The sequence below is a fragment of the Nothobranchius furzeri genome, chromosome 6 (genome assembly GCF_043380555.1).
Source record: "Nothobranchius furzeri strain GRZ-AD chromosome 6, NfurGRZ-RIMD1, whole genome shotgun sequence".
In the NCBI taxonomy this organism is placed as follows: domain Eukaryota; kingdom Metazoa; phylum Chordata; class Actinopteri; order Cyprinodontiformes; family Nothobranchiidae; genus Nothobranchius; species Nothobranchius furzeri.
In genome coordinates this window covers 39,067,085-39,136,650 of record NC_091746.1, presented here as the reverse complement: position 1 = coordinate 39,136,650, position 69,566 = coordinate 39,067,085, and the positions used below count along the sequence as shown (strand labels likewise).

General features: G+C 42.6%; 5 protein-coding genes and 1 long non-coding RNA gene across 10 annotated transcripts in view; 3 read left to right on the top strand and 3 right to left on the bottom strand.

Annotated features, from left to right (window-relative positions):
• The window catches only part of aebp1a (AE binding protein 1a), a 36,432-nt gene extending 30,647 nt beyond the window's left edge, over window positions 1–5,785 (bottom strand). Inside the window, exons 1-3 of one of the 3 annotated variants that reach the window (XM_015975113.3) lie at window positions 5,652–5,785; window positions 5,319–5,564; window positions 1–48 (exon numbers count right to left, since the gene is read on the bottom strand). The exon at window positions 1–48 is cut by the window's left edge and continues 186 nt beyond it. In XM_015975113.3, coding sequence (XP_015830599.3) covers window positions 1–48; window positions 5,319–5,562 — 292 coding nt within the window. In that variant the 5' untranslated portion in view covers window positions 5,563–5,564; window positions 5,652–5,785. Of the gene's footprint in view, window positions 49–5,318 lie in introns of all 3 variants that reach the window. The other 2 variants (XM_015975121.3, XM_015975104.3) reach the window with 2 other exon arrangements.
• A 5,831-nt stretch (window positions 5,786–11,616) lies between these two features.
• pnx (posterior neuron-specific homeobox) lies at window positions 11,617–12,820 on the bottom strand. Its single transcript, XM_070552688.1, has 3 exons — window positions 12,764–12,820; window positions 12,261–12,396; window positions 11,617–12,190 (listed from the first exon to the last, which is right to left on the bottom strand). Exons 1-3 carry the CDS (start codon window positions 12,818–12,820, stop codon window positions 11,766–11,768), a joined length of 618 nt encoding a protein of 205 aa, XP_070408789.1. The 3' UTR covers window positions 11,617–11,765.
• A 427-nt stretch (window positions 12,821–13,247) lies between these two features.
• Window positions 13,248–14,139, top strand: LOC107374873 (uncharacterized). Its single transcript, XR_001571597.3, has 2 exons — window positions 13,248–13,937; window positions 14,015–14,139. It is a non-coding gene; the product is annotated as an uncharacterized lncRNA (long non-coding RNA).
• Window positions 14,140–22,378: 8,239 nt separating this feature from the next.
• ash2l (ash2 like, histone lysine methyltransferase complex subunit) lies at window positions 22,379–38,219 on the top strand. Of its 3 annotated transcripts, none has more exons than XM_015975086.3 (17): window positions 22,379–22,479; window positions 23,082–23,148; window positions 23,894–24,039; window positions 24,145–24,233; window positions 24,319–24,413; window positions 29,009–29,104; window positions 29,267–29,362; window positions 29,459–29,534; window positions 31,906–31,923; window positions 34,539–34,638; window positions 34,960–35,177; window positions 35,268–35,435; window positions 36,779–36,972; window positions 37,158–37,250; window positions 37,331–37,429; window positions 37,504–37,563; window positions 37,659–38,219. In XM_015975086.3, exons 1-17 carry the CDS (start codon window positions 22,421–22,423, stop codon window positions 37,764–37,766), a joined length of 1,782 nt encoding a protein of 593 aa, XP_015830572.1. In that variant the 5' UTR covers window positions 22,379–22,420; the 3' UTR covers window positions 37,767–38,219. The 3 variants fall into 3 exon arrangements, with proteins under 3 accessions (XP_015830572.1, XP_015830579.1, XP_054600052.1); XM_054744077.2 differs by lacking the exon at window positions 22,379–22,479 and adding an exon at window positions 22,617–22,736; XM_015975093.3 differs by lacking the exon at window positions 31,906–31,923.
• Window positions 38,220–42,220: 4,001 nt separating this feature from the next.
• grk5 (G protein-coupled receptor kinase 5) lies at window positions 42,221–53,293 on the bottom strand. Its single transcript, XM_054744078.2, has 16 exons — window positions 53,115–53,293; window positions 52,430–52,519; window positions 52,230–52,342; window positions 51,832–51,909; window positions 51,641–51,738; window positions 51,467–51,559; window positions 51,244–51,307; window positions 49,805–49,945; window positions 47,876–48,066; window positions 47,755–47,792; window positions 47,140–47,229; window positions 45,455–45,663; window positions 45,176–45,313; window positions 42,701–42,838; window positions 42,489–42,620; window positions 42,221–42,411 (listed from the first exon to the last, which is right to left on the bottom strand). Exons 1-16 carry the CDS (start codon window positions 53,164–53,166, stop codon window positions 42,370–42,372), a joined length of 1,707 nt encoding a protein of 568 aa, XP_054600053.2. The 5' UTR covers window positions 53,167–53,293; the 3' UTR covers window positions 42,221–42,369.
• An 8,907-nt stretch (window positions 53,294–62,200) lies between these two features.
• LOC107395637 (zinc finger protein 879) lies at window positions 62,201–66,846 on the top strand. Its single transcript, XM_015975057.3, has 3 exons — window positions 62,201–62,491; window positions 62,827–63,000; window positions 64,600–66,846. The coding sequence occupies exons 1-3, from the start codon at window positions 62,317–62,319 to the stop codon at window positions 65,874–65,876; spliced, it is 1,626 nt and encodes a 541-aa protein (XP_015830543.3). The 5' UTR covers window positions 62,201–62,316; the 3' UTR covers window positions 65,877–66,846.
• Window positions 66,847–69,566: the final 2,720 nt, after the last annotated feature.

Sequence of the window (69,566 nt, the reverse complement as noted above, 5' to 3'; positions counted from 1 at the left end):
TCTGCTTCTTTGCTTTGGCTTCTCTCTCTGCTGCCTTCTTTGCCCTTGCTTCAGAAAAGAGAAAAAGTTGGTTTATTCATTAAAAACTTAAATCTATTGCATCTTGATTTAAGGGTTAAATGGGGATGCACAGTGGTGAAGTTGGTCAGCACTGTTGTTTTGCTGCAAGCAGATCCTGGATTAAATTCCTGGCTGAGGGCTTTCTCCCTGTGTATGCATGGGATTTAACTGGGTAGCCTGGTTTCATCCCACCACAGCCTGACTGGTAATTCTAAAACTGACATTAGGTGTGTATAGTTGTGTGTAGTTGTGTCTCTGTGATGGACTGGTGGTCTGTCCTGCTACACCAAGCCCAGATCAACACGATTGTAACAGATAAACTTGGATAAGCTTCCTGGATTAGAACACCTCTTAAGAGCACAAAGCCTGACTACATAATGTGTGTGTAGACAGGAATGTTTTTCATGTCTGTGCCCGGTGGCTGCTTGTTTCACAGCTCCTCCAAAGTCTGCCTCTGAGAGTCAATCCACTGGGCTAGTTAGTTTACTTGGGCCTGAGTCCAAAAACAAGTTTTCTTTGGTGGTTTGATGGATAGATGTTTGGACCATGAGCGTTGCCCAGTTTTATGTGGTAGGCTGAAATAAAGACATATCGGTTTGGTTTAGCATGAAGCATCTGAATGGACATATAAATGTTGTCTTGTTTTTTATATATATATATATATATATATATATATATCTATATCTATATATATCTATATCTATCTATATATATATCTCTATATATATATCTATATATATCTATATCTATATATATATATATATATATATATATATATCTCTATATATATATATATATATATATATATATATATATATATATATATATATATATATATAAAACAAGAGTTTTATTTGTCAGCAAAATAATTCCAATTACATTTAGAGTTGAGCAGAATTCTGGTTTGGGATGTGGCCGTTTAGGTCTACCCACCCATGAGGCTGATGACACGTTGTTTATAAACCTGGAGGTGTTTAATAGGACGTTTAAGGAGAAGTCATGTAGATATCACAGGGAAGAGCTCTTCCCTTAAAAAGAGTTTCTAATCCAGTTTTGCCACACCTGTTATCATACTCCAGCGTAGGCACACAGGGCTGCTTGTTTTCCTGATGTTCCACCTGCACCTGAACACAACAGTGACTCACTCTTTAGGTGCAAAGCTTCTTGGTGTGTGGCGTTTTTCTGCAAGTGGGTCTTTTTTGACTAAGATACAGTGCAAAATATGTTGAAACAATTAGAAATTTATGGTTCCTAACTTTTTGGGCGTCTGCTCACTAAAAGCATTATCATAACATTAGAAATGATTTCAGACATGCAAAGGCATCCTGACCTCGGGAGCCACTGATTTAAATCACTTGTTCAAATATGAAGAGTTTTTGCAACAAAAAAACCCCTGAATGAACAGTTTTATTTTATTTTTAGTTGATTGATGTTCTGACTGTAAACGGAAACACATCCTGTTCTGTTTCTCAGACACATGTTGTCCTCTGAAGCACATGTGCAATTAGGATGTAGCATCTGGGTGGCTGCTGGAAAAAAACCTAGATGTTTCAGGACATCGTTCCAAAAATGTTTCCCACCACAATAAGTGAACATCCAAACCCGGCACAAATCCCAATTCTGGGTGTTAAGCACGATGGTGGAGGGCTGGTGATTTGGGTTAATTCTACAGTCACTGGTCCAGCTTGAATATTTCTGTTAATTCTAGAGACCAGCATGAGGCCATCTGGCTGACAGCTGAAGCTTGAAACAAAAAGAATCTCATGATAATCTTGGTTACAAATGGAGTTTGATGTGAGAGACCGATGAGGTCATCTGTACGACATCTGAGACTTGGCTCAAAGTTGAGGGATGAAAGAGATGATCACAAACACAGCAGCAAATCAATAGAATGTCTAGAGGAATAAAAACAATTTAAACCATCCAATGCATCACTGAAGCTAAAGCTTTTGCTGGTACATTAGGTGACTGGTGCCTTAAAATGAAAAACTGAACACATAGAAGAAAGGTGTTTAAACTAACTAATGAGTTTGAACAGAAGATGGTTCAGTTTGGGTGCTAAATGTTTTTAAAAGTACAGCCCAATCCATTGTTGTGGAAAATTATTTGAATGGCTGACTTGTTTTAATTTAGCTACATTAGAGTATTTTAGGTCAAAGTTCAGACTTCTCCTTCAGCATTTTCTGTTAAGCCTGGTTCACACTGCATATTTCGCCTGTTGCAAAGGGCTGCTTCATGTCACTCTGTGAAGACTCTAGAGAGGCGGCACATCACCCAGCCCAGGATTGGATTGAGCCAAAATGCATGATTTCTCACCCTAGCAAGACACGCTAATGTCACGAGTGTTCCTGACGAAGAGAGTACGTCACTAAAAGACGAAAGATGCCCAAGACAACAATCAATGATGAACAGAAAAAAAGCACCACAATAAGGATCACAACAATTCTTTAATTAGACTCTGAACCAAACTCCAAAAGGAGTGGTCCACATGCTCTTGCGTGAAGCCTCCATTTTTGCTAATGCTGCTCTTGCATTGCACTCTCATCACTAGTTTTTCACATCACTTCCTGGGTGTATTTTGATTGGCCGATTGCAGACTGGAATCATAGATTTTCTGACAATGCTTGAAGACTTTTGGAGGCTGAGTTTGGTCGTGAGAGGGCTCAGTAACCTGTCCCTCGGTCATCAACTCTGGACAAAAGAAGAAGAAAATATAATTTCTGTAGCGCCTCTCAAGATCGTGATAAAAATCACGAGGTGCTTCACAAAAACAATAAATGTAAAAATATAAAAAAAGAATTTAGAAAATGGTTAAAAATATATTTAAAATGAGCAAAAAATAGACAATTGTGATTAAAAAAATGTTGAGAAAGAGAGAGAGTGAATAGGAAAGAGGGAAATCAGTGGATCCTGAGGAAGGTGGAATAGGTGGGGAGAGCAGAATAAAGAGAGGGGGGGGGGGGGGGGGGTGAAGAAGGTCACACAAAAGCCAGCCTGAACAGGCGAGTTTTCAGCTGTTTTTTAAAGGAGACCACTGAGTCCACTGATCTCAGACTCAGGGGGAGAGAGTTCCAGAGTCTGGGGGCCACAGCAGCAAATGGTCTGTCACCTTTGGTCTTTAGCCTGGTGCTGCACAACCAGTAGGCTTTGGTCACTGGACCTCAGGGACCTGCTGGGGGTGTAGGGACTAAGAAGATCGCCACTGTAAGATGGTGCTTGTCCATGTAAGGCCCTAAAGACCAGAACCAGGATCTTGAAATGAACCCTGAAGTTGACTGGCAGCCAATGAAGCTGGAGGAGTGGTGGGGTGATGTGGGTGTGTTTGGAGGACTTGGTCAGAAGCCGAGCACAGGCATTCTGAACCACCTGTAGACGGTTCAGGGAGGTTCTGCTCAGACGCGTGAAATGAGAGTTACAGTAGTCTAAGCGTGAGGAGATGAAGGTGTGGATAACTGTCTCAAGTTCAGAGCGAGACAGAATGGGACTCCGCTTAGCAGTGTTCCTGAGATGGAAGAAGGAAGAGAAAACAAGAGAACTGACATGAGAATCCAGGGTGAGAGCTGGGTCAAAGGTCACACCAAGATTCCTGATGGAGGGTTTGGTGTGAGAAGCAAGCTGACCAAGAGAGTATCTGACTTTAGGAACCAGCTTGTCTGGGGCACAGATGAGGATCTCAGTCTTATCTTCATTCAGCTGAAGAAAGCTCCCAGCCACCCAGGTTTTGATAGAGTCTAAGCAGGTGTGTAACAGCTGCAACTTAGACGTCTCATGGGGCTTGAAGAAGATGTACAGTTGGATGTCATCTGCATAAAGATGGTAGGAGATTCCTTTGAAAGAGCTCAGGATGTGCTGAAGAGGAAGCAGATAGAGGAGGAAGAGCAGAGGCCCCAGCACAGAACCTTGTGGGACACCATGGGTAAGAGAGGTGGTGGAGGACCTAAACTTGGAGATGGCCACAGAAAAGGAGCGCTGAGAGAGATAAGAGGAGAACCACTCCAGTGCAGTTCCTAATAGGCCTACCCAGTCTCCCAGCCTCTCCAGTAGCAGGTGATGGTCAACAGTGTCAAAGGCTGCCGTCAGGTCCAGCAGGACCAGAACAGAACAGTCCCCTGCATCACTGTGAGTCAGAAGGTCATTAGAGACCCTAAGAAGAGCTGTTTCAGTAGAATGAGCTCTACAAAAACCTGACTGGAAGCTATCATAGATTTTATGTTCATCAAGAGCAGCTGTGAGTTGTTTAGCCACAACCTTTTCCAAGATCTTGGAGATGAACAGAAGTTTAGAGATGGGTCTGAAGCTGCTATGGAGAGAGGGGTCGAGACTCGGGTTTTAAAGAAGCGGGTGGATTACAGCGTTCTTAAAGTAAGCAGGAACCTGACCAGAAACCAGAGAAGCATTAATCATGGAGAACACGCTGGGACCAATGGACTGAAAAGCACTTTTAAACAAAGATTAAGATAAGATGTCGAGGGGGCATGCAGAGGTCTTCATTTTCTGCACATATCCTTGGAGGTTTAAGAAACTTAGAGTTTCTTCTTAATTGTCTATCTTTATGTAACCCAGTTCTTCCAGGCTGCCAGGCCTGTGGTTTTACTTTATGCAGTGGAAAGTCAGAACACGAGTGTTTCTACATCAGCGCTCCTGAAAGTGGGACCTCTCATAAATCCTCTTTGCTCCCTAATGGAAAACTGTAGTAGGAACCCTTCTGCTGCAGCTTTGTGTTTTTTTCCCCCCACAGATGTGTTTTCCTCATGTATGCTCCCACCACACAGGCTCATTTTGTCATCAGTCTGCATCAAAACAGACTCCTAAAACTTTTACCATGGTGTGGACACCATTCCAGGTCCCAAGAGCAGATCATGTAAACTGCCATGGTGAAACTGCCTAGAAAGTGTCAGATCAGGCTTTGATTCACTGTGAGTTTCTGTTCCATCTTTTCTGATTCAGAGATTCTTTAGTAACCCCCCTCCCCCCAGTGTTTAGTGGTTTAGAAGACTTTTAAAATGTAATTATCAAAAGGATCTCTGGATGTTTTAAGAGGTGTAGCTGAAAGCAGAGCACTGCTTTTTTCATTTGAAGTAAAGGATTTCCTGCGTCAGAGACAGATTGCAGCCTTTCCTGTCTGTTGTCTCAGTGTTATGGTTGCAAGCTGTGAGTGAGAGCTCTGAAAGCAGTAGAGGCCAGGAAAGGTCAAGAAAACTCCCCTTTAGATGTTTTACTCGCCTCAGAAATGCCTGTTTGCAGAAGCCTCCACTTACCTGCCTCAATTTCCTCAGGTGTTTTCTTTTTCTTTGGTTTTGTCTTTTCTGTAAATTCTGCTGGCTCATCTGACATTTCAACATCGTGGTGTTTTCCTTCTCTTCCTGGTTCGACCAAATCTTGGGTTTCTCTCATCCGGGCATGGTTGCTGGGTAGCTGCTTCTCCTCCTCATGCGCTTCAGCACAGATCAGAGCACAACAAAAGCCCACTCCGACCCAGACGAACAGCACCTCAGCCCTCATGCCTGCAAAGTTAGGATGAAATGGACAAGACGTACTCCAGAAAAAGCTCTGAATATTAAGCTAGCGGCAAAAATAACTCAACATCTGACCTACAGATGCAGGTAAACAGCTGTCGATTAAGTGCTTTATTCAAAATGTGAGCATGAAAGGGATGAGCTGGACGACGTCTGAGGAACTTCCTCCTCTCTGATGAGAGTCAGCACAAGCAGAAGGGGAAAACACTGGGACCTGACGGTTGAAGCAGCCTGCTGCCCCTGCCTTTCTCCTCCTCCTTTTTAACACACTCTTCTCCCTTTTTCTTCTCCATTTGATCCGTCATGGCCCTTCACCCCCTCTTTCCCTTCACCCGTCTCTGAGGGGAGGAGCATCTTCCATAGAACATTCCTGTGACAGAAGAAGGAGGAGGAAAAGGAGGAACTTTACAAAAAATACTTTTCATTTGTTCACAAAACAACTTTAACAAGAGAAAGTCAAGGGTTGGGCCAGATTCCTTCAAGGAGAGAAAGACTAAACGTAACTTAGAGCGATAAAGTAGTTAAACACAAACTGACGTGGCTAGTTTTCTCTGAACAGAAACACAGTTCATGTGATCGGACAGGAATGGAAAACAATCACTCATGCCTTCATGAACAATGTTGGGTGGAGGTAATTAGAGTCAATTTAACTGTTTCTTTTCAGCTTTCTGGAATTAATAATTATAAGATGTAAAAAAGCAGAGGTGGCAGCCAGAACCACTTTTGGTTTAAGCATTAGATAATCAAATGACTTTGTTTCATGTGTGTGATCAATAAATACAAGTATTGTGAATCTTAAACACTTTTCTAAGGAAATAGGACAGTCTGCCCATCAATCCACCTAATCCTCATTGCTAGTTGGATTGGAGACATTGGAGAGAGAGAGAGAGAGAGAGAGAGAGAGAGAGAGAGAGAGAGAGAGAGAGAGAGAGAGAGAGAGAGAGAGAGAATGAAATCATCATTAATGAAATTTACTAACCAGCAAACATTCCAACCCTCACTTATGACTTAAGTTCTAAGAGACATGACAATGATGGTGATGATGATGATGATGGTGGTGGTGGTGGTGCTGATGATGATAATTATGATGATGATGATGATGACGACGACAACGACAGCGGTGGTGTTGATTATGATGGTGGTAGTGGTGATAATGATGATGATGGTGATGATGATGATGATGATGGTGGTGGTGGTGTTGATGATGATAATCATGATGATGATGATGATGATGATGATGATTGTGCTGATTATGTCGACAACGGCGGCAGCGGTGATGATGATGATGGTAAAGATGATGATGAAGATTATGATGATGATGATGATGTAGATGATGATGATGATGACGACCGCGGCAGCGGTGATAATGATGATGATAATGATGATGATGACGGTGGTGGTGGTGGTGTTGGTGATGATGGTGATGGTAAAGATGATGATGAAGATTATGATGATGGTGATGATGTAGATGATGATGATGATGACGACCACGGCAGCGGTGATAATGATGATGATAATGATGATGATGATGATGATGATGATGATGATGATGATGATGATGATGACGGTGGTGGCGGTGTTGGTGATGATGGTGATGGGGATGGTAATGATGATCATATAGATGATGATGATGTTGGTGGTGGTGATGATGATGATGATGATGATTATGATGATGATTGTGATAATGAGATGATAATAATGATGATGATAATAATGATGATGATGGTGGTAGGTGGTGGTGATGATGATGATGATGATGATTATGATGATGATTGTGATAATGGAGATGATAATAATGATGATGATAATAATGATGATGATGGTGGTAGGTGGTGTTGGTGATGATGATGATGGTGATGATGATGAAGATGAAGATGATGATGATGATGATGAGGATGGGCGACAGTGGCACAGGAGTTAAGTGCTCGTCCCGTAATCGGAAGGTTGCAGGTTCGAGCCCCGCTTAGTCTATCACTGTCGTTGTGTCCTTGGGCAAGACACTTAACCCACCTTGCCTGCTGGTGGTGGTCGGAGGGACCGGTGGCGCCAGTCGTCGGCAGCCTCGCCTCTGTCAGTGCGCCCCAGGGCAGCTGTGGCTACATCGTAGCTCATCCCCACCAGTGTGTGAATGTGTGTGTGAATGGGTGAATGACTGATTGTGTTGTAAAGCGCCTTGGGGGGTTCCAGGACTCTAGAAGGCGCTATATCAAATACAGGCCATTTACAATTTACCATGATGATGATGATGATGATGATGATGATGATGATGATGGTGATGATGATGATGATGATGATGATGATGATGATGATGATGATGATGATGATGATGATGATGATGATGATGATGATGGTGATGATGATGATGAAGATGCAGTGTTTTACATACATATTTTTTGTTATAATAAAAGTAATTCTAACTAAAACCAACACATTCCTTCAGAATAAGCCAGCAGGAACAAAAGGTGTCCCCCTGCTGGATACAAGCTGTGATTTCACCCTGTGAATAAATTTACTGCTGCTTAAACAAACTGGAACAGATATTTAGAAAATATTATTTCAATGATCAAACTGGTTTTAAACAGGTTTAATGATTTGAAGAAAGGTTTTTTTTTGCTGCTGTTTTGATTAGCTCATCTGGGGAGACTTGCTGCTGGAAACAAGGAAAAGCTTCTGTCTCAGATGCTACTTTTGCATTTTGCTCAGATCTAGAGCCACGATTGTTCTAGTAAGTAAAGATGTTTATCTGTTTCCATGGTGATATCTGCTCCTATTTTTGAACAGGTCTGACAGATAGCAGAACCTTTACCGGATGTCACTAGATTATTTGAGAAGTCAACCACTCTTGCCTGACCTTGGATTTATTCCCCAGCTGCCCAACCTGAATCTCCTTTATTTCCCAGCATCCTGTTTCATAGTTCAGTAACGTTCCAGTCACTCGTTGACTTGACAAAAGTGATACCAGATTTGGCACCATGTGGAAAATAATCCCAACATCAGGGTCTGGCATCAGGATAATCTCTGAGTTTATCACCCATGATAAAAGGGGAACACAACACACGTTTTTACTGAACACACTTCTTTGAGTCTTCATCTTCCAAATGTGAACACAACCCTCTGGGGCTCCAGATGCTATAATCAAAACCATCGGTGATTCATCACATCAGTTTAAAACAGCCTAGCATCTGAGGACGGATGCTTGAGCCAAACAAGATACAGATGTGCTGCAGAGGGATTGTCTCTTTTTATGATGAGTGTGTGTGTGTGAAAGACGTGCCGCCAGGAGTACAGTCCTTGTCTGGAGGAGTCTGAGAGATGTCCTAACAGGTTTTAGAGCAAAACAAGCAACATGTCATTCTGTCTGTCCGGCTTCTTGTGTGCATTTAAAAACACATTCAGTCTTTTTTTTCCAGTGTTTGTAATGTGGATGCTGAAGACATGTGTTATTTTACAGAGTATTGCAATACTGTATGTATGAATGATTGTAGGTAAAGTGTACACGTGCAGGCCATTTACCAGTCTGCCTCCTCAGATTTATTTTTGGCGCCATCTTGTGTTTAAAAAGGGTTTTAATAATAAAAAGTGTACTTTTTTAGCCATCTTGCTTTAAAAAGATTAAATTAATATTCTTTATTGTATCGAAAGATTGTTATTCTAAAGACTTCAAAGCGTCAGTTTTCCCCTAATGTTCTCGTTCATGTTTGTGTGTGACACACTCGCCAGTCAATAGACACCTGTGCCTTGTTTTCCTTAACAACCTCCTCTTATTTAAGCTCATTCACCTCTGGTTGTAGGATTCTCATTCGTAGTCAGGGGCACAACTACCTACTTTCGGTGGGGTATGCCCCCCCCCCCCCCCCCCCACACACACACACCCACACACACACACACACACACACACACACACACACACACACACACACACACACACCACTAAGTGTGGTGAAATCTGAGAAAAATTTGAGCTACATGTATCGATATATGTTCATGGTATTGTAATGATACAGTGCTCAGCATAAATGAGTACACTCTCTTAAAAAGTGTAATCAGTAGCTCAATGAACAAAAGAACAATTTCCAGAAATTTCACAAGGATGGGTTTTATTGAACTCTTGTTTAACTCCATAACATGAAATTAGGATTAATAATATAACTTAGATCACAAAGTCTTCAGTTTAACTAAAATTGGATGAAACAGAAATGAATCCACCCCACAAAAAAAACTACTACATCTAGTATTTTGTGTGACCACCGTGATTTTCAAGGACAGCACTAAGTCTTCTAGACATGGAATGAACAAGATGGCGACGTATTGCAATATCTATCTTTTTCCATTCTTCAAGAAGAACATCTTTTAGAGCCTGGATGCTGGATGGAGAGTGATGCTCAACTTGCTGCTTCAGAATTCCCCACAGGTGTTGGATCGGGTTCAGATCAGGAGACATACTTGGTCGTTCAATCACCTTCACCCTGTTCTTCTTCAGAAATGCAACAGTAGCTTTAGATGTGTATTTTTGGATCATTGCTGTGTTGCAAAAGTGCACAACGACCAAGTGCATCTTCTCCTTCAGTATAGAGCATTACATTGTTGAGTTCATGATGTCATCAATGAAATGCAGCTCCCCAACACCAGCAGCACTCATGTAGCCCACATAATGGCACCGCCACCACCATGCTTCACTGTAGGCACCATGCATTTCTCTTTGAAATCCAATCCTCACCTTTACTACCCCATACAGGTTTGAAACCATTAGTTCCAAAAGCTGTGATCTTTGTCTCATCACTCCAGAGTCTAGAGTCCCAGTAGTCTTCATCTCTGTCAGCATGTGTCCTAGCAACTCCTAGGAGTGCTTTTTGTGCATGAGCTTTAGGAGAGGCTTCCTTCGTGGACGATATGCCTGCATGCCATTCCTCTGCAGTGTGCGCCGTATGGTGTCATGGGAAACTGTCACTCCAGGTTAGCTTTCTACTGCTTTAGCTAACTGCACTGAACTTGCATGGTGATTTTCTTCAACCCTTCTCATCAGAAGTTGCTCCTGTCCAGATGTTTACTTCTGTGGACGGCCTGGACATCTCTGTGAGATGGTTGCACTTCCATCTTTCATAAATTATTGGATCTCTTTTTCTACAGTATTCTGACTGATATGTAAAGCTTTGCTGATCTTTTGTAGCCCACACCTTTTAGTGCAAAGAAATAATTCCCTTTCTCAGATTTTGTGACATTTCTCTTCCATGTGCAGCCATTGCAGACAGCATGAAATGGGAAGGGCTTTTCTTTGTTATGTAATGCCCTTTATAGTCCCCTGTCTGCTGGACACCTCTTGGGACCATGTGATTATGGGATGCTGTGTGTACATTAATGAGGGAAAAAATGAATTTAATTGATTTTAGCAAATGGTTGCAATATAACAGTGATAAATTGACAGGCGTTTGAATACTTTGTTAGCTGAGAGATTCAAAACTTACACACTAAAATATTATTTATACCAAAATGCTTGTGACTGATTCAGATGAGAATGAGCCTAATCACATGTGATTCTATTAGTGTAAACACCATTGTGTATTTGAGGTGAAAGTGACAATAAATATTCAAACTTAAACAAAACAGGAAACCTTTTGAATCCAAGTTCAACTTGTGTTTTTATTTTGTTTCATCAAACAGCAGCAAACTGACTGTTTGGGCTCCCAGAGAAGCAGGATTTTATTTGTTCTCTTCCTCAGAACTGATGTTTCTGTTCTTGTTCTGTTTCTGCCTGCTTTTCATATCCATCACAGCAAATATCAAACTGATCATTCTGGCTAAAACATGTCTCTTGGTGAAATATGGATATTTACATTTCAATTATGACATTAAAAATATATTTTCTACAGGTGAGTCATAAAACTTTCACACATTTTAAACATCAAAATTTCTCTTTAAATATGTCTAGGAAAACTACAAGATTTTATGGTAAGAAACATACTAAATAACCTAAATATTTTTTAAAATAAGTTAGAAAACACTGAACATGTCTTACTGTTTAAAATGTGTCCCTTTTGTTATTTTATATTTTCATTATCAGGGTAAAAAAAGTCAAAAGGCGCCTGGACTTCTGTTGAAGACTTCTGCCTCTCACGTGTCCTGGTCCTGTAGGAATCTGTGGGCTTCTGCAGAATCATTGGAAGGTTTTGGTTCCGGTGCATCTGTGAGCATTTACGCATCATACCGACAGTAAGGCACATGTGGCAGTGAAGTGAACATTTGGAGCGGAGAGCGCTGCTGGCAGACCAGAGGGCTGTAGAAGACTGCAGCCTGTGAGCAGAGCGCTGGCGTGAAGCCCTGCTGCTCCACCTGAGCCTCCCTTCCCAGTCTGTCCTTCTTCCACTTGGTGCGCCTGTTCTGGAACCAGATCTTGACCTGGGTCTCGGACAAGCGTAGGGCCAAGGCGATGGTGTGGCGCTCTAGAACTGACAGATAGCGGCTCCTCTGGAAGCTGTGCTCCAGAACCCGCAGCTGCTCAGGTGTAAAGGCCGTTCGGATCCGGCGGTTTCTCTCTTCTGAGCTGGGACTCTTTGTTGGACTGCAGCATTCCCCAGTCTCTGGTACCAGAACCACTCCAGGTTTCACCTGGTGAGGCCCTGAAACAGAACATCAAATAAGAATCTACCAGAACCTTTCAGAATGCTTCCTGCTGGGCTGGACACTCACCTGCAACCGGTTTCCCTGTGAACTTGGTCGGGTCCAGGATGTCCTGCACAGAAAACTGTGTGGTGTGGGTTTGTGTGACTTTGGCTGCAGCTGGCTGCATGTCTGCAGGTTGTGGACTTTGGCTCAGAATCAGAACCTGGGCACCCCCGGGTTTATATATGAGCCTGCATGGGCATCGTTTCTTAAATTTACATTTTACTCAACGGGGCAGAGGTGCAGACACACTCAGGCCCAGCAGGGCCCCCAAACGGGGCCCTTAAGAATGTAAATGTGCCCTGATGAGAGAGTGAGGGGGGTCCAAGTCTGTAATTTATTGCTCTGCATCTGTCCAAAATGTGCCCCCTTTCTTCTCCCCTCGTGTCACTTGTTGTGGTTCATCATGTCCTGATTAGTGACTGAGAGACTTGACGCTGGTAGGATGCGTGAATGCTGCTTGTGATGTTAATTTATAGACTGTGAAAGAGAAAGTTGGAGCTTTTTTCTTGTGCATCCTTTGAGCTCACTGCTGAAAGGACCCTGCGGACAACTTTATGAGCGTTGTTAGACATCTGATCAGTCATCGTGAACGTTTAGTCAGTGGTCTTATGGACCAGAGGTTTTCAGTAAACCAAAGCCTCGACACCAACCGGGGAGATCCTCCTTCATCCACTCTGATGGGGGATAGATTTTTTTATTATTTTTATTTTTTGCTTCCTGGGCTAATGTAAGAGATTTACCACAAAAAAGTTGACACATTTTAACTCTGAAATTCAGACGCTGACGCACAGACGCTGACGCACACTAAAAGTTGGGTGACGAGATATGTTTGACATCTGGCAGCTCTGGTTCCCCATAAACATTGTTTATAAGAAACAGTTTGTTAACCAGGGCTGCATTCAACTCCCTGTCATGATTCTGCAGTTTTTTCCCTCTGAGTCTCTTTGCAGGTGGGCGTGTCGGAGAGCCTCAGCTGCAGCTGATTTCCCATCAGCAAGGCCAGGGGATTTAAAGAGCAAGTCACCCCCTACAATTTACTAACTCCACTCCCACTTCATGCTTGAAAAATGCAACAAATGCTGTTGCCTGGCAGACCGAGAGGGTGAAGCCGCTAACAAATACACACACACACAGGCTCACAATGGCATTGTGACATCATAATGTACCAGCTAACATCATAGCATACCTTTTAGCCAATAGCGGTGGCAGATTTAAATTCAGATACAGTGCAGAATGTTTCCCTGACGACGGCACAACACTGACAGTCAGAATATTTAAATTTTAGCTAAGATGCACTGAAGTGCCACATTATTGACCACACGTGTCTGCAGCACGATTAGACACTCGTTTATATAGTTTATCAGCAAAAAAAAGTTGATTTGGGGGTGACTTGCTCTTTAAGGAGTGGCGTGTTCACACTCCAGCACCGGTTGATGCTCTCGCCTGGGTAGCTTCCAGCCTCGTCCCGAACTCTCGTAAAATTCTGCATTCTTGTCCTGCTTTAAACTGCCTGTCCTGCCTCCAGATCACCCACCGGATCTCTGCCTGAGTTTTCTGCTTCCCTGGAGTGTGTATATCTACATTGTCACTCATCTCCCCATGCCACATGCTCTCCGCCGTCCACCTGCCCTGGATACCCGTCAGCCACATCCCCCAGACCTGACCTATCCTCTCCTCACATCCATCCTCAGTTCCATCTCAGTAAGATTCCCCTTCCCTCTGTTATCATCTGGTTCTCTCGTTCCTGGTTTTGACCTCCGTGTGTTTTCTATTTTTAGACCCCGGCCTGGTTCCCACTTTGTTGAAGTTGCGCCCTTAGTTCCCGTTTGTTTTCCCAGCACCCATTTGGAGCTGCGTCCTCACTTTATTACTTTTCCATTTAATAAATCCTTATTATTTCTCACCTCCTGCCTGTTATTCTTTCATGTGGGTCAGGAAGCTTCCTGCAATCATGACACTCCCCTGCAGCTCACACGGAGGTTGTTCTGCAAAAACAAAAAGAATACAAAATACAAGCAGAACTTCCTTGAAATGGAATGCAGCCCATCTCACAACTAGTTCAAGGCTACAGTGAAACAGGCCTGAGTGTGTGAATCCAGCCTTTCAATCATTTATCCTGTGCTCTCTGAGGTTCATCAGGAGGGTCTATGAACGGATTTCAGGTTTCAGCTGATTTTTAAAGAGCTGGTTACTAAATACAGCAAAAAATGAGAAACGAGCAAAAGGAAGAAAAAAACAGTGGACAGGAGGTATCGGCCTCTTTTTAAGCTTATTTTTCAGTGAGCGAGTGTTTAGATGTCTGCAACCTTTTATCCAGAGCCGTTTCTCCCCCTCAGTCCCCCGGAATGAATCGTATTTAGAGCCACTGTTACAGGATAGTTTGAAAATAGAAAATTTATCATTTTCAGAAATTATCTGCGAAAAATATTAGGGCCACAGAAACAAACTTGTGTTCTGTTTTCTGAGAATAATATGAAATCTGAGGGAAAACAGCCACAATTCTGACTTTTTTTTTGAGTCAGAAATCTTTTCCCCCTCTTTTATAAATATAAAAAGCCACAATTCTGTTATTATGTTTTAAAGTAAAAATTGTAACTTTTCAAATTGAGCATGGGTATGTTGTTTTCTGTGGGATATGGATGTTTAAAGAAAATAATTTAAAACAAAAACACCTATTTAGAAAAATTACATGTACTTTTAGTGGTATTTGCTATTGAAATTCAGTCAAATCCTTAGAAAAACTATGAAGCCTCTAAAACCTGCATTTGTTCAATCAATCAATCAATCAAAGCTTTATTTATAAAGCGCCTTCCGCAACCCTGTCAGGAAGCCCAAAGCGCTGAACATTGTACAGTTGTAGGTAAATATATTGAATAAATCAACAATAAAAGCAATTCAAATTACAAAATACAAATTACAAAATAGAAATTACAAGATAGATGAAACATTCTGGTACAGGAAAAATGTGTGAAACACATTTGGATTGAGTCGATGGATTGAGTGAACCAATGAAAACTGTGAAATAAATTCAACATAAAAGAGGGCCAAAATCAAACATGTTCTGGAAACGCCAAGCGGAGGAGGTGTGTTTTTAGGTGATTCTTAAAGACTGGCAGAGAGGGGGACAGCCTAACTGAGGGTTGTTATATATGATTTGTTATATATATAGATGATTTGTTATATATATAGCTCATCACCACCAGCGTGTGAATGTGTTAATGACTGATTGTGTTGTGAAGTGCCTTGGGGAGTTGTAGAGCAGGCGCTACACAAATACAGGTCACTGTTGCCTCGCAGCACGAAGGTTGCAGGTTCGAAACTCGGCTCGGCTGCGGCCTTTCTGCATGGAGTTGCGTGTTCTCCCCATGCATGCGTGGGTTTCCTCCGGGTACTCCGGTTTCCCCCCACAGATCACATCATGCCCTGTAGGTTATAAATTGTAAGTCGCTTTGGATAAAAGCGTCTGCTAAATGAATAAACATAAACAGGTCATTTATTAAAAACATGACTCACCTTTTTTTACATATCTTCCCAAAGTTAGAAAGCCCGGCTTCCCAAATGTGGAAGGTCCAAAGAGCCACTTATGGCTCCAGCGACATAGGTTGCAAACCTCTGGTTTAGATGGAATCACAGAGTTATTGGGTGACGGGGGCACAGGAGTTATGTGCTCGCCCCGTAATCACAAGGTTGCAGGTTCGAGCCCCTGCTCAGTCTGTCGCTGTCGTTGTGTCCTTGAACAAGACACTTCACCCACCTTGCCTGCTGTTGGTGGTCGGAGAGACCAGTGGCGCCAGTGCTCGGCAGACTCGCCTCTGTCAGTGCGCCCCAGAGCAGCTGTGGCTACATCGCAGTTCATCGTCATCAGTGTGGGAATGTGTCGGTTTTAATTGTGGAGTTCCACAAGGATTGATGATTGGTCCAAAATAGATTTTACTTTTGTTTGACAGATTTGTTTGAATTTATTGTCTTTGTAGATGACAGATTTAATTTGTTGTATGAATTTTTAAAGGAACTCATATAGTGAGCCGAAAAATAAGAAGATATCCTTTAATCTTTGTGTGATACACATAGATTTAGAAAACTAAATGTATGCTCTCTTGGAATCAAAAAGTAATAGATGATTATTTAGATTTATTTCTAGGACCACTTTTCTCAGAATCTTATTATTTGACAATAAACACCCCCTCCTTTTAAAAAAATATTATTATCATTTTGCATCTTGAAACAAGTTTTTTACTAACTCTGCAGGTAACATAGCTCACAATTTCCCAGAAAACATGTGGGGGTTCATAGCACCACTTATTTTTTGCCTCTTTTATTTTAAAAAATTTAATTAAATAATAACACATAACACTTAATACATCCAAATGTATATATCACATCGTACCCCCCCCAAACCAACAGTGCTGACGAGGTTTTTCTTAATGAATAAACAAATTGTTTATTGTGTAATTATGGTATATAGTGTCTGCCTCATAATCATAAGGTTGAAGGTTGCAGGTTCAACCCCCCCACCCCCATGTTGTGTCCTTAGACACTTAACCTGCCTTGCCTGCTGATGGTGGTCAGGAGGACTGGTGGAGCCATTCTCACAACTATCAGTGCACCCCAGGGTAGCTGTGGCTACGTTGTAGCTTTTCACCACCAGGGTATGAATGCGTGGGTGAATGGGTGAATAACAGATTGTTTTGTAAAGCGCCTTGGGGGTTCTAGAACTCTAGAAGGCGCTAAATCAATTACAGGCCATTTATTTATGTGAACAATCCATTTCTCAGTGAAAATAACTGAAACAGTTTTTGGTTTTGTATATTAAATACAGCAAAACCTAGGGTTGTGATATTTGTTACTCAGAACCATCTAATGAAAGAAATGTTTTTATAAAGTCGTTAACGTTTTTTTAATCTACTTTTTCCTATAAAAGCTTTAAATGGCACAAACAAAAGAACATGTTTCTGAAAGTGATGAATGAGGGTACTTAGAACTTTTAAATGGATTACAAAAGCAGGAAATGAAGCCATTTCAACATATTTAAAAGATCTACAAACTCATTTGGTGCCAGTTATTATTTAACAGGATTTAAAAGTCTCAAAGGCTGAAACTTTGCTTTTCAGAGACATCCACAGGACTATTTAGTAAAAGGATAACCATCGCTCCTTTGTGTTTCTCCTCAGGCTAAAGTCTTTTAAACTTGGCTCCTTCTGCATCCAATGGCATCATTAATGTTACAGCTCCATGTAATGGTCCTATTTAAGCCCACATTACTGCTGATGGCGTTCCAATACCCAGAGGGGCTGCTGGGTAAAAACAGACCCCAGCAGGGAGGAGGGTCGCTGGAGGTGTGGGTGGAAACATTCCTGAATGTGGCAGCTGTCGGACACCAACAGGGGAACTGGTATTGAAGGGACAGGAGGGGACAGCCCATCAGGACAAATTAGCAGATGTCAACGGTAGGCTTGACCTTCTCTGACCCAGGGCTTTGTCTCTCAGGACAATGAGGACATAATACACTCTGAGGGGAGATGGTGGAGGGAAGAAATCATTAACTGAGAACATTTCCAGTTTAAAGCGTTCAGACATTGTGTTCTAAAAAGCTTATGGTCTACTATGAATCTCCCTGTAACCCGAGACACGACATAAAAAAGACAAACAGTAGAATAAAGTCAGAAACTTCAAAAGCACAGAACAAAAACATGAATAAAACACAGTAGAATGGCATCAGACTGCTTCAGTCAGTGGAAAGTCCTGGGACGAGTCTTCAGCATCCCACCTGCGTTCCATGTAAACATTCTTGCTTTTGCTAGTCCCTTTAGACTGGAGACCACTAACAAAGCTACCTGCATGCTGTTAAAATGTAAACCTACACCACAGTCAAAGAGATGATCTTTTCAATTCTAAATTTAGCCAAAAAAATAAAATAAAATAAACTCCCAAGCAGCCCAAAGTTGCTTTAATATTCAGGAGTTCAGCCAATTTTAACAGATTTTTTTGAGTGGGCCTGAGAAAAAAAATCCTGGCATTCCTTACTGTCCCGTACTCCTCTGCACTTTCAGAAAGCTGTCACAATATTGTTGCCATCTTAAAACTTCAATATCAGATGTATTTTGCATATTTACAAGAAAAAAATGATTTCATAAACATTTACACTGACAACAAATTCACATTATTTAGTAAAGTCTGGTGGAGATTTCTACAGACAACTATGTGAGAAAAAATAAACACAATATTTCAAATTGACTGCAGTCTACGGGTTCATAAACTGATGCTGAATAAAATTCTGGAGGTCTATGGTTATTTTAAGATGGCACCAACACACAGGCTGCACTCAGACTGTTAGCTCATTAATTCTGAAAGACATAAGAGCTATTTCTCAGAACTGAGGCCCTTGGGGAAGCCATGGATAACAGTGGTAACATTTACACAGAAACTTGAATGTTGGCTGAATTCATGTGTGCTTATGTGGAACAGGTTGTAAACTTGACACGAGCTTCCTACAACTTCCTCCTGATGGCACAGATGTGTCTCTGCTGGAACAGGAAAGGGGAGGAGAACTTACGACCATTATCTCGCTGACAATCCGTTAAAGACACTTACTGCAAGTCCCAGGGAGCTTTTCAGCATTCTTCTGCTCCTTTTTGTGATGCCTGCTGGCACACTTTCCTTTGTGTTGGATGTGTTTTTACTGGTGATGGAACAACTTCAGAAATGTCTAAATAACTCAAGCCTGTGGGGTGGCCTTACAGGCACAAAAGCTTCGTTTGAGGGCTTCTTTTAGAGAGAACATCAGCAGTGGAAGGGAAGTTAGGGACAAAAAGCAACATGTGCATTTGAATGTAAGGTGCTTGATGGTATAATTATGTAAATTCACTCATTTTTACTGTATTGACCACCAAAATCAACTACATCAGAATAACATCTGAACATTTGTCAGAAAAAAGCTGCTTTTCAAATATTTTGTAAGAAATCTTTTGGAAAAATAGAAAGTATTTTTGAAATTATTTTTATTTTCATTGTAACATTAATGGCTGAAAACTCACAACATGCCACAAAGGTTTAACTGGAAAGAAAGAAGTTGACAAAGACTTTACCTATAATCCCTTAGACAAACGTTTGTTTAGTTTTAATAATAAACAACATTTTACTGTTGAATGTTCACATAATAATAGGAAAACAAAGAATACAGCCACCCGTTAAAAACAGCAACACCAATAATAATATAAAGCTTTTAAAACATAAAATAAATATATTATGGTGATGACTGATTGAAGAATAAAAATATAATTGGTTAGGTTTTTTAAAATAAAAAGTGCATACACTTTTTTTCTCATCCTGTAAATCAGTAAGATTTTTGAAGGTATAGAAGGCAAGGGTTTTATGTTCTAACCTTCGAAACATAACAAAGCACAGTGAAAAAGTAATGACATGCTTGTCTTGCTGCCTCTTTAAAGAGCAAGTCACTCCAAATCAACATTTTTTTGCTGATAAACTGAGTGTCTGATCGTGCTGCAGCCACGCGTAGTCAATAATTCGGCATTTTAGTTCATCTTAGTTAAAATTTAAATATTCTGCCTAAAACTGTCAGCGATGCACGGTCGTAAGGTAAAAACTCAGCACTGCATTTGAATTAAAATCTGCCATTGCTATTGGCTAAGAGGTACACTATGATGTCAGATGGTACATTATGATGTCACAATATCATATATATGTCACAATAAAGTGTGTGTATTTGTTAGCGGCTCCACCCTCTCGGTCTGCTAGGCAACAGCATTTGTTGCATTTTTCAAACAGGAAGTGGGAGTTGAGTAAGAATCTGGTAGGGGGTGTTTGGACTATAAAACATCAAATGTAAACTTTGATATTCAATAAATCAATTAAAGACCCCTTCCCTTTCATCAGGATGCTTTCCTTGATAATCTTCTTTGTGAAGACTTTGATGGAAAATCCAAGCGCTGCAAGTGGCTCATATTACACTGAAACCCAGTATTGTTGTACTCTATGTAATTAAAATAAATAAATAAACAAAATAGTTGCACTAACACATAATGAAGTGCCTAAATGTATGAAATGTATATAAATAAAGCTGCCTTTTCATGCCTATAATGAACAAATATACATCTACCAGCAGTGTTGGGGAGAATACTTTGTAAATGTATTTAGTTACAGAATACTGAATACCTGCTTTAAAATGTATTTTGTAACGTATTCCGTTACTTTGCTTAATCCTGGTACTGTATTCTGAATACAAGGAATACTTCCCCTAAAAATCAGCATTTAAGTCTGTTAAACATCACAATGTGTGTTGGTAGCTACTCCCTCAGGAAAACAGAGGACATGTTCATGCTAAACAATAGGAACTGACTGGGAAAATAAAACAATTCTTCAGATTAGATGTTGTCTTTGGACTCAGCTAGTAGGCTGTTTGCTGGGAGACAAAAATTGCACTGCACCATCAGATTTCAGGCACCTAGCTCCTTTTTTACAGTGAAAGATTGCTTGAATTTCCAGGAAGTTAATGCATTTTCTTCTTTTACTGCTAGTAGGTTGATTTGGCTGCGGTTGTGGCTCCACCCACTCCACCTCCAAGTTACTACTCGGGGGTGTAGCCTTTTCAGCCATAGTGTTACTATGGTTACAGAGGCACATTGTTTAGGGGCATTATGGGATAGATAGCCTGCATAACACAGAGATGCATGTTGCCCGAAATTAATTCATCTTTCGAGTGAAAAGTGGAAAACACACAAGTATTCCAATGGTATTACGAAAGTAACTGTATTCTAAATACCATGTTTAAAAATAGTAACTGTAACTGAATACAGTTACTCATCTTTATTATTTCAAATACTGTATTCTAAATACATGTATTCTGTTACAGCTGTGCAGTGGTTAGAGCGGTTGCCTTGCAGCAAGAAGGTCCTGGGTTCGCTTCCCAGCCTGGGATCTTTCTGCATGTTCTCCCTGTGCATGTGTGGGTTCTCTCCGGGTACTCCAGCTTCCTCCCACAGTCCAAAAACATGACTGTTAGGTTGACTGGTCTGTCTAAATTGTCCCTGTGTGTGTGCATGATTGTTTGTCATGTGTGTCTCTGTGTTGCCCTGCGATGGACTGGCACTCTGTCCAGAGTGTACCCCGCCTGATTGCCCATTGACCGCAGGAGATAGGCACCAGCCCCCTGCGACCCTGCGTGGACAAGCGGGTTCAGACGATGGATGGATGGATGGATGCATTCAGTTACTCCCAACACTGTCTACCAGTTCTGCATTTCCCAGGATCCAGCTGTTTATTTTCTCTTTCCCGTTCTTTACATTTTTTAATCACATATTTTTTTCTAATTTTAACTGTATTTTAAATCATTTTTTCTATATTAAATTTTTTTTTCTGTCCTTGTGAAGCGTCTGCTCTTTATCTTGTGAGGCACTCAATAGGCGCCTCCTTCAGCTTGGCCCAGGGCAGCTGTGGCTACAGTGTTCCTCACCATCAGTGTGTGAATGTGTGTTGGTGAATGGATGAATCATACACAGCAGTGCAAAGTGCTTTGGAGTCCTCCGACTCTGAAAGGCGCTATACAAGTGTGGATCCTTTATCATAAAAGATATTTCTTTCTTTCTTTACACTTTTTATTTGAGCTTTTTGATTAAAAGTTAATTTCCCAAGCATCAAAGAGTTAAAGTAATTTACTCTCTCACTTGCTCGCCCACTCACTCAGCCAGAGAGCCACCATTTCATCTGACGTGGATGTTGTGGTCTGTAGGAGGAAACTGAAGAACCTCGTGAAAACCCACACATGCATTAAAAAACTCCATGCAGAAAGACAGCTGTCTGGATTAGACTCTGTGACCTTCATGCTTGCGAGGCAACAGTGCACCTCACCGTTTCATTTCATTTACATTAATTTCTTTTGATGCCCCTGGTGTTTCTGGATGTTTAGTTGACTGAGAACACAGATGATTTCAATGCATTCTATTTTGTTAGTCTTCCCTTAACATTGCTAAATTGTTGACACAATAAAGCAAATTTAAAAAGATGTGATCATTTTAGAAGAAATGAGCTCAGAAAATCGTGGCGTCTGTTAGGAACAATTCTCTCATCAATCTGTGGTGTCGCTGTTTGTTTTTCTGTATTTTTTTTGTTACCGGAAGTTGTAATCTCGCGATAGTAGATATTTTTTTTGTTTTCATTGATTTCTAAACATGGCGTCAGAAGTGGAGGCGGGCGCTACTGCTGCGACAGAACTAGAGACAGGAGCGGGGTATGTCTGCTTCTGGCACATTATTCATGATTCATACAAAGCTGCACGCTATAAGTCAGTTTATCCGTGTAAAACTGACTTGAGTAGTTGGTTCGTTTTCCTCAGACACACAACATTAGCACACCGGGTTGCTAACCGTTACCTCTGACACTACCGTCGCTGAGCCGCCTTTGTCAGTTTATAACGCAGCCCCGTGATAAGTAGTTATCACACAATAATTATACTTTGTCCGCTTTCAAACTTTTGAACTTTGTAAGGTAAGGTTTGCATGTTTCTCATAGTTACGCTCAGTTTGCACATTACAAATGTAGCCATCGTGTGATTTTTGCGCACATCACATCCGATCTGTGACGGAATAGCTGGATTCAGCAGTGATAGAGATTAGGTTTTTATTCTAAGACATTTTGAGTACGTTAGCATTTAATTGGCTCGATAGTTTGAGCGATTTGGAACGGTGGGGTGTGAAATCTCTCACGACCTCCCAGGAAAACCACCATATGATTTAGGTCTTGTTTGAAATTTAGAGCCATTTTAAATTAATTAATTAAAAATATGAGTAAAATGAGGTACTCCTATCATCTGTTCTCCCCATTGCCTTTCAGGGATTCCACCTTTGGGGACCTACCCACCAGCATGGACACTGAGTCATCAAATGGCAAAGACGGAATGGTAACATTGAACTATTTATAATCAACTTTTTTATGACTTACTACTTGAAGTTTTAAGGATATTAAACGATCTTTTATGATCACATTGATGAATCAATGTGAAATGTACAAGTACTATAAATAGGTGTTAGTTGAAGTCAGGATATCTGAACACACCCGTCTTGCAACAAAAGCATCTGTACCAGTGGCTTATTTACCTGTCAATCAGTAATCCAGCAACTCAGAATGTGCTTTACTTTCTTTGTTGAGCTTGGCTTGAGCACTGGTAAGGTGACAATGTTTTATCAATAATCTCTGGAAATTTTGCTGGAGGTTGTGCTCACAGGGATTTTTGACCCTAATGGCCATCTGTTGGTAAGGTCTTACTCGAACACAAAAATACCACGTGCTTGCAATAATTTAGGTATGTACTGCCTCCCATCACCAGGCAAAATACACATTGTCACTTTAAGCACATTTTTGTTTATGTCACGTGCAAAACGTCAATTTTTGATCACATAAAATGAGTGACCAGAAATGCATAATTTATGGGAGAAACAATCCTGAAATCAGGGCTTCATCAAAACTGAAGGATTTAGAAAGTAGTGCAATAAAAAAAAATTAGTATTAGGTTCTGTACTGGACCCCTATTTTCTTTTAGACTATTGCTATATTCTGTGATCTGATCTCCATCCTCTACAATGCCTCTTCTCCACATCTGTGTTGCAGATTGTACTTGCTGTTATATAATACTGTTTTTGTTTTAGGAGGCTGCTGGTGAAGGCTCTGAAGCTGCTGATGCGCTTACTGGATCTGGAGATGAGGAGAGTGGGAGGCAGCTTGGCGAAGTGGAGCTACAGTGTGCTCTGTGTACAAAGTGGTTCACAGCTGACACATTTTGCATTGAAACTGCGTACGTGTATTTATTTTTATTTTTATAAACAACAGTGTCCAGTAAAATATCAGCTGTAACATACTGATCCTGGTTTCCATTAACTGTTCTCTTCCATTTTTGCAGGACTTGTCTCCCCTTTATGACCAACTATGTGTTCCACTGCAACATCTGTCATCACAGCGGCAACACGTACTTCCTCAGGAAGCAAGCAAGTCTGTGTTGCCTGATGGAACCTAAGTGCTGTTGAATGTTTGTTAGTGCCTAAAAGGTTTACCTTTGCAATAATTTGTTTTTCAGACCTGAAGGAAATGTGCCTCACAGCTCTGGCAAACCTCACATGGCGGTCCCGAGCACAAGAAGAACACCCAAAGACCATGTTCTCCAAAGACAAGGTGGCTGTGATTCTTTGTGTTGGAGCTAGATGTGGCAATAGAGCCTCTATTAATTTATACAGTCTAGTGCAATTGGTTTTAATAGCAACTATTTTGATTACCAGTTAAATGGTGAATAAATATTTTGAAGGGAAAGTTCAGAAAACCGCTCCAGAATATTTAAAAATCAAACAAATAGCTACTTTAATGGCAGCATCAGTATTTACTCAGACATTAACTTTTGTCACCTCGGTCTCGGGGGTATTATGACTATTTATGCATTCTCGCTTTTATGCCTTTAGGAAGGGCTGGGAGGTAGAATGATGGCAAAATATATTTTGTAATAACCTTCTCTCAAGAGACGTATGAGAACAAGTCGATAGAACCTTTTTATAAAGAGCAAATGAACAGCGCTATGCTCCATGCTGGAATGGAGCCACACAGCAGTCAGGTGGACAGCTGCTAATGGCTAATGTTTGCGTAGCTTTCACACTCTGCTGGAGGTGACATGGCTGGTAAAAATATAAAAAGGAAAGCTCCAAATGGGGTAAAACGACAGAGGACATCAAATGATGTTGTTGAAAATATGGGACCAAACAGTTCAGTCGTGTGGACGTAGTTTTGGTTTTCCCTGACTTTGTCAGAACTTATAGCGACGCAGAAAAGCGCTCGCCCAGAGGAGGAATGCACAGATTTCAGCAACCAATCAAACCCTAATAGCTACAGCAACATATTACAGGATATAATAATTAGAAATTTGTTTTCTTTCTGAGCATAGATGTCTATTGTTTTTGGTTTAGATTTATATCTTTGAAAGCTTCTTAAATGTTAGTGATACACAACTTTGTTTTAGTCCATTATTTCTTTTTTATTGCTTATTCTTAAAGGTATATTTAAAACATGCAGATAACTTTAGAGAATATGTATTTTGATGCCTGTTTTGAGTTCTCTAATGCTTGAAGATTCTAGTTTAAAATAAAGCGTCTTTATTAATCCAAAACAGTTATATAATGTTTTACATGTTCAGCTTCAATTTAAAAAATAATCTTCTGATATCATTAAATCTCCCTTTTACCAGGGAGCATTAAAGATGGACAAAAGTAGTTGTTTTATATTGTGATACATATTGATACCGACCAATATGAAAAGTAATATTGTGATGGGATTTGTTTCCATATCGTCCATTCCTAAATGTAGGTATTAAAGTTGCAACCTCAAATCTGCAAGCAAGCTAGCGTTTGAACACAAACGCGGTCACAGAACACTCACCCCTCCCCTCAGGGATCATCACCATACCAGAAACCCACGTTGCCAGAGGAAGCTAGAGAGCGCTAAACACCAGTCGCTGTTTTCTAAACATCTTTTGTTGTCCATGACTTCAAATGATGTTTTTCTTTTTGGGACTCTGGTAGTTTGTCCTAGACTTGAAGTGGTAGCAGCCGGCTGTTTCTCCTTCTCTGATATTCAGTGGTAATTTTGATAAGTAATTTGAATTTAGTTTTATTCTTTTGACTAAAATTAGTTTTAAATTAGTTTTAATTTTAGTCATGATTCAGCCATCCAATTTGTTTTAGTCTTAATTTAGTTGACTAAAATATATGTTTTTCTTTTGATGCAATAATTTAGAAAGAAATACTGTAAAGAAATATGAAAAATTCACATTTCACTCTTTGAATCAATACAACTTGATTTATAATTGTTTTAATAACAATAATTAATGGCAATACCAAAAAGTATGAGGTTCCGAATGTGCCAAAAATGTGTCTATGTATTGTCTCAGTTTGTCGTTACTCTCTGTTGTCTGGTGCTGTTGTCACGTGCTGTTGTCTGGTGCTGTTGTCTCGTGCTGTTGTCTGGTGCTGTTGTCTGGTGCTGTTGTCTCGTGCTGTTGTCTGGTGCTGTTGTCTGGTGCTGTTGTCACGTGCTGTTGTCTGGTGCTGTTGTCTCGTGCTGTTGTCTGGTGCTGTTGTCTCGTGCTGTTGTCTCGTGCTGTTGTCTGGTGCTGTTGTCACGTGCTGTTGTCACGTGCTGTTGTCTGGTGCTGTTGTCTCGTGCTGTTGTCTGGTGCTGTTGTCTGGTGCTGTTGTCTGGTGCTGTTGTCTGGTGCTGTTGTCTGGTGCTGTTGTCACGTGCTGTTGTCTGGTGCTGTTGTCTGGTGCTGTTGTCTGGTGCTGTTGTCTCGTGCTGTTGTCTGGTGCTGTTGTCTGGTGCTGTTGTCTCGTGCTGTTGTCTGGTGCTGTTGTCTGGTGCTGTTGTCACGTGCTGTTGTCTGGTGCTGTTGTCACGTGCTGTTGTCTGGTGCTGTTGTCTGGTGCTGTTGTCACGTGCTGTTGTCTGGTGCTGTTGTCTGGTGCTGTTGTCACGTGCTGTTGTCTGGTGCTGTTGTCTGGTGCTGTTGTCTGGTGCTGTTGTCTGGTGCTGTTGTCTGGTGCTGTTGTCTGGTGCTGTTGTCTGGTGCTGTTGTCTGGTGCTGTTGTCACGTGCTGTTGTCTGGTGCTGTTGTCTCGTGCTGTTGTCTGGTGCTGTTGTCTGGTGCTGTTGTCACGTGCTGTTGTCTGGTGCTGTTGTCACGTGCTGTTGTCTGGTGCTGTTGTCTGGTGCTGTTGTCACGTGCTGTTGTCTGGTGCTGTTGTCTGGTGCTGTTGTCACGTGCTGTTGTCTGGTGCTGTTGTCACGTGCTGTTGTCTGGTGCTGTTGTCACGTGCTGTTGTCTGGTGCTGTTGTCACGTGCTGTTGTCTGGTGCTGTTGTCACGTGCTGTTATCTGTTGCTGTTGTCACGTGCTGTTGTCTCGTGCTGTTGTCACGTGCTGTTGTCTGGTGCTGTTGTCTGGTGCTGTTGTCTCGTGCTGTTGTCACGTGCTGTTGTCTGGTGCTGTTGTCTGGTGCTGTTGTCTGGTGCTGTTGTCTGGTGCTGTTGTCTGGTGCTGTTGTCTGGTGCTGTTGTCTGGTGCTGTTGTCTGGTGCTGTTGTCACGTGCTGTTGTCTGGTGCTGTTGTCTGGTGCTGTTGTCTGGTGCTGTTGTCTGGTGCTGTTGTCTGGTGCTGTTGTCTGGTGCTGTTGTCTGGTGCTGTTGTCACGTGCTGTTGTCACGTGCTGTTATCTGTTGCTGTTGTCACGTGCTGTTGTCTCGTGCTGTTGTCTCGTGCTGTTGTCTGGTGCTGTTGTCTGGTGCTGTTGTCACGTGCTGTTGTCACGTGCTGTTGTCTGGTGCTGTTGTCTCGTGCTGTTGTCTGGTGCTGTTGTCTGGTGCTGTTGTCTCGTGCTGTTGTCACGTGCTGTTGTCTGGTGCTGTTGTCTGGTGCTGTTGTCACGTGCTGTTGTCACGTGCTGTTATCTGTTGCTGTTGTCACGTGCTGTTGTCTCGTGCTGTTGTCACGTGCTGTTGTCTGGTGCTGTTGTCTGGTGCTGTTGTCTCGTGCTGTTGTCTGGTGCTGTTGTCACGTGCTGTTGTCTGGTGCTGTTGTCACGTGCTGTTGTCACGTGCTGTTATCTGTTGCTGTTGTCACGTGCTGTTGTCTCGTGCTGTTGTCACGTGCTGTTGTCTGGTGCTGTTGTCTGGTGCTGTTGTCTGGTGCTGTTGTCTCGTGCTGTTGTCACGTGCTGTTGTCTGGTGCTGTTGTCTGGTGCTGTTGTCACGTGCTGTTGTCACGTGCTGTTGTCTGGTGCTGTTGTCTGGTGCTGTTGTCACGTGCTGTTGTCTGGTGCTGTTGTCTGGTGCTGTTGTCTGGTGCTGTTGTCACGTGCTGTTGTCTGGTGCTGTTGTCTGGTGCTGTTGTCACGTGCTGTTGTCTGGTGCTGTTGTCACGTGCTGTTGTCTGGTGCTGTTGTCACGTGCTGTTGTCTCAGTCTGTTGTTACTCTCTGTCGACACGCGCTGTTGTTTGTCGTTACCCTGTGACACGTGATCCCGTCTTTTAATGTTCGGGCGTTTGTCACGTGATGTTGTCTGGTCTGTTGTTATAACTTGTCAGGAGTTGCTTTTATCTGATAAGCCTTATTTTGTTCTCCAGCCTTGTTGTCACATGTTGTCGTCTTAGTCTGTCGTTACCCTCTGTCAGAGACAACAGCAGGTGTCGACAGAGAGTAACGGCAGACTGAGAAAGGGCATAACATTACAGCAATGCAGTGCAGTGTGCGTACAAATACATAGACACGCACATAAATACATAGACACATTTTTGGCACATTCGGAACCTCATACAGGAAATGACAAATCCTCAAGATATTAAAAGGTGTTACTCAAATCCAAGCAGGTAAACTAAAGGTGAGAAGTGTTTTTAGGAGTTTTTATGAGTTCTCACAAACCCCCGCTAGAACACTGAACAAACGCTGATCATAACGGCCAGCAGCGCCACAAAAACCATTAAACAACCACATCCATCATGTGACAGTGATGTACACAGGCACGTAAAATACTCATCCTGCTTTAAGAGGAAAAATTAGGAGTTTTGTAAAAAAAATAAAAAGCAATGACACATTTTGGTATTTGCCAAATAAAAGTACGAAAACAATATTTAAAACTTTCATGTAGCATTTTATTTCTTTGTTATCTACTGAATTAGAAGGTTTCTGTGATGTGTACCATACTTTTTGCCTAGATATCTCCTCTTTTGCAGGATATCATACCATTTATTGACAAATACTGGGAGTGCATGACGACTCGTCAGAGGCCAGGAAAGCTCACTTGGCCCAACAACATAGTGAAGACGATGGTGAGATATTAGTGTAAACATCAGGTCTGTTTTATTCACAATGAGTTGGTCCGTCTATGTGGGAAGACTCCATTTATACGGTTGGTTTGGTGGAAACAAGCACAAACAAATGAATCCGTTATTGTACTTACTTATATAGTTTTCCATTGATTTCTTTTCCAGAGTAAAGAGCGAGATGTTTTCCTTGTGAAGGAACACCCTGATCCTGGCAGCAAAGACCCTGAGGAGGAGTACCCAAAATTTGGTCTTTTGGACCAGGTGCTTATCACTTTGATGTTTAAAGGTTCACCATTTTTTGTTAGAGCTGCAGAACTTTGATTTTTGCTTAGAAGTCAAATTTCTGTTTTTGTGCAGGATCTTGGAAATATTGGACCCTCTTATGACAGTCAGAGACAGACCACTGGACTGCCCACAACTGGTGGGCTCAATGGTGAGAACACAAACCAGCCACAAGTCATGTTAAAACAGCAACATCATATAATAACCCTTAAGTTATGGAACAAATGTCTCCCCCCTTTATTTTCACTAATGTGCTACAAATCATCTATTTGTAACCGTAGACAGGTGTGTGACATTGATTCTTCAGATGTTTCAGTCAGGAATTCAAAAGCTAAGACCAGAGACCTAAAAGCCACTCGTCTGCCGAGGCTCGGTGATTTTCTTTGGGCATAGAGACTTAGCTGACCACCTATTTCACCTGATATTTGACAGCTGTGACAGCTGGCCACAGTGTCAAATGAATCAGGGTCAATGTGTTTATTGATAACTTTGTATTGTGTTTAATGTTCAGATCAGTAAAAAATGTTCTGTTACAGATTTAATATTTAGGATGATTGTTTTGGCCACAAGTAAAACCAACAAACATCATAAAGCTTCTGTTTCATCACTTGGTTTTCGTCCACTTGGTGAATTTTTATTTTTTAGCAATACAAGATTTATTAGAAAATATTCTTGTTGTTATATAAGTACAGGATTGGCTGGAGCCTTTAGCCAGTAGGTGGCAGTAACTGCTTGATCATTATTCTTCTTTAAAGGTATGGAACACTGAAAAAATATTTATTATTGATTATTTCTGATTATAATCAGTCATTGTGAGTTTTTCATGCAGGCTGACCATTAAAATAGTCTCCTACACATGTCTCCTGCATTAGCTTCTGATAGAAAATAGATGGTGAAACTCTAGGATTTGAACATCCTGACAGATCTACATCACGCTGTCACTTAACATTCATGGACTCACCCAGCTTGACTCACGACAGGGAAGGCTGTTGTTGGATTAGCGTCCAGGAAACAGCAGAGAACATCTTGGCTAGTAGAAGCTAGCCGTTAGCAACTCCATCACACAGCAGAACTCCTCCAGGCTTTATTTGTAGAGATAAAACATTTATGTTGCACGTCAGTGGTAGAGTCACGTTGCTGTTATCCAACCAACCAGCAGCACAGTTTTGGACTAGCTGAGTCAGTCCAGCATACAACGCAGTAGTGTAGTCAAGGCGGGACATGATAAAAGCATGTAGTACTGTTTCCAAATGTGCTCTTGACAAGAGAGGCTTCATCTTGGATAGTCGTCTCAGATGCCCAGACAAGCGTGTTTATTTGTGCATCCAATTTAAGGGCTGTATCAACTTCAGGGCTTCCCCCAGAAAATGAGTTAAGCTTCGTCCCGCAGCGCTCCTAAGTGAGAGCGGGGGTGGGGGGGTTGCACACGTTCCGCTGCTGTTTCTCACCAGTATCAGCTGATGGAGGGCTCTAATTTCTAGGGATGCACCGATGGATCGGCATTTGATCGTAATCGGCCGATAGCGCCCCTATCGGTTTTGATCCGAGTTTTCAAAATAGATCAAAGCAGACCGATCAGGTAGGGTTGTCACGGTAACCAGTGTAGCGGTAAACCCCGGTAAAAAAAAAAGTTGACAATAATAATAACCGTCTTGTTTAAAAAAAAACTATATTATCTCGGTGGGTTACCGTGGCTGCGGTGTAGGTGTGGTGACCCTTACCAGCCACCGTATCATCTGTTGAAGTTGCCGGCGGCACATGCACGCTTTGTTGTTTACAACCAAAACTTTCTTGAAGCTAAAGCTGAATTAATGGCCAAAGGAGGAGACGGCAGCGCTCAGGAGGACCGTGACAACCTTAATACAGACCATTTTAGATTAGGTTACATTTCCTTTATTCCCAGATTATGTAGTTTGTACCACTCATTATAATGTTGTAGAAAATTTCTGGCCAATCCACGTGATCGGTATCGGTGATCAGCATTCTTTGATATCGGTATCGGTGATCGGCAGCAAAAAACCTGATCGGTGCATCCCTACTAATTTCGTTGTGCAGTTCATGTCAGCGGGCACGGTAGGGTCGGGCAGGGGGGCGGGGCATGATGCTTAGCCTGGCGGCCCGCCAAGCAAAGCCTGTCGGGCCGCCAGGCTTATAAAGCGCTGGGGGAAACCCCGAACTTTCACCCCTAAGTTAGTGACCACATTCTTCTCATATTGTGCCAAAGAACGAGATCAATCTTAACATTTTAATGTTACAATTTTTGAATTGTAACATTAAAATGTGGAAGGGATGAGCGGCACGAAGGCTGTGAAATCTAGGAGATTGAAGCCTGAGACATGTTGGACATAAACTATTTCTCCAAGTCAAACTTCATAATAAAATAAAGTTTGAATTAAAGCTTAACTAGGGGCCAATATGTTGGGTGACTGGTTATAAAAACACATTTTCTTCTGTAAAGTCCCCAAACATAGACTTACTGTAAAGTGTGTGTTACCATAGTGACTGTGTGCGTTGTTTTCCAGGTGGATCTTCTTTCTCAGGTGAATATCCTGTATTTTGGCCCCTGAAGCTTCTGAGTGTGTTGTTTTGTCTTGTAACCCTCTGGATAGAAGTTGGCCCTGAGGTCTCAATCACACGTCATGTGTCACCCCCTCCCCTTCCAAAAAACAAACAAACAAAATAAAGATACCATTAACTGATTCACAATAAGCATCTTGTGGGCAACTTCATCCATGTGCAGTTGCAACCTCTTTGTCTGCTTTCTGCATCTGTTCGGTGCCCCCCCCCCCCTCCCCCCATTGGTTAACATACCTTCCACATCTGTAGCTCGCTGCTGTCTGGTCTGAATCTCCACTCTGCTCCCCAAAGTGCCGTGTGCATGGGAGCAGGGAGACATTGTTGGTTTTCACCTGACGCTAACCTGCCACACTCTTTCCTCTGGCAAAAATAAACTTCATGATCACATGGTCTAGATAACGATGATAACACCAGCTGGCTGCAGGGGAACCAGAGCATGGCTGATTTTCTCCATTCTCAGCCTTTAAATCTTTTTTTTGTTTTCCAAGTGTCAAATTATTCTCACATTATTAGAAAGTAGGGCTGGGCAATATGGCCTAAAATCAATATCATATATCGTGTATTGAGGATTTCACCTCGATAACGATAGACGATAACTACAGGTATGCGCAAAAGCAAAAGGTGTCCACTAGATGGCGCTGTCAAGCGTTACATTCAGTCACGTTGTCATGTGACTCGAGGTGGTACAGCTTCTTAAAGTGACATGAATGTTGCCAACCTACACACATCTTTCCATGTTTTCATAACCAAGCTTATTGACTTTGGAAAAAATATATTGTTTAGAGTCAGAAATGTCGTTAACGATACATTTTCAATTTATTGCCCAGCCCTATTAGAAAGCCTGGCAGAATTTACCCCGGGAGTTAGATAAGAAACAAAAACAAATCAATAAACTTCCATATCTGACTCTTAAAGGTTATTCATGTTTGGTCCAAATGATGTGGCAGCATCGCACCATGGAGGTGTTGTAAGAGGCTGATTGTGCCCTGCTAACTAATTCCTGCCTTTTTGTGCCTGCTGCCCCCATGTTGACCTAATAACCTGCTTCTGCTGTCTGTCTGTGTGTTCAGTAGCAGGCTGTAGCGGCTCTATCAGTAATAAGACATAGGTCTGGTTCTGTGGAAGCATTGCTTTGCAGAAATCTTCATCTGTTTTGATGCATCACTACCTGCTACTGGGGTTGGCTCGCTTTGGGTTTGGATGTAAAGATTCTACTCAAAACAATTAAACTCAAAGAGAAATGTTAGAAAACGTGTTACATGATGATGCTGCTGGGAAGTGTGTGTGTGTGTGGTCCAGTTGTCGCAGTTACACAGTTGTTGCACCAATTAGCATGGTACAGCCAAACAAATCTGAGAGAGCTGTTTAAACCAATCACAGATGTTAGGGTTAGAAAAAAAATGAAAGTCTGAGTAGCTCAGACAGCCAATCAGTTCATTAATAGGAGATGGGATGAGCTAGGGTCACTTTCATAACAGAATTCTGTGTTTAGCCTCAATCATTAACCAGGGATGTAAGAGTGAACGTGAAGAAGCTTTAAGGCTCCACAGATCTGTCTGTGGGCAGGTATGAAGCGGTACATCACTCTGAGATTAGTCCTATGGAAGATGTGTTACAAAGGGCCTTCATGTAAAGAAACAGCGTCATTATTCCAATTAACACCATTCTAATCAGCACTCGCTTGTGAAAGCTATTTATTCGTTTCAGATGAGTATTTGTTAAACCCTGTGCTGAACAGGAGTTGCATACATGAAGGATCCATAAACACCAGCTGCTGTCTTAGTCAACATTGTTTATAAGCAGGGGTTCAAACTGAGTTTATGAGTTCAGTTGGAACACTTACTAAAGTTAAAGTCCCATAGTCATCATCACACACTAGTGAAATTCATCTCTGCATTTGACCCTTCCTCGCGGAGGGGAGCGGTGAGCTGCAGCGGTGGATGTGCTCGGGAACTGTTTTATGGTTTAAGCCCCAATCCAACCCTTAAAGCTGCATGTCAAGCAGGGAGGTCCTATTTTTAAAGTCTTTGGTGTGACCCGACCAGGAATCGAACCCCGATTTCCCAGGGCGGACACTACCACTAGGCCACTGGTCTGGTTTTATCTGACCTGCTTTAATAACTCCACTGGGTTATTAATAGCATAAACGGATGGATGAGATGCAATAATCTCACGATGTTCCGCTGCTGACTGGCTTTGGAGCACTTTGTCTTAGTGAAAGTGGACAAAACTCAAAAGATTTTTAAAGTGGAGCCTTGAGATTCCAGCTGGGAAAACCAAGATCGACTTTCCGAGTGTTTAACCAGTGTTGTGATATACTGCAAGATCTTGGTTGTTGTTCAGTTGAGGTTGATAGGAAATCTCCTGGAAATGGGGAATCTTCTTTGCAGAAGAGATCCACTTGTCCTGTGTTCCAAATGTAAATATTTACACGATAGTCATAAAACTGAATATTCGTCAGGTCGTAGGTTTTTAGAAAGCTGTGAGATTCTCTTGCTGTAATAACCTGGCAGCTGGGACTTGTGTGTCTGTATCTGTGTCTGATTTTAGTTGATTACTTTGTCTCGTCCCACTGAAGGTGCTCTGGCCCCCGGCCCAGGAAAGGGGAGAGGAGCCAAACGCAAACAGCAGCAGCAACAGGAGGGCACAGCTGCAGGGGCAGCCAAAAGAACCAGGAGGTACCACCAGTAGGGTGGATCCAGTAGTCAGCACTGGATCATGTTCCCTCAGGACATCTACGTTTTTCACATGAAAACCACCCTTTGTTTTTCTAAAATAAAACTTAAAATTCACACAGAATCTCATATTTATAACATGAAACATATTCCTGTTTCTTGGAGATGTCTTTCTAACCAATTTTGTTTAGTCATTAAGGTGTTATTTTAGTTTTTATAAAAACCGTTTGTGTAGTAAAAAACATTTTTCTTCCTAATTCAGCTTCACAAACACTGCGAGTAAACAGAATGTCTTGAATGAACACCTCCTCTTTATCTCTGCAGTGACCCTCTGTTCTCGGCCCAGCGGCTCCCTCCTCATGGTTACCCGCTGGAACATCCGTTCAATAAGGATGGCTATCGCTACATCCTGGCAGAACCAGATCCTCACGCTCCAGACCCAGAGAAGCTGGAGCTGGACTGCTGGGCTGGAAAGCCCATTCCTGGTGATCTGTACAGGGCTTGTCTCTATGAGAAGGTGCTGCTGGCTTTACACGACAGAGGTACACTGACGTCTTTTAAAGAAGATGTGGTGCTTTACATTAAAGGCGTGTGTTGACTCATGACCTCTTGACTTACGTGGTGTGCTGTAGCACCTCAGCTGAAGATCTCAGATGACCGCCTTACTGTGACGGGGGAGAAGGGCTACTCCATGGTCCGAGCCTCACATGGCGTGCGAAAAGGTTCCTGGTACTTTGAGGTTTCCGTGGATGACATGCCTCCTGAGACCGCGGCCAGACTTGGCTGGTCTCAGCCACTTGGTCAGTAGATCTTCACGCTCACACAGAGACTCATTAAAAGATGCTGATGCTGTGTGGCTTGCATTAAAATATTGTCTCCTTTTGTAATTATGACCCCCACAGCAACTGGCCTCTGACCAAAGCTCCTGAGAAATCACTCTTTAAAAAACAGACTTTGTTTTTGGACAAAGTCCGGTAGCAGCTTTTCTCTGCTTTTATAGCAGCACTGGCGCAGGGTTCGGGGGCCACAAAGAGGGGGCCCGCGGGCCACCTATTGAGGACCACTGCTCTAGAGTTTATTAATTCATTGTTGAAAAACTGAAACAGAAATTCCTCCTCCTGTGCATTCGTGTTTTCAACGCTTTGATCTAACTGCTGAAATGTCTCCTTAGCCTTCACTGGTTTCTACAGGAGCAGTTCATCACTAAATAAAACAAATCAGCTGTGCTCATGACCTAAAACATGCAGGAAATGTGCTGGAAGCAGACTCCAGCACTAGCATGTCAGCTAGCCACTTTACTATTGACTAACGGAGTTCCTGGTAAATAATATGACTAAGATCCCAAGAGGAGGAATTGTGACCACAGGGAAAGGCAAACCCAAACATGGATTCAGAGTGCTGGGTGATCACAGACCGGCAAGTTACTCTAAAAGCTATGAGCGGCTAGCCTACGGCCAACAGCCAGGGTCAGCGCGGTGTGCTGAGGATTTGATGGTGTATGAGGCTACGATGATCGGATAGAGACGAGAAAGCAACAATGACTGAGCGTTTCCCCGGTGGCTTTTATGTGGCTTAAGTGGGTTTTAGGGGGATGGAAAGGGATGTGATCGCCACCACCTGATAAATATATTTAGAAATGCCCAAACAAGACATATTAAAGTTGAACTTACTAGAGCAATAAGATGATCATTAGGTTTGAATCCAATTTGAGTCCTTATTTGTCTCTGAGCTCACGTGATTGAGAAAACTCCAGATGTTGACTCTTGTTTGGTTTCTGTTGTGCCAGGATGTACTTTTATTTATTTATTTTTTTAGCTTCATTAGATAAAAGTTTCCTTTGTTTCTTCTGAGGCTCCACCATGATAAACACGTTACGATAAATGCTAACTCGCTTTAGCTCGTCTGTCCTGAGGTGTAAACATGGATTGCTGTAAAGCGTTAGTGCTCCACTCAAGATACGTGACTTTAGGAAGCAATCTGGATACTCTGAAGTTGCAAGTGTGGTATTCTGGCCACAGGGGGGCTGAGTGCCTTATAAAAAAAGTTTAACCAAAAGTATTGATAAGATTTTCCACAGTTGAAGAGCTTTAATTGGTTGTTTTAAAGGATTCTTTAAGAAGTCACTCACCTTTCCGTGTTTCAGGTAACCTGCAGGCACCTCTGGGCTACGATAAGTTCAGCTACTCATGGCGCAGTAAGAAAGGAACTCGCTTTCACCAATCGATAGGAAAGCATTACTCCTCAGCCTACGGACAAGGGGACACGCTGGGCTTCTTCATAGAGCTGCCGGATGAGACGGACGTAGCCAAGGCTCTACCTGATACATACAAAGACAAGGTATGACACCCACCTGCACCAAACTAACCACTCACTACTTCTCTGGCTAAAAAGATCTTCAACAGGGGAGGAGTACAGAAAAAGCTACCGTGAAGGGGTTTATAACCCATGTTTGTCACTTAGGTCTGAGTATTAGTTATGTTTTATTTCATTAATCACCTTTAGATCTCATATATCTCTTCCAGGCACTCATTAAGTTCAAGAGCTACCTGTACTTTGAGGAGAAGGACTATGTGGACAAAGCGGAGAAAAGCTTGAAGCCAATGAGCTCCAGCAGGGTCAGAACACGTTTTCAGGTTAAATCCAGTTGGAGAAGCTGCTTCTTTTTGCTGCTTGACTCACAAATCCTGTTTTTCAGATTGTGTTCTATAAGAATGGAGTGAACCAAGGTGTTGCTTATGAAAAGTTGTTTGAAGGCCTCTACTTTCCTGCAGTGTCCCTGTACAAAGGCTGCACGGTTCGTACACATGCTGACGCCACTCTGCCACGTTTGGTTTATTCAGTCACTAAAGTTTACACCTTTCCCTTCAGGTTTCTGTTAATTTTGGGCCACAGTTCAAATACCCACCAAAGGATGTTAAGTACCAGCCGGTGAGACTTTCTCTCCTTTCAGATAAACATGACCTCACCAGGCTCATAACCTCTAACCACTGATCTGTCAACACTCTCCTTTTGACTCCTGACAGATGAGTGACATGGGGTGGGGGGCCGTGATCGAACACACGCTGGCTGACATGTTGTACCATGTGGAGACAGAAGTGGATGGACGACGCAGCCCTCCGTGGGAAGGATGAAAGCTGGTTTAATTCTGAACCTCGCGTCTGTACATCGTTCCATATTCTGGCAACACCCTTGAATTGTTGCTGCTGTGACGTGTAGGTCAAAGAAAAGCAGCAGCTTTTCAGCTTTTCTGATATTAATGTTGACAGACAGAAGGTCATGACCACACTGAAAATGGCTGCCATGGTGATAATGGCTGGATGTATACCACAACTGTTCTGAGCACCAAATAGAAACGTTCCTCTCTGAAGTTCACCAGCTACAAATGACCTTTGGTGCTTTGACTGCAGAGACATTGCTGTTGATTTAACACATTTAAAGCGACAAAAAGAAATGTTTAAAATCTGCATGTTCCAGCCAAACAAACACCTTTTATCATTTAATGCAGTCGTTCTCTGATTTAATTTGTTGTGTTAGTTACTGTTTTATACTCTTCGTTAAAAATAAATAAGTGTTTAATGAACAAAGCTGAATAGACTTGTGATTTGTATCAAAAGTAATGGCCCCCATCCGTTTTCCTCTGCTTATTAGGGGTCGGGTCTGGGGGGCGGCAGCCTAAGCAGAAAGGCCCAGACATCCCTCTCCGCAGCCATTTGGGCCAGCCAATCCCAAGCCATTCCCTGGTCAGTTGAGAGACATAGTCCTTCCAACATGTCCTGGGTCTTCCTTTAGGTCTCCTCCCGGTTGGACATGCCAGGAAAACCTCACCAGGGAGGCATCCTTACCAGATGCCCTAGCCACCAACTGGCTCCTCGCAATGTGGAGGAGCAGCGGGTCTACTCTTAGCCCCTCCCGAATGACCAAGCTTCTCACCCTATCTCTAAGGGAGAGCCCAGACACCCTGCAGAGAAAACTCATTTCGGCCACTTGTATCTGCAATGTCATTTTTTCGGTCACTACCAAAGCTCATGACCATAGGTGGGGGTTTGAACATAGATACTTAAACTTTTCCCTAGGTTAGCTGGGCTCACACTCAGAAATAAGTTTAGGAGATCCACACAGCACACATTAGGAAGCAATTGCGGCAAGTTGGAAGCATCTGATAAGATTCTGCAACTCATTTTAGAGAACTTTAGTAGCACTCGTTTTTGAATAAATTCAGAGCAACACCAGAAGAAGACGCTGGGCCTTGGAAGGAAATGGGACCCCCCTCAAGTATGTCTTAAGAATTGCTTTTGCAAATCTGTCTGCTGACAGTTGCAGCCTAGTGAGGCACTTGCAAAAAATAAGCTATAATAGCCAAGTACAAATATTAAAACATCTGAAGGCAGAACACCACTGATACAGGAAATAAAATACTGAGAAGCATGTTACAAATTTCTAAAGAAACTTGAGGCATTCTTTCAAAAGTCACATGACTGTTAACTCATACATTAACTCCAAAACACACCCTTCATCTGGTCATTTTACATTTATTTTTGTAACTAAACATGGCATTTACATATTTTCAATAGATACATAAAAAAAGGACTCAAGATGCTTTATGTTTTTTTGAATTGGGCATCTCATGCTAACATAAATGCAGACATTTATGATGTTAAACATGGTACAAAGTCAGAATTTGCCAATAATTTTCTCATAATTATTTTGTGATCATTTTAGATCTGACCAGAGATTTTCAGCTCTTTCCTAAACCTGATAAAATCCAGAGGATCAGTAGTTCTATATGAAGACTTTCTATCTACATTTATGTCAGCTTTTTGTTTCAGAAATGCACATTATTACCATTTTCTAGTAGACAAAGAAGTCACAAGGAACCACAAGAAAAAATGGTTCATTTTTCATCCTTTCAAGCTGATGCAGTACTGTACAGGTGCTGGTCAGAAAATCAGAATATCATGACAAAGTTGATTTATTTAAGTAATTCAATTCAAAAAGTAAAACTTGTATGTTAGGTCTGTTCATTACACACAGACTGATATATTTCAAATATCTATTTTGTTAATTTTAATGATTATAACTGTCAACTAATGAGAATCCCAAACTCAGCATCTCAGAATATGAGAATATTGTTAAAAGGTTCAATATTGAAGACCCCCTGGTGCCACACTAGCCACGTTTACATGCACCAAATTTCCCCAATCTGATTAAATGTGTGCATGTAAATGTGGCTATTTTAATCAGCCAATTAACTCAAAACACCTGCAAAGCCTTTAAATTGTCTCTCAGTCTAGCTCTGTAGACTACACAATCATTGGGAAGACTGCTGACTTGACAGTTGTCCAAAAGACGACCATTGACACCTTGCACAAGAAGGGCAAGACACGAAAGATTATTGCTAAAGAGGCTGGCTGTTCACAGAGCTCTGTGTCCAAGCACATTAATAGAGAGGTGAAGGGAAGGTCAAGATGTGGTAGAAAAAATGTACAAGCAGTAAGGATAACCTTTCAATTCGATTCAAGTATATTTATGTAGCGCAAAATCACGACAACAGTTGTCTCAAGGCACTTCACATAGTAAACATTCCAATACAGGTCAGGGGTCTCATTTATTAAACATTGCGTAGAATCCTTACTAAAACCGTACTTAAGTTCAGCAAAAAAATAAATAAATAAATAAAAATACTTACGCCAAGTAGGTTTGTGATCTATCAAACATGGAGTACGCACAGCTGGACGCAATCTCCGCTTCATAAATAAGAAACTATCTAGAAAGTTTCTCAACTGCTTTTTAGTCACATCCCGCCCTCACCACACCCCCTTTCTGCCATAAATAGTCAATGCAAAGTGCCTCGTGGATCTCATGCATATACATAAGCTGGCTTGTTGCAGCATTTCGATCACAACCACAGATCAAGGAAGCGCAATTTCACAAGCAGAAATTGAGGTACTTGTGGGTGAGGTGGAGAAATGAAAGGAAGTGCTTTTTCAAAACAAATAAGAGAAAATCCAGAGTGGCACAGCGTTGCTGAAGCCATCAATGCTGAGTTCTTCAGAGAGCTCTGTGGTGGATACAAAAAAATGATCCGATAAGGATTTCATCCCCAGACTCCCGGGTGAAAGTCACGCTAAACAGAGATCTCCCTTGTCCAAGTAGGCAGGGCGGATGATTAATCGGGTCACAGTGACAGGACACACACTGTCACAGACGCATGACATTCTGTCTCAATCTGTCCCCTGCTGATATTCTGCATTCCATATTCTGCACTTCAGGCTGTGTGTGTGTGTGCGCATGCGTGTGTGTGCGCACGCGCGTGTGTGTGCGTGTGGGGGGTCTTGTTCTGTGTGAAAACGAAGCAGTACAAGTGATAATGCTGCAGGATTTCATAATTTTATCCTTCTCAGCAGCAGCACTGCAGGTGCTCTCCATGTCCAACATGTGTGTAAGCCAGGTCCTTAGTCAACTTAAAGTTGCCCACATTTTTCCGCTACATTTTCTTTCATAAATCCCAAAGTTTGTGTGGAAAGTTGCTTATGCAGTTTTTCGCCCCCATTTTGTGCGTAAGCAAGCTTGATAAATGAGGCCCCAGTTCATTAAGCCAATCAGAAAAAAGTTTCCTATATAAGGAACCCAGCAAATTGATGCAATTTGCTGGGTTCAAAAAATAACCACATCCTGGAGAGGATTGTGAAACCACACCCATTCAAAAATGTGGGGGAGATTCACAAAGAGTGGACTGCAGCTAGAGTCAGTGCTTCAAGGACCAAGACACAATTTCAACTGTCGTATTCCTTGTGTCAAGCCACTCTCGAAAGAGACAGCATCAGAAGTGTCTCACCTGAGCTAAAGACAAAGTCAGGGATGGTTTGGGGTGCCATGTCATCTGCTGGTGTATATTGGGTTATCTGAGGTCAAAGGTCACCACAGCTGTCTGCCAGGAAGTTTTAGAGCACTTCATGCGTCCTGCTACTGACGAACTTTATGGAGATGCAGATTTCATTTTCCAGCAGGACTTGGCACCTGCAGAGTGCCACAGCTGCCAGTACCTGGTTTAAGGACCACAGTATCCCTGTTCTTGATTGGTCAGCAAACTGGCCTGACCTTAACCCCATAGAAAATCTATGAGGTATTGTGAAGAGGAAGATGCAGTACTCCAGACCCAACAATTCAGAAGAGCTGGAGGCCACTATCAGACCAACATGGGCTCTCATAACACCTGAGCAGTGACACAGACTGATCGACTCCATGCCACGCTGCATTGCTGCAGTAATCCAGACCAACAGAGCCCCGACTAAATACTGAGTGCTGCACATGTTCATACTTTCAGTTGGCCAACATTTCTAAAATTCCTTTTCTAGCACTGGTCTTAATTGTCATTCTAATATTCTGAGATAACGAATTTGAGATTTTCATTCCTTGTCAGTTATAATAATCAAAAATAAGGAAATAAACATTGAAATGTATCAGTCTGTGTGAAATGAATGAATATAATAAATAATGGACTTACTGAAATAAATCAACGTTGTGATGATATTCTAATTTCATGACCAGCACTTGTAGCTGAAATGTGACTGTTGCATGCTGTAGGAGAAAGAACACCTAAAGCACCAATATGCATAAACCATGAAGTGCTTTGAAAGAGAAAGCTGCAGTGCTGCTACATGGGATGGTTTGAGTTCTGGAGTTGTTCTCGGAGAGCAGGACTAATTGGTCCTGGCTTCCTCTTGCCCTTGTTGATTACAGACTATGTCTGTTTCCCTCAGACATATCTAATGGTGGCTGCAAAAGGAAATGATGGAAGTTCATGTTCACTGTTGCAAACAACACGTACAATATTTTTAAGACTGTGCTTTTACCTGCTTGCGGAAAAATCGATGCAGGAGATTGCGTCTGGGAGTGTCAGGAGTTCGGATCTGTTCCAGATCCTGAGTTCGGGTTCCGTTGGGGCCAAAAACATTAAGCTCCTCGAAACATCTAGTTTCTATGAGCTGAGCAAAGACACAGGGACACAGTGAGATCCTTAGATCCTACTTCATATATAATCAGTGAGATCCGGTAAGGAAATCACCTCATTCTGCCATGGTATGGGATTGCTTCCTGTGCTGAACGTGGCGTAGAATTCATTGTCCGTCTGGTCCAGAACTACTCCCTTTACCGGCAAAAACTCATCAATGTCCTGCACATCTTGGCAATACACCAGTCTGGGCTACAGGAACAACAAATGCTATAATAATATTTTATATTTTCAGAAACAAACTGGAAGTAAAACATGTGTTTTTACCACTAAAGCTGTAAAGAACTTGTGCAAAGAAGTTTTCCTCAGAAGTACTAGTTCAGGATTTTCTAACAAATGTAGGAAACCAAGAGATATTAATGGTACAATTAAGGCAAAGCAGTTTGTTTGGCCGTATAGATTTGTCAAAAGCTTTCTGTAATTTGTAATATGATCCTCTGTCCTCATTCAACCCCGATGAACACTTTGGAGTGATTCATACATAAAAGTTCATGGAATTTACAGATCCAGTGGTTAACCAAGATGTCCCTCTTTCCAGTGACAAGATCTAGCTCCTCCTCGGGATTTCTCGAACACCAGATAGGACATAAAATGAGTGAGTTCTGGGTCTCATCTGGTGTTTATTCTTTGTGGAAAACCTCCAGAAGGAGACATCACCTAGAACTAAGTCAGCACAAACGGTGATGAAGATGCACCGAACTTCCCTAATTGTTAATCAGATAACTCACCAATCATTTTGCACCCAAACTTGGTGGCTAAAGTGTTTGTTCAAATATTGTCTTAAATTGAATAAGTAATGGCACACATGGCCTTCACGCGAACACGTGGACAGCTTAAATGAGCTTTTGCATCCACCTGTGGATCCATCACCTACAGAAAGAGCGTGAAAGCTCTGGTGCAATGCAGATTAAATTGCAGATCAAGGCTAAGGCTTTGGTGATACCTGGAATCTAAAACTGACGTTTGGGACACAGACACAAGGGGATCGTTTTGTTGAGTTCCTTTACTCTTTCAAGTAAAAGAAATGTGCTGAAAAACAATTGCAACCCAAACCCTGACACCTTTTAGCTTGCTAACTTAACTTAGCAAAATGATGGTCACATGGTGGCTCAGGGTTTAGAGTTTGCCCTGTAATCTGTGGGTGGCTGGTTTGAACCCAAGCATCATTTGTATCAGTTGTGTTGTTAGGCAAGACCCTTCACCCTTCATGCCTGCTGCTGGTGGTGGGCCGGTGGAGCTGATTGCGGACAGCAGCCTCGCTTCGGTCAGTGTGCCCCAAGGCAGCTGTGGCTACGCTGTAGCTCATCACCAACTGTGTGTTAATGTGTGTGTTACTGACTGTAGTGTAAAGTGCTTTGGAGTCTTCTGCCTCAGAAAAGGACAATGCAAAAGCAGGTCATTATTTTTGACTGGCAACATTTGCTTCCTGTTAGAATTCAAAGGAGGAATGTTTCTTATTTGTGACGACATAAGCGAAGCTGAAGACAGTGAATGAAAGTGGAATTAAAAGTCACACTCAAAGTGTCTAACATATTTGGATTTGAAGTCTTTTAGCAGACTCTTGCCTCTACCATCACGGTCTGCAGAGTTCATATGTTTAAGACGGACTGCGGTATCTGTGCCAGCTGCAGTGTGAGGAGATCTACCCATTGGGATCGTAAGTGCTGTGTTTTGCCTGCGAGCTGGTGGGTGCAGTTGTTCCCTGGGTGTTTCATTTTAGCTCTGTGCAGTCAGGAGTGTTGGAGCTGCGCAGTTTCCACCTGTTACCTGCTGGTCTGCTCTCCTTGGTAAGCTGCACAGAAAACCTCCGGGAAGATGCCTGGTGTGTGTGTGTGTGTGTGTGTGTGCATTTGCATGTGGGTGTGTGGGTGTGTGATTTTACAGATCAGCTGTGTTGTGTTTTTTCAGACACATCGAGTCACGGTGCATTGGGCGCAGGTGCTGTTTTAGCCTGCTGCTTGTTTGGCAGCTGTTTTCACCTGGTCTCGTCTTGTCCTGGTTGGTGTCGTCTGGTCTTCCTGACTAAGCAAGTTGGCCAGAAGTTCTGCGCCATGGAGGAGCGTGGAAGGAAGTACTCGGCTCCAGGGCTCAGCAATTTAACGATGCTAGAGGACGGGACCTTGTGCTGGATTACTTAAGCTCTGAGGAATCAGGTGTTATGCAGGGTACTGGCTGCTGGCGTGTATTATCATGTGGCTTTGCTCTGTTTTAATGCTTATTCTTTTGTGTTTTGTGGTGTTTAGTTTCCTCACAACTGCATGCGTTTGTTTTCTTAGTTCCCCCAGCTGATGCCCGATGCCCTTCCCACAAGAGGTTGGTGTTCTCCACACATATCCTGAGTCCTGGGGTTTGCTTTTAACAAACTATCAAAAAAGTAGTTTATTGTTTTGAAATCCAACAGTGGCCTGGTGCATCACTGAGCCTTTCTTTCTGCTGCAAACAGTTAGAAATTTCAACTGGTGCACAAAACAAAAAGCTGGTTTAAGCCTTCTGCAGCAACACAGATGATCGTAGTTTTAAGGTACTTGCATCAGGTTTAAAGGGAGCCTCGATCACTCCTGCTTCCAGCATCCGGAAGTTGATCTGCTGAAAGAAGGGATGGGACTTCACTTCTTTCTCTCCTGATACCAGGCAGCCCAGTCTTTGTTTGGGGTCTTTGGTCAACAACTACAATAAAGAACACATGTTTGTGACCCACCAATGAGAAGACAGCTGTTTGACTCCAAACACTTCCAGGCACTTTTTAAATAAAGCAGATCGGCACTGAGAAGAAGACAGCGACTCGGTTTTGGGCAGTTAAAGACTCACCTTGGTGCAGAGATTTTTTGCTTCATGGCTGAACTTCATACTGTACTCCTCATCTGTTGAAGTTATCCTCCTCTCCATCTCTGAGTTATTAGGATGCTCTTTTGGGGCTCTGAACGGAGATCGACCTGTAGTCATTTCATAAATCAGACAGCCCAGACCCCACCAGTCTGCACTCATGCCATATTTCTGGTCACTGATCACCTCTGGAGCTGTGAACACAAAAAAAAGAAGAACATTTTTTTACCTTTTAAACTTTTGACTTTACATTCTATAGATCCATGAACCAAGGGTTTAGAGAACAACTCAAGTTCTGGTTTTGATACGATTTTCTGTTTCAGTGTTTTAAGATGTTTTTGCCAGATTTGTCTCTGGTTACTAAAGTATAAGTACAACCCTTTCATCAATCCTTAATTCCTGAATGTCCCAGCTGTGGGAAAATAAATTCTCTTTTCTTCTCTTCTCTTCTCTTCTCTTCTCTTCTCTTCTCTTCTCTTCTCTTCTCTTCTCTTCTCTTCTCTTCTCTTCTCTTCTCTTCTCTTCTCTTCTCTTCTCTTCTCTTCTCTTCTCTTCTCTTCTCTTCTCAGATTTAGATTGACACTCAAATGAAGTTGGTGCTGAGTAACAAAATGGCATTGTTGGTTAACAAACTTTCTCTGACTCAGCTTTTGATACAGATACAAACTGATGTCTGCCCATATACCGTGCTTGGAGCTCATCAAAGTTTGTTTTCCTGGATATGGACCCAAAATGTCAACATTTTGTTCCTTAAACTACTTAATTCTGACTTCACCCATGCAGTACAGTGATCCAACATGTGATAGAAGACATTATTCATCACCAAAGTGTTCTTGGATGGTTTGGAGGAGTCCCTCAGGGAGGATGTTTAGGGACCATTCTTTATTATTGGCTGTATTCGGAGGATGAACTGTGAGTCCATTCTTGTGGTTGAGAAACAACTCTACACATGAATGGTGTCAGGTTGCTTAGATATTGGCAGGACACAGGACTGGCGGGGGTGTTCATCGTGTCTACTCTGGGCTGTCCTGTTTTCAGATGACCCAAACAATAAAAAAGTCATCAATCAGAGGAAAGGACTTTACTACAGCTCACAGCAGTCCAATCCCCAAATCTTTAGCAGAATCATGGCTTGTCTCCAATGATTTTCTTGGAGAAAAGCTTCTTTGCTGCCCTTCTTGACATCAGGCCGTCCTCCATTAGTGTTTTCCTCACCATGATGTAGATGCTCTCATACCTGCCTGTTGTTCTTTCTGAGAGGGCTCTGCTCTGGTGCACCAGCAGGATCCACTTAAAAAGAAAGTCCTGGCTGATGCTGCTGGACAACTCAACACCACTCATCTGAAACTTGTTGATAATCTGTTAAATAGTTGATTAGGCTCCGTCTCACTGACAGCCTGTAAAGCTGTTTTTTGCGCAAAGCACGTTTCTTTGCAGAAGGTGAACATGAAGAAAATTTATTTCAAGTATCACCTTCTCTTTTTCAACAGAAAAGAGTAACTTTGCACCAATTACGGTTCCTGTGATCCATCTTCAGACCACTCTACATAACTGCCATCTGAAATCTTAGGCAGCAAATAAGGATAAACACCCCTAAAGTCTCACAAAATACAATGGAAGAACTTCTTTTGTCACACTTTCATACTGAACACCTGAGATGATTTACATACCCATATAGTACAACGTGCCAACCCGGCCTTTCGCCCGGCGTCCATCAGACAACTTCACGGCCAAGCCCAGGTCAGAGATGCGGATGTGTCCTTGATGGAACAAGAACAAATCCACCAAACAGGTTTTACGTGTGACTTCTTTAGATGTTGTAATGCTCTGTGTCTTTCCTCTTCCCCTCCCTCCTGTAGCTGCAGGACTTGTTTTAGAGTGCATTTTCACAGCCCTCCAACCAGCTATATGTAAATAAAAGCATGCTAAGGATTCTCAACAGGAAGGGAGAAACAGGCTCAGAAATATTTCACGTTGGTTGACACCTCACTTGTGTGACACACACACATACACTTTTCACTTACTCACATGAGTTCCTTGTTTTAAAATCTCATCCCAACCGTTTCCTTCTCCTGAGAAAGACGGCGCAGATGAGGAAATAATCTGGTTGGCTGCATGAGCAACTGCTTGGCAGGACGCCCAAAGCCCTATGCAATCGCATCAGTCTGTCTAACCACTAAAGCTAAAAATAGCAACGTGAAATATGTGAAAATTTCACCTCAACGTTGGCTGGAATTTGATCTGTCAGCAAGTTATTTTTAGGACAGGTGTTTTTTTTTACCTACCATTGTCATCTAGAAGAATATTTTCAGGTTTCATGTCTCTGCGAGGTCAAACATAGCATATCAAATATGAATGCCAAAAGCAGCAGATTTTGGACTGAATGCAGTTGGGAAAGGCGTTCACCTGTAGAGGATAGACTTCTGGTGGAGATGAAGTAGACCACAGCAGACCTCTGCAGCATAGAAACGCACTCTGTCTTCAGCTAAACCCTTCTTTTCCATTTGTTGTATGTGAAACTTTAGGTCCCCTCCATTCATCATGGTTAAAACCAAACACAACGAATTCTTGGTCTGATAAGCGTATGCAAGATTCACCTGGGAAGAGAAAGTAGGACATCATTATTCAAACAAAAACAACAGACCTGGTTGGTGGTTTTCATGCATGTGCTGCAACATGAACAATAAACCTGAGAAAAAAGTCAATGAATCCACAATGGAAGACTGACTGGTTTGAGTTGTAAAGTGATAGTTAAAGTCGCATTAGTCATCATCACACTGGTGAAATGCATTTCCGCATTTGACCCATCCCCGTGGGGAGCGGGGATCTGAGCTTATTTGAGCTTATTAAAAAATGTTTTTAAAAGGTAAAATGAGATGAAGACAGGATTTAGTAAAACAGCTTTGAGGTCTCTAATGGATGTCTTCAGCAGATCTCAGTTGTTTTAGGAACTGTCCAACATTTTGAGGAATGGGCCAAATTCACCAACATGACAGGCTTTACAAGCTGAAAAAAAGATTTTTTAAATAAAAAAAGTGAAAATAATTTAATTGCAACACATTTTACTTTTACTTGCTCAGCAATACATGAAATACACTATGCAGTATTAAATGTAAAGACCAAAGTTTATTGTTTTTAAATTAAAAAAAAAATTGATTAGTAGGATGCCCACTTTGTAAATGCGTCAATCTCGATGTAAATATCCACAAAGTTGAATGGATTTTTTTCTTGATGATTGCTATTTTGTTTTTTTGTTGGTCATCATTAGTCATGTCTCATGTTTCTCAGCTCCACACTGTTCCATCACTGACAGCTTACAGAAGGTTTTATTGAGTCTTGGAGTCAACACTAAATGTTATTTAGTCAACAATAAAGTTGTTATTGCTGCATTAACCTAATGGTGAGCTAGAAAGAAAAAATGATAAGAAAGTTAAATAAAGACCAGAGGATTTTTTTTTTACTATTATTGAACAACGCCTCTGCTCTGGGTTAAAACAGTTTCATGGTCTATATGTAATTGAGTCTGTCCAGTCAGTTTTAATCGTGGAGTTCCACAAGGATTGATGATTGGTCCAAAATAGATTTTACTTTTGTTTGACAGATTTGTTTGAATTTATTGTCTTTGTAGATGACAGATTTAATTTGTTGTATGAATTTTTAAAGGAACTCATATAGTGAGCCGAAAACTAAGAAGATGTCCTTTAATCTTTGTGTGATACACATAGATTTAGAAAACTAAATGTATGCTCTCTTGGAATCACAAAGTAATAGATGATTATTTAGATTTATTTCTAGGACCACTCTTTTCTCAGAATCTTATTATTTGACAATAAACACCCCCTCCTTTTAAAAAAACGATTAATATTATTATTATTTTGCATGTTGAAACGTGTGTTTTACTGATTCTGCAGGTAACATAGCTCGCAATTTCCCAGAAAACGTGGGCGTTCATAGCACCACTTTTTTGCCTCATGTTATTTAAAAAAATCTAAGTAAATAATAACACATAACACTTAATACATCCAAATGTATATATATCATATAAAAAATCAATACATTAATCACAAACAATCCCATCAGGCTTTGATACTGCCCCCCCCCCACACACACACACACACACTGTTGTTGTGTCCTTAAGACACTTAACCCGCCTTGCCTCTAGGATAGATGGCTCTATATCAAATAGCCATTTTTACCATTCTGTGTTACTTCTGAGATAAGGAGCCCCACATTTCTCACTCTGATTTCTGAGAACTGTTTTGAATGCAGAATGATGTGTGAAGGTAAACGTCAAAATTTTACAAAAGTTTTCGAGCTTAGATGTTGTCATCTCACCACAAAGCGACTGTTCATCTCTTCGAGTATTTCCTTCTCATTCAGAGCCATGGACTCTCCTCGCCGTGCCTTCACGTGTGTCTTTTCAAGCTTCTTGCAGGCATACATCATTCCCGTGGCTCGTACCTGGCAAGCCCACACCTGCAAAGTATCATGAAAATAATCTCTGCACTATCATTGTACGGTGACAGGTGAGATAAGAATAAACAAGATGTTAAGATGAAACTTTCCTTATTTTTTCTAATGTTGTTGCACCGAGGAACAAGTAGTGACAAGTTGTGTTTAATTGCGTTTAAATTATTTTTACCCAAAGATCAGTTCGTACCTGCCCACGTTATGTCTTGCTCATCTCATGATAACAGATAGAAGTAATAATCAATGCAGAGGAGAAAGTTCTTTGCCCCACTTGTAAGGAGTATTTTTTAATTTACCAATCCATCCATCCATCCATCCATCCAGCCAGCCAGTGGAGAAAACACATTTTTGACCGCTTGTAGCTGCAATCTCATTCTTTCGGTCACTACCCAAATCTTGCGACCATAGGTGAGGGTAGGAAACTATGATGCTCAAACAGTGAATCGAGAACTTGCCTTCTGACTCAGCTCTCTCTTCATCCTAACAGACTGGTACAACGGCCGCATCACTGCAGATACAGCACCATCTTCCCCTTACTTGTGACCAAGACTTTGAGATACTTAAACTCCTCCACTTGGGGCAGAACCTCGTCCCTGACCTGAAGAAGCCATTCTACCCTTTTCAGACTCCAGACCATGGTCTCAGATTTAGAGGAGCTGATTCTCATTCCAGCTACTTCACACTCAGCTGCAAACTGCTCCAGTGACAGTTGGAGATCACTGTCTGATGAAATCAACAGGATCACGTCATCTGCAATCGGACGGTCTGCCAATCCAGTGGAACTGCCCCTGATGTCCACACGACATTGCAGAGCCACATCAGCCAACACAGACCTACAACATCCAGAGCCTTAAGAAACTCCGAGCAGATCTCATCCACGGCTGGGGCCTTGCCACAGAAGAGTTTTTTGACCACCTCAGTGACCTCAGCTTCAGAGATAGAAGAGTCCAACCCAAAGTCCCCAGACTCCACTTCCCAACTGGAAGATGTGTCGGTGGGATTGAGAAGGTCTTCAAAGTACTCTGCCTACGGATCCACAACGTCCTGAGTCGAGGTCAGCAGCACGCTGTTCCCTCTATAAACAGTGTTGGTAGAGCACTGCTTGTGGCTGTAGACCAGATGAGATGAAATGTTCCATCGTCTCATCAGATCAGATGAGCACTCTCTAGGTGGAGTCACCAGTAGGAGCACTCTCTAGCGGGAAGTCAAGGGTATGAGCACTTTCTAGGTCCATCAACGCTGCTGTTAGAAGATGAAAATTAATTTAAAAGTCATTAATGACACCAGTGAAAGAAAGATCTTACCTCCCCAAACCCTCCTTTACCCAGCAGCCTGTAGTGTCTGAAAGTGCGTTTGGTGATGGGCTGCCTTTAAAACAACAGAAAATATGCTTAAATTATTTTCAACTCATTTTTGAGATGTATATGCTGAGCAAACAATGCTGCCTGACAAAGCATACATGTGTTGAAATGTGTGTATGGCCATTATTTTTCAAGTGTTAACACACATTAAAACACAAGCACTGACTTTTCCAGCATCTTCCACTGGAGAAAGCGATCAAAGTACATGCTGTCCTGGTACTGGCTGAAGGGCTCCCCACTGAGGTAATTGTGTAGGGCTCTAAAGGAACACAGGCGTTTGTTGATGGTTTATGGAATTAAAGCACGCTGCCAAAAAAAACAGACAGGCCTGAGAACTTACTCTTTACAGCTGTGGAAGACATCTTCACAGGGACCACGCTCTAGACTCTCTCTGCAGCTTTGCTCATGGTTTGCCACGGCGAGCACACACTGCACAGACTGCAGAAACACTGATGAAGTTGTTAAAACTGTGGAAACCCAAAACAGTGTTATGACAAAGTTTGTATCTGCAGTAAGAGATGACTGTCAGACCGTCCTGTCGAGGAATCTGTGGATGATACGAGTCCCATAATCCTTCCTGTCCGAATCAAACAACGCCTCAAAGGAGTTCTATAAGAAACCAAAGAGGAGGAGAAGTCTGCAAAGATAGATGCATCAGCCGTTTCTGTATGATGCTGCAATTAGTCCCAAATCCTCGAATACAACTCTGCTTCCAGCCAAATACAGCACTTTTGTTAAATAGTTCATGAAGTAATTGAAAGAAAATTTAACTGAGTGTGAGCAACTGGAAAAGGCTTTAATTAAGTGTCTGAAACACATCTTTAACCATTTCCCAAAAGGCTAAAAACAGTGTTTAAAGGGTTAACATTTTATGCCCGAGTGTTAAATTCAGACCATTTAATGTTATTTTAGAGAAGTGAGAGTTTTACCAAGTCATGCAGGAGCTGGACGTGGTTTTTCAGTTCGGGCCGACTCTGACAGAACAACCAAAAAAGCTCCTGGCCAATCGGCTGTATCACACACAGACTGTAGTAGTTCCGCTCTGATGGGAAGAAAATAAAATGCAACGTGAAAAAACACCACCAACAGAACGTGGTTTGAGTCAGGACACACACTCTTACACACACACCCATGCTCGAGGCCAAGTCTTTGCACTGACTGATGTTTGGAAAGCAAAGCATATCCCTCCATTTCCAACTCCTGCCTTTACGCCGTCCGCCTGAAGGCAGCAGAGAAAAGGAAACACTGGCTGTCAGGAAACATGCAGCAAGTACATACACACACACGCGCACACACGCACACACACACACACACACACACACACACACACACACACACACGCCTGTCCAGTTTCACACAATGAGTGCATTACAGTGAATGAACTATTAATAGCTGTGGGATCTGTTAAGCTGAGCTGGTGAAACCACATTTCTCTACATCTTACTTTCAACTTCAGTGACGTCTCAGAGCAGCTATACAATTTGTTTACCAGCTCAGCACTAATGCAGTGTCCTCACATCACCACAGAGCTGAGCCCATTCAGAACATTTGTAATCACTGCTCAGGTTTTTAATTCAAAGTTTTTAATGGATGCATCAAATTACAAAAACATTAAAAAAAAGTGCACCAAAGAAAGATCAGCTGTATCAATGTTCTTATAGGAAATCATGATCCAGAGATCGTCTAGAATAGAAGCATTTAGTGTCTGACAAAAGTCCAGCAGAAGCCTATGAATGTTAAAGATAAAAGCAAGTGTGAATTTACTCCTTTAACAACAACCATTTACATGTCAGACTGATGTGCAGCACCCTTACCTTCTCTGGCTTTTAGAAGGGCACTGTTTTGCACCATGTTTTCAATATCCATGTGAACAGCTTCAGTTTGAACGTTGTCCTCATCTACTGGTCCAGAGGTGAGGGAGAAATTCGGCCTTTGTGCTGTGGTGCAACCAGAGCTAGTCAGCGAGTGGGAGCAAATGCTCTGCTGCCGTAGCTTAAAGAATGAAGCTGTGGTCTAACCTGTTACTCTCTGGTGAATGGAGACGGTTGTCGTGTGAAGGTGCGCTCCAACCAGGGAGCACTACCTGGTCACAGAGGCGGGACGGAGTTCCTGTCATCTGTCAAGCTCAATAACAAAAGAGCAGCTGAGTGAAAACTGAAAAAAAAAATATGCTGGGCAGGATTTCCTCCTGAATCTGTGGATCACTTGGTTCCTCCTGTCCCATATGTTGAAATGGGATTCTGTATGGCTTTTAGAAGCTTTTTAGTCTCCACACAACCAAAGCAAGAAAAGCATTTACACTCTAGACATAAAGCTGAGCTAGATCCCTGAGCTGGTTGCACTCCACCAAGGGTTCTTCTCTCTGATCCTGGTTGTTGAGCTTATAGACAGAATCTAAACAGATGTAGTTATAGAGCAAACACTTGTTTAGGAACCTCAAGGTTGTAGTTCTGTGCTTGTTTTTGAGCCTTTGATGCATACTGAGGACGGAGGTTCACATCTTGGGATGAGGTGGTTGTGATGAGAGTCAGCTCCTCTAGGTGTGAGCTCTTGGTTCTTAACACCAACATCTAAGTGTCTGTTTGTGAGTGATGGTTAGAAGGAAATTGGCTTCATCTGTTATGATGAAATGTCCGAAACTGTTTGAAAAATATAGGAGTTGATGAACAGTTATGGTATAGCAAATAATGAAGCTAATTTTTATTATTAATTGTTATGATTTCATTAACAAAAGTGAATAGTTGGACTTTAATATACACCGAGGAACATCAGCATTTGAACAAGTTTTCCCACTCAGAAATCATGGAGGGGTCTGAAATTTACATCATACATGCATCCCCACTGTAAGAAATTGCATTAAAAAATACAAAATCACATGGAAGTATTTTTTTAAGAATTTATTTTTTGCACTGCTGCACATAAAGATTTGGCCATCTGAGAAAATCAGTGTTACTATTTGGTACAGAAGCTGTTGTTTGCATTTACCATCTCTAGTGCTTTGACTGAAGAAAGGTGGTTGTTGCTCAAAACACATGGCTCCGTTAATACAGTGCAGTCTTCCTGTCCCCCCAAAGCATGATGTCTCCACCCCCATGCTCCACAGTAGGGACGGTGTTCTTGAGATGCAACTCATCCTTTTCCTCCAAACACGGCGAGCGGAGTTGAGACCAATACATTCTATTCTGGTCTCATCTGAGCACATGACTTTCCCCCATGCCTCCTCTGGATCATCCAGATGGTTGCAACCAACAAACTTCAGCCAGGGCTGCACATGTGAGCGGGGGAACCTTCTGTACAAGACATGTTTTTAAACCATGACGGTGTAGTGTTCTACCAACAGGGACCTATAAAACTGTGGTCCCAGTTCCCTTTGTGTCATTGACCAGCTCCTCCCGTGTAGTTCTGGGCTGATTCAATTCAATTCAAATTCAATTCAAAAATACTTTATTAATCCCAGAGGGAAATTGATTGCTGTAGTAGCTCAGAATAATAATAATCAAGTCATCAAAGAGTTATTGTATATTACAATGACTGTTGGCAGGAAGGATCTCCAGTAGCGGTCAGTGTTGCAGCGAAACTGAAGAAGCCTCTGACTGAAGACACTCTTCTGTTGTCGGACAGTCTTGTGAAGAGAATGCTCAGGGTTGTCCATCATTTTCTTGATTCTCTGGAGAATCCTTCTTTGCATTATCTCCTCCAGTGGTTCCACAGTCGTCCCCAGAACAGAACCAGCCTTTTTTATTAGGCTGTTGAGCCTTTTCAGGTCCCTGCTTCTGATGCTACTAGCCCAACAGACGATGGCTGAAGAGATTACACTCTCAACAACAGACTTGTAGATCTGCAGCATCTTGCTACAGACACTGAAGGACCTAAGCGTCCTCAAGAAGTGCAGTCTGCTGTGCCCCTTCTTGTAAACGGCTTCGCTGTTCTTTCTCCAGTCCAGTCTGTTGTCCAGGTGAACTCCAAGGTATTTGTATTCCTCAACCACCTCCACTTCTTCTCCCATGATGGAAACAGTGTTTGACTCCACCCTGTTTCTTCTGAAGTCTAAAATCATCTCCTTTGTTTTGTTCTCGTTCAAGGTCAGATGATTGTTTCCGCACCATGCCACAAAGCGCTCCACCAGCTCTCTGTACTCAGCTTCCTGTCCATCTCTGATACACCCGACGACTGCAGAGTCATCTGAGTACTTCTGTAGATGACAGGTCTCTGATTTGTACTGGAAGTCTGAGATGTACAGGGTGAAAAGGAATGGTGAGAGTACAGTCCCCTGTGGTGCTCCAATGTTACTGATCGCCTGGTTTGATGTGCAGTTCTTCAGCCTCACAAACTGTGGTCTGTTTGTCAGGTAGTCTTTAATCCAGGCGATAGTTGAGGCCCCCACCTGTGTCTTCTGGAGTTTCTGGCAAAGTACATCAGGCTGGATTGTGTTAAGTGCACTGGAGATGGGGTGGACAGGTGTCTTTAACAAGCTCAGACAGGTGAGACTAATTTAGATTAATAAGTGCAGTAGAGGTGAACTTTTGAGAGCCAGAAATCTTTCTGATGGCGTTCAAATCCTTATGTACAGCAGTGCAAAACAAAGAGAATCTTTAAAAATCTTACAATGTGATTTCCTGAATGTTTTTTAATGATGTCTCTCATAGTGGGAATGCAATGTGAATTTCAGACCACTCCATGATTTCTAGGAGAACTTGCAAAATTGCAGGGTGTTCAAACACTTCTGTTCCTCAGTGCAAGGACATTTTACATTTGTTCCTTATCAAAAGAGAATGATGGAGAAATCAGTTTGGCCTCTAGATCTGACAAAAGGTACTTATGAGGACTTTTAACTGCACTAAAAACAAAAACAAAACACAACAAAAGGTCTACAGTCTCTGTTTTCACACTAGAAATAGATTAAGCTGACACCTTAAATCATTTCAGTTATTTTCATTTGGCTCAGATCCCTCCCATTAAAATACCTAGGAACTGGCTGTAGCCTAAAAATAACCCAGAGCGTATCTAAAAATAGCCACAAGGTTTTTCTTTTTCTACAGGTTGTGAGTGTCACACCTTGTCCTGTCTCCCCGTTTAGTTCAGACTCCACAGTTAGACTCATTAAAACCCTTTCAGTTGTCCAGTTTGTCTGCCTGCCTGCTTTCTCTCCTGCATTTGGATCCTCACCTCCGCTCCACTCACCAGCGCATCCTGACAGAATGACTCGACCCATTAAAGGATCCAGCGGGGAGTACCTGCTCCGGTGGCTTACCCCGACCCACCAGCTGGCTTCTCCTTCTCCAGCTCCAGTTCCGTCTCGCCGCAGACGGCGTCCCCGACCTTCTGCCTCGGCGTTCCTCGCCGCTCTTCCGGAACCGGACGGGAGTTTGGATGGGGAGACGCTCCTGGATCGCTCCGGCTTCAAGGGCACGAGGCTGGCTATCTGCTCCCCCGGAGTTGGTCCACGGCGTGGGGAAAGACGCCGGAATCCACCGCAGCCCTGTGTCCCTGGATGGAGCTGCAACCTTGCTGCTGCCCCTGCTCGGTGTAGTTGTCTGGACACGTCCCCGGTCAGCCCAGTGGTTCCATCTCCGGCCGAATCGGTGCCTGCAGGTGGAGGAGCTGCGCTCGCAGCCCAGTGGGCGGAGCTCGCCAGTCTACAAGCTGAGATAGCCCAGGTTCGTCAGACCATCAAACTCAATGACCTCCAGCTGGATGATCTGCTCGCTGAACTCCGCGAGCACCAGCTGGACGATCTGCTTGCTGTGTTCCAGCTGGACCACCTGCTCGCTGAGCTCCAGCTGGACCACCTGCTCGCTGAGTTCCATCTGGACCACCTGCTCGCTGAGCTCCAGCTGGACCACCTGCTCGCTGAGCTCCAGCTGGACGAGCTGTTTGCGGCTCCGGCTGGACGCAGCCGCTTGGACCCGTCTCCAGTCGGACCAGCTGTCCCGCCTCCGGTCCGATCTGCTCCTCTGTCATCTGTTGGAGGTGGAGCAACACCCACAATCCAGCCGACTGAACTGGCCAGTCAACGGGCTGACCTGGTCCGGCTTCAACAGAGCGCCCGTTCTAATCAGCTCTGACTGGACGCTCTGCGCTCCCTGTCTTCAGCACTAGCACTACTCGTTCACTTAAGGCCTGTTCCAGCGGGGGTCCAGAAGCATACGGTGCGGGCCCAGAAGCAGACGGTACCCACCCAGAAGCAGACGGTGCGGGCCCAGAAGCAGACGGTACCAGCCCAGAAGTCGGGGGTTCGGAGACCACGGCCTAGAAGCCGGAGGACCAGAAGCCGATGGAAGTCGACGTCCCTGGGCCAGAAGTCGACGTGTCTGAAGTCGTCTCCAAAGTCGGCGTGTCTGAAGTCGTCTCCCAAGTCGGCGTGTCTGAAGTCGTCTGCCAAGTCGACGTGTCTGAAGTCGTCTGCCAAGTCGACGTGTCTGAAGTCGTCTGCCAAGTCGACGTGTCTGAAGTCGTCTGCCAAGTCGACGTGTCTGAAGTCGTCTGCCAAGTCGACGTGTCTGAAGTCGTCTCCCAAGTCGACGTGTCTGAAGTCGTCTGCCAAGTCGACGTGTCTGAAGTCGTCTCCCAAGTCGACGTGTCTGAAGTCGTCTCCCAAGTCGGCGTGTCTGAAGTCGTCTGCCAAGCCGACGTGTCTGAAGTCGTCTGCCAAGCCGACGTGTCTGAAGTCGTCTGCCAAGCCGACGTGTCTGAAGTCGTCTGCCAAGCCGACGTGTCTGATGACGACGCCTCCCCCCAAGTCGGCCCGTCTGATGTCGCCGCCTCCCCCCAAGTCGGCCCGTCTGATGTCGCCGCCTCCCCCCAAGTCGGCCCGTCTGATGTCGCCGCCTCCCAAGTCGGCTCCTCTGAAGTCGACGCCTCGTCTGAGGATGCTCTCTGCACTCCAGAGGTCGACGCTCCTTCCAGTCCAACGTCTCCACCGTCTCCGGTTCCGATGGTGGTTCTGAAGGTCGCTCCGGCCCAGCCTGCAGAGACTTTGTCACTGGCCCAACCTGCAGAGCTCCTCTATCGTAGACGCAGGCCCCCAAGGGTCCGTCCTCGCCTCCTCCTATGCCACAGACGCAGCCCCCCAAGGGTCCGTCCTCGTCTCCTCCTATGCCACAGACGCAGCCCCCCAAGGGTCCGTCCTCGTCTCCTCATCTGCCGCAGCCGCCGGCCTCCAAAGACCTGTCACCTTCTCATCTGATGCAGGCGCAGGCCCCCGGACTCTGCTGATCCCTGCAGCCCCTCCGGCGGTCCCTCGGTTCTTCTGGGCCCTCCCTCCAGGTCCCCCTCCTCCCACCCTGCTCCTTGGTCCTGTGGGCGTCTGGGATCCGCCCTTTGGGGGGGGGGGGGTACTGTCACACCCTGTCCTGTCTCCCCTTTTAGTTCAGCTCTGTGTCTCGTTAATTACTCCCACCTGCCTCTTGTTTCCCAATCACCTTAGCTCCCGGTCCTCCTGTATTTAAAACCCGTCTGTTTGGTGTCCTGTGTCAAGTCATTGTTTCCATGTCCTGCATGCGTGACTCATTAAAACCCTTTCAGTTGTCCAGTTTGTCTGCCTGCCTGCTTTCTCCCCTGCATTTGGATCCTCACCTCCGCTCCACTCACCAGCGCATCCTGACAGTGAGGGAGTGACGGTGGTTTACTGTACATGACTCTCTCTGTGCATGCATGTACATGGACAGCCACAGATATTTAAGTTAAACACTGGGATTAAAATCCCACAATGATCCCACAATAATGTGAAGCTGACAAAAACAATAACAGTAGAAAATACTGCCAGTCCGCTAAAAAAAATCAGACATTGCTTTTGAATTGTGGTTCAGCAGAATATGAAAGAGAAACAAAAAATCTAATGGAAATGTCCTCAACAAAAAGGATGGAACCTTTAATGTTTAGTTGCTCAACCTTTTGAGTCATTCATTCCAATCAGGCAATTTCTTTAACACTCATATTAACTTGATCAAAAACCAAAACGATCGTGTTGTGAACCAGTGATTCTGTTCAGGCAAACTGCAGGAAATAAACCACCAGAACCTCAGATACAACAAATGAGTCCACAGTCTCACTCGTCTGGAAATGAGATGTTAAAGTTTGTGTTATCAAACAGCAGGAAACCCTTTGTTCCACCAGAACACCATGAAGGAAGATGTGGACAGGATGACATCATTAAGGTAAAGGGCCAGTTGTTCTGGCCTTATTACCAAGGAGAAATAGAAAACTATATTATGAGCAGCTGTGAGCATTACTTGTAACTTTAGCTCTAGAAGGAAATCTATAGGGAAAAAAATCCTTATTTACTGTTGCATTAGCATATATCCAATAACTATTATTAAAACTTCTAAGTGATCACTGGATGTAGATTAAATAAAATTTGGGGTCATCCCAATATAAAAATGCTGCTGCAAAAATGTTTATTACATGGTCAGTTTTACAGGTTTTCACTCTTATCAACAGTGGAATGATGGACAACCAAGGGAATTGGTTTGAAGTTGCCAGCACATGACTCCTGAAAATGGTTATACAACAGCGAACCATCTTTTGAAGGAAATTTTGGAAGTAAATACAAGATTGCTGCTGCAAATATGGATAAGATGCTGGCATGACAATCCATAAAATCACAGGGAGCCAAAGAACTTCGATCATACGCTCTGTACTGACGTGGATGTTGCAACGTAATGCAGGAACTTGATTATGTGGAGGAACTGAACATGCCATCAAGTATAAAAATAATTGTTTCAAAGTTGCCATTCAAGTTAAGAGAAGGTTGGGGAACTAAAGCTCATGACATCATGGAGCAACGTAACTGCAGAGCTCAGCTAAAGGACTTGGTGGCATTTCTGGAAAGACGTGACAATTTGAACTGATCCCATTTATGGAGACATGGAACATGCGCAAAATCAAACAGGCTGTTTTCGACCATCCAAGTTTAAGCAACAGCATTCAGGTGGACTAAAGAGGAGCTTTGCTACAACTATAAAGGCATAAACACGTATTGGATGGGTCGCAAGAAAGGCTGTGCTGTTGCTGCACAAACATGAAAACTGTCAGACTTTCAGGAATAAGAAGCACGGAGGCAAAGTATCGTTTTAAAAGGAAAAGGGTGTATGTTTGCCTGAGTTTTGGGCACATTAGTTGCGATTGTAATATCAAGGAAATGCATCTTGGCATTTGATGATTTGGTGCAAGCTGAAATAGCAATCATACGTTGCTGTCAGCAACAACAATTCAAGGAAGAACTTGCAGCATTGTCTGAAAGGAAATCAGTCAGCAAACAAAGTTAAATGTACAAGCTGGATCCAACATTGGATGACCACTTGCTTAAAGTTGGTGAAAGATTAAGCAAAGGAGCAATGCCACTGCAAACACGTTGCTAAGCTTATTCTGAGGCACATTCATGAAACGTTAGGTCATGCAATCACACCTTAGCCATTGCAAGGAGAAGGTATTGGATCATTCATGGAAACTCAATGGTGAGAAGAATTCTTTCCCATTGTAAGTTTTGCAGACGCCATAACGCTCGAGCAATGGACCAAAAAATGGCCGACCTTCCATAGCAGAAAGTCACTCCTGATTTACCACTATTTTCAAATGTTGGAATCGATTATTTTCAGCCTATTGATGTAAATAAAGGAAGATGATGTCCTCTAAGCAACCAGAGCAGAACACTTAGAAGTTGTAAACTCCTTAGGAACAGATGACTGTATAAATGCTCTACAATTCTTCATCAGCACATGAGGACACTGATGCTGCTCTTCTCTGGGACCTGCACTCAGGATCCTGACCTGTTTATCTCCACCTGCTCCCCTCACTATTTAAATCCCCCACCTCCCTGTCCTCTCTGCCAGATTATCTTGTGTGCTTCTCTGCTACAGATATCCAGCCATCTATCCAAGACTAAGTTCATGTTCCAGTCTTCTGTTCCGACCAAGATTATGCCCCTGACCTCACCTCTTGCTCTGCCCTTCCTGGATCCTGTTTGCCTTTCTGCCTCACCGATACCTGACCCGTTTTCTCTGGATATTGACCACCGAGACCTGCCTAATCCTACTGCAAGTCTTCAAATCTCTGCCTCCATATGACCTCTTGCCTGCCTTGTGTGTTTCAAGTGAATTCTGGATATCGACCCCTGTGAGCATTTTTGCCTTGGCTCTCCTCCCTCCACTTCCCACACAGAGCCCCCCCCCCCCCCCCACACACACACACACACACTCCCACCCCACCCCACCCCTGCCGTCTGACATCTCTCCTGCTGAAATTCCTGGCTGCCAATCTCCACTGCAGGTTAGTTAAGCAGCTCTGTCATCTCTCTGGTTCTGGAAACATTCAAGAAATCAGTCCCTCACCTGCTCTTCTCTCTCTCTCTCTCTCTCTCTCTGCAGCTCCTCCAAGCATTTTTTTTTTCATCCCAAGCAACCATCCTCAGTTTGATTCAATAAAACATCTTTTACTGCTTATCCTGTGTTGTGTGGCAGAATTTCCGGGTCTTGCCAGTGGATCATTACAGACAAGTAATCTACATCAGATCCGACAAAGGAACAAACTTTGTGGGAGCCCCAAGAGAACCGTAGAAAACCCTTAGGGCCCTGAATCATGAAAGGATTCAAGGAGCCCTTATTCCCTCTGGAGTACAATGGCCTTTCAATTCACTTTTTGGCCCCCATCATGGTGCCATATAGGAGTGTATCATACGCATGGCGAAACGCATTTTGTAGTCTGTTTTAAAACAGATTTTGGACATTAAAGAAGAAGCATTAAAGATGTTAAAGTGTTTATTCTTTAAATAACATTAATTTGTTCATGTAAGACCTTTAGTTTGAATTTTCTTTGTTGATGATGATTATTATTATTACTAAAACAAATACGTAAATGCCCCCCCCCCCTCCTTTTTACTCTCCCGGTCAGTAGGTGACAGTAATGCTCATTTGAGTTGTTGTGTCAACAACCATTAGGCTCACCCATATGTATGTCGATGGGCTCACCGATGAGATGTTTCTTCACCAGTGAAAGGACAATGCTGATGAGCACTAGCTCATGAGGAGACAATATGCGAAGCAGCGACTGGATGTAACAGCGGGAGAAACATCGGAGACTTTTGAACCAAGGGCTGAAGTGAATGAGCAGGATCTGTTACGTTTGGAGGAAAATGAGCAGCAAAGAAAACGTCTCGGTGCTATTTTAAATCCCAGCGATCAACGGAACATTCGTGGTTTGTATATTTTATTTTCTCCTGTCAAGTGCGGTGATGTCAGTTCCAGTTTAGTTAGTCTGCAGCTAGCTAGTCGAGCTTTTTGCTAACATGTTTGTAGCTTAGCATGCTAACTGATGAAAGACCTACCCAAAACAGATCAGAGCTTTTAATAAAAGTGTCTCTGAACAAACGAAACCCGAATAACCACACATTTGTGTTAAATGCTGTCAGCGTGAGGGCTCCTAACCTATTTTTCAGAGACACTGTCCTTCATCAAGTATTGCAATAACAAGTGATGCATGTGTGAATATAAAGTTGTCCTTGATGTTCACGTGCTTCGGGGTTCCCTTCAGATGTGCAGACGGTGCTGATTAAAGAAGAACCAGATGCAGACTGGAGGCCTGGTGTGGACCTGCAGGACCCAGAGTTCCTCAGCATGAAGGAGGAAGAGGAGCCGTTCAGTGTGGTGATGGAGACTGATACAACCAGGACTTCATCCACCAAATTTCCATTGGAAAATGGGGAAGGTGATCAACAAACACCACCAGTAATGCATAAGTAGAGAGAAAACATAAAGCAAGGATGTCAAAGATAAATAATTCTGAAAGGCACAAGCTAAGATGTCCAAGCAGAGAGAATGACACCTGAAAGTGTGTGTGTGTGTGTGTGTGTGTGTGTGTGTGTGTGTGTGTGTGTGTGTGTGTGTGTGTGTGTGTGTGTGTGTCGTGAATGTTATTGTTTACATCCGGATAATAGTGCACAATGCAGGAGAGCAAAAACGTAGTCTCCAGCCATTATCCAGAGCTGTATTGTTGATATTTAAGCTAAAATAAAAACTTAAGGATTTAGATATTACTCCTTTACATCATCTAACACATCTTTGTGTAGATGATCAAAGAGAAACATCTCAAAGCTAACTGTGTTTAGTGCAAAGCTTCCAGATCCGTTTGAATTTGCTAACGAGCTGTGAGATGACAGTCCTCAGAACTGGCAGCTGGACTCTTCACCGCTGAAGCAACGAAGATGCAACCAGATCTCTTCTGGGTTGAGCGGGTTTATGTTGAAGGATCATCGAGTCACTATTCATCTTTGGAGATAAACAGATTCTCTGTTTATTTCTGACGAGTCAAGTATACAGAAATGCAAAGTGAAAAGGATTAGGGGCTACTTGCTCCAAACTATCAGTGTCCTAGTGGTAGAGTGTCCACCCTGGGACTGGGAGATCGGGGTTCAAATCCCAGTTGGGTCGTACCAAAGACTTTACAAATGGGACCCAATGCCTCCCTGTTTGATATTCAGTTTTAAGGGGTTAGATTAGGGGGTTAGTTCCTGAGCGCAGCCACAGCTGCAGCTCACCGCTCCCCACGGGGATGGGTCAAATGCGGAGATGTGTAATGATGACTGATGGGACTTTAACTTCACAACACAAGAACAAATGGGCAAATCTCAGGAGGGACAAACCGTTCATAAATGCATAAATAAGCTACTTTTATAAATTTGCCAACCCTGACGAGCTCCGTAAACAAAATGATTGACACCAAAAGCTGCCTGCTCCAATTTCAGAACCTGTGTAATTAATAAAAAGAAACTAATTTACCTCGGTTACAAAGGCATACAAGTCATTGTTCGTGTCTGGACATGTGGGACAGATACTTAATTTTTTTATTCTGTCATGACACTTTGGCTCCGACAAACTCTCTCTGTGGCTGTTAACCATTGCCTTCGGTGTATTTTATCAACTGGAAACCTGTCAAATTTAACGTTATCCCTTTTTCAGTGTGCGGCCAAGTGATGTCTCTGTTTTTCCAAGTTGTCTGAGTTTTTCAGAAGGATCTCTTGTCTTGTACGGGTTAAGTTTCAGGAGGCTTTGTTGACATCCAGCATTAGGTATTTGTAACCTTCACCGCTAATCGGGAGGTTTGGATCATTATTATTTATTTATGTATTTATTTATTTGCATTATTGTTATGCAATACAATCAGAAAACTTGTGTGAGCTCATGGAGAAAGAAAATACAACTTTGACTTTCAGACCAGGAGTTGTGTTTACTCAGCGACCCCTTCAATAACAAGTGGTGCATGTGTGAATTTAAAGTTGACATTGCCTTTAATGTTCATGTCTTTCAGAGTTCCCTGCAGATGTGCAGACGGTGCTGATTAAAGAAGAGTCAGCTGAAGATTGGAGGTCTGGTGTGGATCAGCTGGATGCAGAGTCCTTCAGCATGAAGGATGGAGATGAGGAGCAGTTCAGTGGGATGGAGACGGATACCACCAGGACATCATTTAATGCACTTTCTTTTCAGCCTGAGGAAGATGAACCCCAGCTGTCGCTGCACTATCGGCTCCAAACAGAAGATCTTCCAGCCAGCAGGTCCACATACCAAACAAAAGCAGCAAGAGGTGGAGAGGGTTGTAAAGGTGCAGATATTACCAGGAACCCACATCTAAATCCTCATGAAGAGGATTCCAGCTCTTCAGTGAACGAAGTCAGTGAGGATGATGAAGATGACCAGGATGGGAACAATTCTAACTCTCGGCTGAAACTCTTGTCAGACTTTGAGCCAAACGCTGAATATGGCAATAAAGTGAGGAAGAAGAGAAGGTCTTCTCAGCCAGGTGTCAACACCGTTAACAAATCTTTTCTCTGCTCTGATTGTGGGAAACCGTTTCTCCACAAGCGCTCCCTTCAGAGACATCTGGCAAGTCATTCAGGAATTAAGTCTTCAAGAACTTTGGCTAACAAGAAATGTGTTGGAGAGAAGAAGAATGTAGATTCTCACAGGAAAGACCCGAGTGGACAAAAATCACTGTGTTGTGATTACTGTGGTAAAATATTTAACATGAAATCAAACTTAAACTCCCATGTGCGAATTCACACAGGAGAGAGACCATATGCTTGTGATATTTGTGGCCAACGTTTTAGCCAAAAACCGCATCTAAACACACACGCAAGAACCCACACCGGAGAGAAGCCATTTGTTTGTGATGTTTGTGGACAAAGGTTTAGCCGAAAGACGCATTTGGACAGACACATGAGAGTCCACACGGGACAAAAACCTTTCACTTGTGATGTTTGTGGACAAACATTTAGCCAAAGCACTAGTTTGAACACACACACAAGAATCCACACGGGACTAAAACCTTTTTCTTGTGAGATTTGTGGACAAAGATTTAGCCAAAAGACAAAGTTAAACACGCACATGAGAATCCACACAGGGCAGAAACCCTTCGCGTGTGATATTTGTGGACGGCGGTTCAGTGATAAAAGAAACCTAAATACACACATGAGGATCCACACAGGACAGAAACCGTTCGCTTGTAATATTTGTGGACAAAGATTTAGTATTAAGACAAATTTGAAGAGACACATCAGAATCCACACAGGAAGCAAAGCACTGAATTGACTCTGGGCACAAATGTGAGTCCACTCAGGATGAAAAAGAAAGCAGCTCCTAGACACTGATGAGACTTCACACAGAATTAAAGGTGCAATAAATTATAATTTTACAGTGAAACAGTAATCCAAAAGCTAATGTCTCAGTCATGTTAGAAGGAAGGTTCCATTATAACATATTTCCTTCTCAGACACCCCCAGGCGTTGTCAGTCACTTTCCTGTCTCCATACTTCCTGGTTCCAGAGCCAGTCATATTTGAGTTCGTGGTGTCGCCAAGTCTGCACCGGCTGCAATTTGTAATTTGATTCCTGCCAGCAAAGAGGGTCAGTGTTGTGGAAAGAATGCTAGCCAGTACAAGAACTGGCCCAGAAGTTATATCTTGTACCCCTAAGAAGCCAGAACCTCCTATTTGTTTTACTCTGATATCGGGTAAAGAAGACTAGAGGGTAACGTTGGGCAATTAGAAAAAAATAAATAGATCTAAAAATAACTCAAGCTACTTTTTTTCTATTACCAACAACTTGATATTACAAATGTATTTATCGACTTACCAGCTTACAGTGTATGACTCGTCTTTGCTCGTCAGTTGCTCAAAGCGGACTTGTTTGTTTTGATACATGGACTGCAGTACCCAAGTTTGACCAGAGGATGTCATACTCCATTCACCTTTAATATTATGCGGTTTCAAGATTTGTTGTTAAACGCTCTGTGTTGTTTAACTATTTTAGTTCTAATTAATGTTTGTATAAATATTTTTAATAAGAAAGTAAAAGACCAACTGTGCTGTTGCAACCAGATACTGATCGCTGAAATTTGAAAATGTTAAGAACTTGCCATTTATTTATTGTAAAAACGTTCTGAGTTTGATTTCTTTGAAAAGAAAATGTACATGATTTCTCTAACAAGAAACATGTTCGTGTATAGATTAGTATTACACTGCTCAAAAATTAAAGGGAGACATTAAAGAAACTAAATCCTACGCAATCCACTTTTTGAAGCTTTGACCTGTTACTAAAACTCGGTTAAATTGTCACAAATGGATAAATGTGAAGATGAGCCGACAGCTTTATAAATACCTAGAATTATTTAGCTTTTGAAGCATGTTTGTTTTGAGATATTTGTGGTCGCATGTCTTGGGGAATTGCTTTTTTGTGGGTCTGAAGCTGAAACCAACTGTGTTCAACCATTGGAAGAGAAGGCGAGATGGAGACTTGATGCCCTCCAGTGGCGACAAGATGGAAATACACTATGGTCTATATACTGGAGAGCCCCTCTGTGCATGACTGGTTTTATTGATTTTAGCACATCTTTTAATTTTATTCAGCTCCATTTCCTTTTGAAGAAATGGATACAGTTGGATGTGAACTATTTTTTATTTAGGTGGTATCAGTCTTTTCTGTCTCTTAGGCCACAGCAGTCAGTGAAGTCATTCCCTTTTTTTTTTACTCTTTAATGACTGTGTTTGCTCCAAGCCACATCAGTATGCAGTGAAGTGCATTGATAACACTGTTACTTGATCTGCTAACCACAAGACCTGGAGCTGTGCAGTGCATGTCTGTAAGCTGGTGTGATGCTCACCAACTCCATATTGACAGAAAAGACAGTGGAGATGCTGGCAGGTCCTGGGTCAGTCTAGACTACCCCCAGTGACTGATTGTCCATAAACACAACATCTGGCAGCTGAGCTTACATGGATAAGGATTTTAGCTGGCAGGCACCAGTGAACAATCTTTGGGCTCTGATCCATCAGTGTTTATGCTTTCTTCAGACCTGGGCGGTTTAGTGTTAGTACAGAGATCATAATGATTTTTTTCACTGTTACATTTTTAATTAGAAATATCGTTCTTGTGAAATTTGAGGTGCCCTTTCTATTAAATGTAGAGTTATCAAAAATAGTAAAAATATTCAGACCATTTACCTGACAAACGTGTAGGACCTTATACCCTGGCAGAGTACAAGCTTATCAATCCGAAACTGACTTAATGGCAAAATAAATCATTGGACCAGCTCTGTACCCTCAGCAGGATCCTGGAGGGTGCATGGGTGTTCCCTAAACCACTCGTGTGTTTTGTGGATTTGGGGAAGGCATTGCACTGTGTCCTCTGGGGAGCCCCCGTGGACGGTATTCCGGAAGTAAGGGGTACCAGGCCCCTTAATACAGGCTGCTAGGTTCCTGTATGACCAGTGGTAGAGCTGGCAGCAATTTGGTCTTACTTCTGGTGAAAGCCGACAAGGCTGCTCTTTGTCACCGATTCTGTTCCCAACTTTTATGGACAGGATTTCTAGGCACTACAAAGGTCTGGAGAGAATCCATTTTGGTGGCCTACGGATTGAGTCTGCTTTTTGAAGATGACGTGGTCCTGTTGGCTTCATCAGAACGTGATCTCCGGCTCTGGCTGGAGTGGTTCGCAGCCAAGTGAGAAGCAGCTGGAATGAGAATCAGCTCCGAGACCATGGTCTTAAGTTGTAAAAGGGTAGAATGCCTTCTTCAGGTCAGAGAGGTCCTGCCCCAAGTGGAGGAGTTTCAGTAGCTCCGGGTCTTGTTCATACGTGAGGGAAATATGGAGCATGAGATGGACAGGTGGATTGGTGCTGCGTCTGCAGTGATGTGGGCGTTGTACAGATCTGTCATGGTGAAGTGAGAGCGGAGCCAGAAGTCTAAGCTTTTGATTTACCGGTCAATCTACGTTCCTACCCTCACCTATGGTCAAAAAGAAGAGTACAACAATCATGACCTTCAAAACATTTATTAGGCAAACTGGATATGTGTTCCAGATGTCCATTAGAACATTGTTACTGAAAAAAATGTTTCATAATCTGAAAAGTTCTTTCTAGATAGTAAGAATCATTCAGTTATAAATATCTTTGATGTTATGGATATTACAGAACATAACTGCATTATAGAACATAAGAATAATGTCACAGTTACTTTGTGATGTAACTAATTACTTTAACAGAGTGGTAACTGAGTTACTGACTCAATTACATTTTTGAAAAATTAATTTGTAACTGTAACTATTTACTTTTATAACATGAGATGTCCAATGATGGTGCCCTCACATGCTCCATCTTATTTGGTTTGAGGAATTAATTTTGCTGACTGATATTTTGTATGAAATGGACCACGAGGCTCACCTTTAGTTTCTAAACACAAAAACGGGTCTGCTGGGGGGTGGGGGGTGGGGGGGCTGACTCAGACAAATGTGACTTTTTAAAGCTTCCCTTTCCTTCTTTAGTGATACATCAGCAGTTTGGAAAGAAGGCAAGTTCCATATTTACACACACACACACACAGCTGCATGGTGGCACAGTTGTTAGCACTGTTGCCTCGCAGCACGAGGGTTGCAGGTTCGAAACACAACATGCCCTATAGGTTATAAATTGTAAGTCACTTTGGATAAAAGTGTCTGCCAAATGAAAAAAACATAACACACACGCACACACACACACACAAATACACAACGCTACCTTTAACATCTGGAATCATTTGAGGACAGATTTCACAGAGTAGTCAGATGAGCGGATGTGGTGAGTAATAGCTCTCTGACATAACACTCCTTTATTATACACAACATAATCATGTGCAGAGAAATAAATAGAGGCTCTTCATCATCCAGATCCACCAAAACCATGACTGAAGGAATAGCATTTTCAAATGTCAAAAATACTGAGGCTTTACAATGATTTTTGTCTTGAACT

What these genes read in the sequence shown, in the direction of transcription:
- pnx (XM_070552688.1), bottom strand. Translation starts at nt 12,820, where the DNA reads ATGACTGATCAGATGTCTAACAACGCTCATAAAGTTGTCCGCAGGGTC. An exon ending in TCCGCAGGGTCCTTTCAGCA is followed by an intron (nt 12,397 to 12,763) that starts GTGAGCTCAAAG and finishes GGGGGTGCCCAG; the next exon opens with GTTCTGATTCTGAGCCAAAG. An exon ending in CACAGGGAAACCGGTTGCAG is followed by an intron (nt 12,191 to 12,260) that starts GTGAGTGTCCAG and finishes GTTCTGTTTCAG; the next exon opens with GGCCTCACCAGGTGAAACCT.
- ash2l (XM_015975086.3), top strand. Translation starts at nt 22,421, where the DNA reads ATGGCGTCAGAAGTGGAGGCGGGCGCTACTGCTGCGACAGAACTAGAG. An exon ending in CTGATACATACAAAGACAAG is followed by an intron (nt 36,973 to 37,157) that starts GTATGACACCCA and finishes TATCTCTTCCAG; the next exon opens with GCACTCATTAAGTTCAAGAG. An exon ending in AGCCAATGAGCTCCAGCAGG is followed by an intron (nt 37,251 to 37,330) that starts GTCAGAACACGT and finishes CCTGTTTTTCAG; the next exon opens with ATTGTGTTCTATAAGAATGG.
- grk5 (XM_054744078.2), bottom strand. Translation starts at nt 53,166, where the DNA reads ATGGATATTGAAAACATGGTGCAAAACAGTGCCCTTCTAAAAGCCAGA. An exon ending in ACAGATTCCTCGACAGGACG is followed by an intron (nt 51,739 to 51,831) that starts GTCTGACAGTCA and finishes GTGTTTCTGCAG; the next exon opens with TCTGTGCAGTGTGTGCTCGC. An exon ending in CAAAAAATCTCTGCACCAAG is followed by an intron (nt 45,314 to 45,454) that starts GTGAGTCTTTAA and finishes TCTTTATTGTAG; the next exon opens with TTGTTGACCAAAGACCCCAA.
- LOC107395637 (XM_015975057.3), top strand. Translation starts at nt 62,317, where the DNA reads ATGAGGAGACAATATGCGAAGCAGCGACTGGATGTAACAGCGGGAGAA. An exon ending in CGATCAACGGAACATTCGTG is followed by an intron (nt 62,492 to 62,826) that starts GTTTGTATATTT and finishes GGTTCCCTTCAG; the next exon opens with ATGTGCAGACGGTGCTGATT. An exon ending in TCCATTGGAAAATGGGGAAG is followed by an intron (nt 63,001 to 64,599) that starts GTGATCAACAAA and finishes CATGTCTTTCAG; the next exon opens with AGTTCCCTGCAGATGTGCAG.